Raw genomic sequence first — 72089 nt, 5'->3', positions numbered from 1 at the left:
TGCATTATCTTTTCATGATCTCTTACCCCTCCTATGGTTTCTACCATTTTTTGACATTTTAATCAGTAATTTAGATGATAGTTGACAGACTTATTTGTTTATTTATTTAGAGACATGGTCTCTCTCTGTTACCCAGGCTGGAGTGTGGCAGCATGATCATGGCTCACTGCAGCCTTGACCTCCCAGGCTCAAGCAATCCTCCCCTTTCAGCCTCCCCAGTAGCTGGGACTACAGGTGTGTGCCGTCACAACCAGCTAATTTTTATATGTTTTGTAAAGACAGGGTTTCATCATATTGCCCAAGCTGCTCTTGAACTCCTGGGCACAAGCAATCCACCTGCCTTGACCTCCCAATACATTGCAATTACAGGCGTGAGCCACCATGCCTGGTAGGGTTATCAGATTTAGAGTTCCCATGGAGCAATAAGGGAGAGCTAATATCTCCTTCTAAACTACCTGAAACAATGAACCAATTCTACAAAATGTAATCTCACAGAAACAAGTATAAAATCTAAAAGTAGGGTCCAGAAACAACTGTGGAAGTATACCATAAAAGAACTGTATTTTAGAAGCTGGGTGTGATGGCGTGCTCTTATAGTCCCAGCTTCTCAGGAGGCTGAGGTGGGAGGATCACTTAAGCCCATGAGTTCGAGGTTACAGTGAGCTATGATCGCACCACTGCACTCCAGCGTGGGCAACAGAATGAGACTCTGTCTCTTAAAAAAAGAAAACAACAACAACAGAAACAAAAGCAAAAACAAAACAACACACAAAAAAACTCCTACTACCTGAATGGAAAATTACCTAGAGAAAAAAAAAAGTAAAACAAACAAACAAAACCAATGACTATATGGCAAAAACCACAATTACTTTTGTACCAACCTAAAACTATAAAATCTACATCTTAATAGCAGTGATGTTTAAAGGATAAAGGGACCTTCCATTTTGTAGGTATTCACTGCTCAAAAACTATTGTGATTCGACAGCTACCTTATTAATAATAGATCCGTTCTGTACTCTTTTGACCATTCCTGGAGTATGGAGTATAGTTTTGGGACACTGGAGCCTATTCCCAAGGGAACAACCAGGAAAATAAAGTGACTCAACAGTAGGTCATGGAAAGAATGGATAGATGTCTGGGGATATTTTGCCTGGAGAATAGAAGTCTCATGTAGGATGTCATTAATGACCTGTAAGCATTTTAATCTTTGCTTTTTCTCTGAGGTTCTAGGCAGAGAAGCAACCAGCCATGGAGCCATTGTATAATAAGAAAAAAGCATCTCCGTTGGGCAGATGAGTTGAGAAAGGTTCCTTCTTCTCTGGGCAGGCAGAGTGTCACACTTAGGAGCAAAGCATAGCAAGGAAAGTGTGGCTGCATTTCAGTCCCCATTTATCCCCTTGGTCACTCACTTTGAGGCACAGATGGTTCAACTGTATGCAGTGGCCTTAGCTCTAAAACGAGTCAATAAACTACGGCCAAAGACCAAATCCAGACTACCACTTGTTTTGTAAATAAAATCTTGTTGCAATGCAGTCACACTCATCCATACTGTCCAGTTTGCTTTCCTGCTACAATGGCAGAGATGAATAGTGGCTATGTGGCCCACAAAGCCTAAAATATTTACTGCCTACCCCTTCACAGAAAAAGTTTGCCAACCTCTGCTCTATAATGCTTTTAATAATCTACTGACAAACATCAGGATTTGGAGTGGCACTTAGGGTTCTGAAGGGTGAGTGCCTATTTTTTTAAAAGCAAATTTTGGAAAAAAATTTTTATCTTCTCAATTATTGCACTATTTGTTTGCCCTTCAATCATCTGACACTATTAGAGTATTTATATATTAGAATGCTTCTGCTTGTAAATAACAGAAACTCATTTGGTTGCATTTGAGCAGAAACAGGATATTGGATGGGTAGCTTGGCATCTCTGAGAACCCAATCCTCAGAAAAGACCAACAGCAAGGCCAAGCATGGTAAGCACCCTAGAAGTCTGTGATCTCCATTTCCCATCTCTGCTTCTCTCTGTGCTTCCATTTATTTTATTTCATTTTAAAGAAAATTTTAATCAAAAGATGATACTTACAGAGTTTTAAACTCATTAAGTTACATAAGGCTTAAACAAAAAAATAACAGTCCCTTCCCACCGTATCTCACTTCCCAATTTTCATTTCCCAGAAGTAACCACTTTCAACTCTTCTAGCATTTCTTCTGCTCATTTGTCTAATAACATACTTATACAGCTATTTTTTGATTCTTCAATTTTAAATATTATATGTATGTATTTCTTATTATGAAAGGTGAGGATTCTCCTTTGCTCTACCTCCTAATATATTTTTATCACTTATTTTTGCTAAGTCTGTATTTGGCATTTACATTGCTATGATTATGTAAATAAAGCAACTTTTCTAACAGTTAATGTCATCCAAAAGTGGAAAAGTGTCTTGTAAGTTAGTGAGCTTCTGAAAACTGAATATACCTGGAAGACAGATGTTTTATTTATCTTTCTATCTCCAGTATCTTGTACAATGCTTGCATTTGTGAGGTAATCTCTAAATGCTTTTTGAATGACTGTCAATAAAAGTATTCAAACAGATGTTGATTACTGCTTTTAAGAATCTATCATAGAGGATTTTTGCATTGGGTGAGAGTGGATTAAATAAATTAGCAAATTTTATAGTTTTATGATCTACCTAAACCCATGGCTTCATCCACCTCTTATATTCTGACATGTCCTTGGAAGGACTATATCATATTTAACCTTGTGTCCCTAAAATCAAAGACAGTGCCTGGTAAAGACTAGACATCTAACAACTCAGTGAACAATGGATTAATGAATGAATCACTCTTCTAGATTCCCAGTCAATTCCCTGTAGATGTCTTGGTGTCAATTGCCTTCTCAATCTATGTTTACATTTTTTTTTTTTTTTGTGACAGAGTCACACTGTCACCCAGGGTTGGAGTGCAGTGGCACACTCTCGGCTCACTGCAACCTCCACCCCCCGGGTTCAAGTGATTCTTCTGCCTCAGCCTCCTGAGTAGCTGGGATTACAGGCACTTCCACCACATCCAGCTAATTTTTTTGTATTTTTAGTAGAGATGGGGATTTCACCATGTTGGCCAGGCTAGTCTTGAACTCCTGACCTCATGATTCACCTGCCTCGGCCTCCCAAAGTGCTGGGATTACAGGCTTGAGCCACTGCACCCTGCCCTACATTGTTCTTACACTTCCTTTCTATCTGTCTAAATCCTCTCCATCAAGTGATCACTTTCTACTTTCTACTACAAATTATTTAGTGACTGCATTAATCATTTGGCACTTACTGTGTGTGACTGTGTTTTGTTAGGGGTGTGTGTGAACACACACCTGTCTCATCATTTCACTGGGAAAGGCTGCGTCTTCTATTTTGAATTTCCTGGTTTTCATCACAGTGCCAACCCATGACTATATGTATCCATTGATTGGTTGATTCTGTCAATCTCAAAATAAAATGTAGGTGAGATCCACTTTGAGAATATTTGGTATATTAAAATTCAAACTTTAAAAATGGAAAACTGAGAAATATTATAAAATCATTTTTGATAAAGTAATTCACCATGATGACATTATTCTAAATAATTTACATTTCAGTTCAGCCACAATTTTTAGGGACATGTAATATTAAAGTGAGGCACATCCGAATAACATATGGACTGGGCACCTGCTTATGGCAATGCAGAGCAAGGCACATAATAATGGGAATGTGTATTGTGAAGGAATGTGGCATCTAATATTTCCCAACAGAGCATCAAAGTAGTCACTATGGGGAAAAAACAGAACTTTATTTGACTTCTTTCCTCTTATTTAGCAATTTAGGTTATAGAGATTAGCAAAGAAGAGGAGGAGCACCAAACCCTTTCCAGTGCTTTAGGCTTCCAAAGGGCATTCTGTCATCCTCAATGTGTGGATTTTGCACACACATGTCACACTATTAGTATATGATGGTTTGGTCTTTTCCAAGGTGACAAAGATTGAGATAAAGTTTAATCTAGATTCAAGATATTTTTATTCTACCTACTGAGATGCCATATATATCCAGACAAACGCATGATTTTTTGTTACATCAGAGGCTACATAATGTTCAGACAGAACTTGGAGCAGAGCAGGAAACAGGGTTCTACGTAGAACATCAGGTAAAATGTATGTAACTAAGATATATACCAGCATCAACCAGGGCCTTTATTTAAACTTTAAAAAATATTTTGACCTGCAGCATTAGCATCACCTTTGTGATAACTATTATTCTGAGATTTTATATTATAATTATTATTTCACTTTACTCTGACGGGTCCTTCTTTCACTTGAAAGTACCTTAATTTAGCTCACCAATTTCTCTCATAGTATAACATGGAGGAGGAGTAAAGGTGTTATCTTTTGTTCAGCAGAGTGCTAGCCTCTGAGTAGGATGTTTTATTACATTAATTTAAGTAATATGCCATGAAAACCAAGGAAAAAACAATCCAAAAACTTTCCTGAGTTTGAGCTGTAGGGTTGGTCTTCAGGGAAAAATATGAACTTTCTCAGATTTTCTCTCAGAGTAATTTCTGCTTTGATATAGATTTGTAGCCATGACTAGGAGTTGCAAAGCCATAGAAATGCTTTGTCTGAGCGCCACAGAATTTTAATAATCCTGAAAGGTTACAAGAAATTTCTGGCTGTTTTTGCAAAGTTCTTATGTCTGTCCTTACTGGGTCCTCAATCAAACATGATCACAAGGTTTTTTGTAACCTGTGTGCTCAGTAATATATTTGAATGTGCAATCCTCAGACTCCATGAAATTTCAAGGTTATCAGAGCAAAACTCATGGCCTTAGTACTAGTGGTACTGTTTGACACCCACCCCCTTCAGTATTTATCTGACTGTGAGAAGCTTCAGGGGATTGAAGATACATTTTGGTACTTTGAGGAAGAAGTTATATATTCAGAAATCATAATAAACACAGAATACTTTTATATTCTTTAATGGACAGATCTTTTTCATAATGGCATCTAGCACATTCATATTATTTAGCTCTATCATCTTGAAACTGGTCTTCTGCTTTTGATTGTTCGCAAAAATTTTGGAAAATATTTATGAGGCAAAAGTCCCTACAGGCCATCTATTCCCTTAAAAAGGTAAAACAAACTCAATGAACAAAACATTTTTTTGATAGGATACCAATGAGGAATATTTTAAATAAATGAAGAATTGATGCTAGAAAAAGTATAACTACATTACAGGATTAAAACCACAGGACATAATTTTCCTGAATTCCCTGAGGGCCTTTGTAAATTACCAAAGATACTCAGGCCTCACTTTGAAAACCACTGACCCAATATAGACTCATAGTAATAATAGCGTATCAATGCCTCTTGTCCAAACTTTAAATCAAAATGTCTACAATGAACAATTTGAATACTAATGAGTTGATGTCATTTTTTAATAAATTTTAAATATTATAGAGAAATTAAGCATTACCACCTATCTGAAGTAGGTAGATTTACAGTAAAAAAGGATCTCTCTCATCTTGTTCAGTTAAGACAACTGGCACTACTTCTTAGGTAATTAAAAAAAGAATTTGTAAAGATGAGGTCTCACTCTGTTGCACAGGCCAGTCTCGAACTCCTGGGCTTCTACCATGTCAGCCTCCCAACATACTGGGAATACAGGCATGAACCACAGCAGCTGGCAGTTATGTAATTTTAAACGCATACCTGCATTTTAGCATTTTAGCACTTATCACATTATTTTGTTCTTGCTTCTACATTTCTCTTTTCTAAAAGTCTTGAAGTCATGAATCAACTCCAATTTCCTTCAAATCCCCAGCTCTTAACAAAGTACTTGGCATTTAGGTGTTCAGCAAATATTTGTTGAAAGAATATATCAATTCACTAATTATACAGCAGGCAACTTTTGGGGTAATCACATTACCACTCGTGTTCTAGTACTACTACTCATTACTAAATTATTAAATTACTCATTACTACTCATTACTAAATGTTCAAACTTTTAAAATTTGGATTCTAAAACAATCTAAATGATCGATCTCTCCCTTAGTTTCAAGTCCATGTGTTACAGAGAATGTGTGTGTGCGTTTTCTCTACCATCTTGAGAGAATAAATGAAGGGCTTTTTTGTTTTTTTTTTTACTTGGCATCCTCTAAAGACTACCAAAGTCATCCCAGGGCAGTCTAGGTCTCAGGCTTGGCAAAATGCACATTCTCGCCCATATAGTTGACAGAAGTTACAATGTACTTCAATATTCATGAAAGGTAGATTCTTAACCAAGAACACCACAGTTGCTGTGTGATTTCTTGTGTCTTACAGAGACTTCAGCTCATGACAAGACAATCTGCCTGTTCTAGATGAGGTCCTACCAGGTGCAAGAAACAGCGAGTGTGACCCAAACAAGCCTCTTCCACCCTCTAACCATGTAACTCTGAAACTCCAACATAATTACCTTAAATGTCTTGGGGAAAACAAAAAGCTGTTTTTCACAGGTCACCCAGATTTCCCATTTAAATGGCTGACACTATTTCTTACTAATGCCACCAGGGCCTTCCTGCTACTTTGTTCACCTATTATAGTGATTAGACATGAAATATGCCAGCTCAATTTGTATTATAACAATGACCAGTGTGTGTGGACAGACACAATCAGTTTCCTGTAAGACTGGGAAGGTTCTACATGTGGGTCGCATGTCCAAAGCCTGCTTCTATAGCAATGTAGAGAAATGTATGCACCGGAATTCCAGAAGACTGCTGCTCTGAAGAAAAGCAGTCAAAGTGGAGGAAGAATTACACTTCCTGTGGTTTTAATAGCTTTTGAAAGTTTCTGCAAAGTTTTTACTTGAGCTTGCAAAAGGCCCAGGGCCATGAATTTGCAAATTTGAGATTATATCATCTTTTCCAGCTCTACATTTCAGATGGCTAGAGCAAAACTCTACATGTATAAAAACTGTACCATTACTTAGGAGAAATGTGTACTGTTGTGCAGTAACAGAACTTCTCATCGTTTGCAAATGAACTAAATGGTAAACAGTGCTTCTGGAACTTGAGAGTGCATACAGATCACCTGGGGATATTTTTAGAATGTAGAATTGTATTAAGTATGTCTGGGGAGAACTCAGGATTCTGCATTCCTAATATGTCCCAGGTGATGGCAATTCTGCTGGTCTGCAAACGACACTGTGAGTCACAAAGTGGAGTGCTTGGTGTAAGATCTTACTCAAAAACCACTAGTTCTTCACTTTTAGGGTGAAAGAGCATCTGTGCAGTATCAGTAGATTTGGATAATTCACAATCTGCAAAGTATTTGATCTGCTCCCCTTTCTGATATATAATGTCATTGTTTAACATTATATAACCTACATGATTTGTATATAACAGATTAAAATAGTTTTTAAAAAGAATTGCACTTCTGAAAGGCTTTGTTCATAGTACAAAAGGGTCAGTGTTTCAGAACATGGATTGAAAATAGTCATGTGAGTAACATGATACACAGGACAAAGAAGGAAACAAAGAAAATGGCACACACGTGGGGTCTGACAATAAGAAAAAGGAGGAGAGAATTTCAGCAGCTTTTAGAGAATTCCATGATTCCAAGAAGGGTTTCAGATACACTGTGTTAATCTCCCAGACGAGCCTCTTTCTAGAAAATCTAGAGCAACAATCACTGTTTGTTTGTTTGTTTGTTTTATGATTTCTGGAGTAGCTCGAGAATATTTGTTTCTGCTACATTTATAAATAGTGGACAGGTTCTCTTTCTCTCTCTCCCTCTACCCACTTCTCTCTGCCCCACTCCCTCTCTGTTTCTGAATTTCCTACTCTCTCCAACCTCCACACACAATCCCCCATCATCAGAGCACTGGTTCTTTCTTTAAGTGTTCATCAACATCACTTGGGGAACTTGTTGGACATATCTTCCTGGACCCTACTCTCAGATATGAGGAGCCAGCTAACCTCAGATGTTAACAAGCACCTGAAGTGATTCTGATGAAACTGGCCCACAGATAAAACTTTGAGAAACACTTCATCAGAGTTAAATTACACTTTGTTATGCACTTTATCAATAGCAGCAATCTACCGGTGATCTTTCACTCCCACATTCCAGGTCTCCACACATTCTTTCGGTTATAGCTCGGTTTTCAACTGAGTTACAAAAACAGGCGCAGAAATTTAACTATTACTCTTCTGTTTTAAAACAAGTCTCTCATGTACTTTCCTCTTGACCAGCAGTTTCTGTGATATGTTCTGATGGGAATTTAAGATTGTATAAAGCTTTTTAATGGGATTTTACATTGTTCAGAGGAAAATAACTTTTTCCTTTGATGCATGTTTTATTTGAAAGCATTAAAAATATGTACAATTTCCACAAGCTTGAAAAGAAAAAACAGAAAGCCACTAGAATGAGTGACAACTTTATAATACATGTTTATGAATTTCTGCTTAGTTTAAAAACAAAACAAACAACCCCCCCAAAAAAAAAACCTTAAAAACTTGTGGATCAGTGTTTCCCTCTAGAAAACTTTCAAGAAAATTCATAGGTGACAAAATATTAAGTCAGCTAAAGATTATATCCTAAGTTCACCACACACCAGACAAGCTTCCAATAATCTTCAATGTCTTTGTAGCTATACCTATTCCCCAGAGACAGGGTCTAATCTTTATAACATTAACAGTTCATTTGTTATATTTGAACTTCAAGAATTAAAGGAATTAAAGGAAATGGAGCACAGTAGTTTCCAGAGGCCTATATTTTCACTAAACCAAACTCTTCCACTATTCTGTTTCTGTTTTCAAACTTTTCATCCTTTTGTGAGGATCTGGTCCATTGAGATGTCTGAAATGTGCATCCTTTTGCTGTGCTTAACAAGAAAGCCCTGCATGGGCTCCAGTCCATCCCCTGTGAATGAAGTTGAATGTACTTGAATGAGAAATGATATATGAGCACTCTTCAAAAGAATGACACCAGTGATGGAGCTTCAGCATCATTCTGAACACTGAACCCTTCAAGATGCAATGGGTCAATATCTACTAAGTCAAATGGGAACACAAATGCAAACCATTTAACATGCCAACAGCACTATTTAAGCTTTGTTCATAGTACAAAGTAAGAAGAATAAGTGCATGCTTATGATAAGGCTTTAGTGGGCTTTTATTAACAAGTGAAGCCAAATCAGCAAAGCAAGTATTTATTAAGTATCCTCATGTGCAAAAGTGTTGACTGAAATGTTCATATCACTGTAGGACCCAGAAAGCTATTGCATTCACTGAGATGTATTCCTGCCTCCAAGCTTGGCTCCAGAGGACTTGAAGGAGATTGTCAGCTCCAATGTGAAATGGTCCCACTGAACCCTGCCCAACCCTAAACCACCTCAGGAGTCCTGTTGGTGCACTTGGCCAAAGATCAGTGCTGAGTAGGAAACAAGAAGTTTTCTGTGAGGGGTTGGGTCCAAAACACCAAATGTTGGATTAGATTAGTGTTTTTCAAATCACAGTTCACGAAATTAATTAGTGAGTCACAATCCAACACATTTTCTTAAAATATAGAGAAAAATAGTATTAAAAATATCAGCAGATTACAAAGAGTAAACCTAAGCGTTTTTTCATGAAATATATATTATGGTTTTGTAGGTGCAAAGTGTGTGTGTGTGTGTGTGTGTGTGTGTCCTAGGTTGTTATGTGACATATATTCTAATGGTGAGCAGTAGTCCAAAAAGTTTGAAAGTCACTGAATGATCTAGTAACATCTTTTCCAATACAAAGATCATACAGTTGTCAAATTTTCTAATTTCTGTATGATTTTCAGTTAATTTGTGACAGCTATGCTTGTATATAGATTTTTTAAAGAGTGATTTTAGGTTCAGGTGCAGAGATTTCCCATATACTCCCTGCCTCTGCATATGTATGACCTCCCCTACTATCAGTATCCCCCACCACAGTTGTACATTTGTTACCACTGATGACCTATTTTGATTCATCCTTATGATCCAGTGTCCATAGTTTACATTAGGGTTCACTCTTGGTGTTCTACATTCTGTGGGTTTAGATAAATGGATAATGACCTGTATCCACCATTACAGTATCCTACAGAGTAGTGTCACTGCCCTAAAAATTCTCTGTCTCTGCCTATTCATCCCTCCCTTCTCCTTAAACCCTGGTAACCACTGAGCTTTTTACTGTCACCACAGTAGTACCTTTTCCAGAATGTTATATAGTTGGACTCATACAGCATATAGCCTTTTCAGATTGGCTTCTTTCACTTAGTAGTAGGCATCTAAGTTTCCTCCATGTCTTTTCATGGTTTGATAGCTCATTTCTTTTTAGGGCTGAATAATATTCCACCATCTAAATGTACCACAGTTTATGTATACTTTCACCTATTGAATGTATACAAGCACCTTGGTTTCTTCCAAGTTTGGGAAATTATGAACAAAGCTGCTATAAACATATGTGTGCAGGTTTTTGTGTGGACATCAAATTTTAATTGCTTTGGGTAAATACCAAGTACAACTACTGAATCATGTATTTCATTTTGTAAGAGACCACAAAACTGTCTTCCAAAGTGGCTGTTAAATTTTGCATTGCTACCAAGCAATGAATGAGTTCCTGTTGCTCCACATCCTTGCCAGCATTTGGTGGTGTAAGTATTCTGGATTTTGGCCATAGTAATAGGTATGTAATGGGATCTCATTGTTTCCATTTGCATTTCCTTGATGACATATGAAATGAACATCTTTCCATGTGCTTATTTGCCATTTTGTATATCTTCTTTGGTAAGATATCTGTTAAGGTCTTTGGTCCATTTTTTAATCTGATTGTTTTCTTATTGTTGAGTTTTAAGAATTCTTTGTGTATTTCAGATAACAGTCCCTTGTCAAAAATTTTCTTTCAGTCTGTGGCTTGTCTTTTCATTCTCTTGACAGTGTCTTTCGTAGTACAGGAATTTTAAATTTTAATTAAGTTCAGCTTATCAGTTCTTCCATTAATGAGTTGTGCCTTCAGTTTTATATCTAAAAAGTCATCATCAAACTGAAGATTATCTAGATTTTCTCCTATGTTTTCTTTCAAGAGTTTTATAGTTTTTCATTTAGGTCAATGATCCATTTTTGAGTTAAATTTCTGTGAAGGATGTAAGGTCTGTAAAAATTCTTACTTTTGCATGTGGGTGTTTAGTTGTCTCAGCACTATTTGTTCAAAAGATTTCTAGTTCCATTATATTGCTTTTGTTCCTTTGTTAAAGATCAGCTTACTATATTTATGTTGGGTCATTTCTGGGCCCTCTATTCTCACCCTTTGATCTGCTTGTCTATTTTTCACCAATACCACTTTGTCTTGATTGTGGTAGCTTTATGGTAAGTCTTAAACTCAGATAGTATCAGTCCTCCAATTTTGTTCTCCTTCAATATTGTATTGGCTATCCTGTTTTTTTGTTTTGTTTTGTTTTGTTTTGGCTTCTCCATGTAAAGTTTAGAATTAGTGTGTCAATATCCACACAATAACTTGCTGAGATTTTAACTGGGATTGTATTGAATCTACAGATCAAGCTAGGAAGAACTAATATCTTGACAATATTGAGTCTTCCTATCCATGAATATGGAATAGCTCTCCATTTATTTAGTTCCTCTTTGGTTTCTTTCATCAGAGTTTTCTGGTTTTCCTTATAAAGGTTGTATACAGATTTTGTTATATTTATTTCTCAGCACAGTCGTCCCTTGGCATCCATGGGATGTTGATTTCAGGACCCCCCACAGATACTAAACTCCAAAAATGCTCAAGTTTCTAATATAAAATGGTGTAGCATTTGCATATAATCATGCACATCCTCCTGTAGATTTTAAATCATCTCTAGATTACATATAATACTTAATACAATGTAAATGCTAGGTAAATACTATATTACACTGTATTTCTATTTGTCTTATATTTTATTATTTTTACTTTTTATTTTTTTAATGAGTATGTTTAATCTGCAGGTGATTGGATGCACAGATGTAGAACTCATAAGATACTGAGAGCCAACTTTATTTCGTCTTTTTGGATGCTAACATAAATGGTATTGTGTTTTAATTTCAAATCCCACTTGTTCATTGCTGATATATAGGAAAGTGATTGATTTTTGTGTGTTAATTTTGTTAACTTTGCATCCTGAAACCTTGCTATAATTGCTTTGCTTTCTTCTTCTTCTTCTTCTTTTGAGACAGAGTCTTGCTCTGTTACTCAGGCTGGAGTGCAGTGGCATGATCTCGGCTCACTGCAACCTCCACTTCCCAGGTTCAAGCGATTCTTGTGCCTCAGCCTCCTGAGTAGCTGGGATTACAGGCATGCACCACCATGCCCAGCTAATTATTTTTATTTTTGGTAGAGATATGGTTTCACCATGTTGGTCAGGCTGCTCTCAAACACTTGACCTCAAGTGATCTGCCCACCTTGGCCTCCCAAAGTGCTGGGATTATAGGCATGAGCCATGATACCTGGCCTACAATTGCTTATTAATGCCAGAGATCTTTTTTGTGGATTCTTTCAGATTGTATATATAGATGATCATGTCATCTGCAAATAAAGACAGATTCATTTCTTCTCTTCCAATCTGTATACCTTTTATTTCCTTTTCTTATTGTATTAACTAAGATTTCCAGTACAATGTTGAAAAGCAGTGGTGAGAGGGGATATCTTCCCTTCGTTCCTGGTCTTAGAAGGAAGGCTTTATGTTCCTCGCCATTAAGTATAATGTTAGCTGTAGGTTTTTTGTAGAAATTATTAATAAAGTTGAGGAAATTCTCCGTATTCCTAGTTTACTGAGAGGTTTTATCATGAGTGAGGCTTTAATTTTGTCATATACCTTTTCTACAACAATTGATATGATCATATGATTTTTCTTATTAAATCTTTCGATGTGACAGATTTCATTAATTCATTTTTAAATGTTGAAACAGCCTTGCACACCTGGGATTAATCCTAATTGGGTTTTGGTATATAATTCCTTTTATACATAATCAGACGCAGTTGGCTAACACTTTGTTGAGGATTTTTGTTTCTATGTTCATGAGAGTTGTTGGTCTGTAGTTTTCTTTTTTTGTAATACCTTTGCCTAGTTTTGGAATTACAGTAATAGTAGCCTCATTGAATTAGTTAGAGTCAGAATATTGTCTCTGCTCCTATTTTCTGAAAGAGATTGTAGAGTATTGGTATAATTTCTTCCTTAAATGTTTGGTGGAATTGGCTAGGCATGGTGGCTCACACCTGTAATCTCAGCACTTTGGGAGGCTGAGGTGGACAGATTGCTTGAGCTCAGGAGTTCGAGACCAGCCTGGGCAACATGATGAAATGCTATCTCTACAAAAAATACAAAAATTAGCTGGACATGGTGGCACATGCCTATAGTCCCAGCTACTTGGGAGGCTGAGGTGGGAGGATCTCTTGAGCTCGGGAGGATAAGGCTGCAGTGATCTTGCCACTGTACTCCAGCCAGGGGAACAGAGTGAGACATGTCTCAAAAATAATAATAATGATGATAAAAGAAATTCTAAAATAAAATAAAACATTTGGTGGAATTTACCATAAACACATCTAGACCTGGTGCTTTCTGCCATGGAAAGTTTATTAATTATTTATTTAATTTATTTAATAAATCTAGGCCTATTCACATTGTTTATTTCTTCTTGTGTATGTTTTGGAAGATTGTATCTTTCAAGGAATTGGTAAATTTTTCTAGGTTATCAAATGTGGGCAGAGAGTTATTTATTGTATTCCTTTATTATCCTTTTCATGTTCACCACATCAGCAATGATGTCACCTTTTCATTCTTGATATTAGCAATTCATGTCTTCTCTCATTTTTCTTATAATAAGTAGAGGATTATCAATTTTATTGATCCTTACAAAGAACCAGCTTTTCATTTCATTGATTTTCTCTATTTTATGTTTTCAGTTTCTTTGATTTCTGCTCTAATTTTTATTTCTTTCCTTCTGCTTACTTTGGATTTAATTTGGGTAATTTAATTTCTTTTTATAACTTCCTAAGGTGGAAGCTTAGATGGTAGAGTTTAGATCTTTTTTTCTAATATATGCATGCATTCAATACTATAAATTTCCCTCCATGTGCAGTACATTTTAATTGCATCCCCCAAATTTGGGTAAGTTATGTTTTCATTTCCATTTGGTTTAAAATATTTTTTAATTTATCTTGAGATTTCTTATTTCTCCCATGTCTTATTTAGAAATTTATTGTTTAATCTCATATTTGAGGATTTTCCAGCTATCTTTGTTACTGTGTTTTAGTTTAATTCTATTGTAGTCTAACGGCAGACATTATATGATTTCTGTTTTAAAAAATTTGTTGAAATATGTTTTATGGCCCAGAATGTGGTTCTGTCTTGGTGAGTGTTCCATGGGAGCTCAGAATGTACAGTCAGCCCTTCATATCTGTGGATTTTGTATTCATGGATTCAATCAACCACAGATAGAAAATATTTGAAAAAAAAAAAAATGTTTGGCCGGGCGCGGTGGCTCAAGCCTGTAATCCCAGCACTTTGGGAGGCCGAGACGGGCGGATCACGAGGTCAGGAGATCGAGACCATCCTGGCTAACATGGTGAAACCCCGTCTCTACTAAAAAAATACAAAAAATTAGCCGGGCGAGGTGGCAGGCGCCTGTAGTCCCAGCTACTCGGGAGGCTGAGGCGAGAGAATGGCGTAAACCCGGGAGGCGGAGCTTGCAGTGAGCTGAGATCCGGCCACTGCACTCCATCCAGCCTGGGCGACAGAGCGAGACTCCGTCTCAAAAAAAAAAAAAGAAAAAAAATGTTTGTACTGAACACGTACAGACTTTTTTCTTTCATGTTTCCCTCAATAATACTATTAACAATCACTAATACTAATTATACTAATAATACTATTAACAACAATAATACTAACAACAACTATTTACACAGCGTTTACATTGTACTAGGTATAAGTAATCTAGAGATGATTTAAAGTATACAGAGGGATGCACAAATGTTATATGCAAATGCTATACCACTTTATATCAGGGACTTGCACATTCATGGATTTTGGTATTTGAGGGGGATCCTGGAACCAATCTCCCATGGATACTGAGGGATGATTATATCTTCTTCTGTTGTTATACGAAGTAGTCCATGTCCATTATATCCAGTTGATTGGTGGTGCTATTTAGTTCAGTTACACTCTTACTAATGTTCTGCCTGCTATATCCGTTCATTTCTGAAGGAGGGGAGGGGTACTAAAGTCACTAACAATAATGGGTTAATCTATTTTTTTGCCATTCTATTGGTTTTTGCCTCACATATTTTGATGCTCTGTTGTTAGGTGCATACACATTAAAAACTGTTATGTCTTCTTGGAGAAGTGACCCTTTTATCATTATATGATGGCCCTCTTTGTTTCTGACAATTTTCTTTGCTCTGAAGTAGGTTGTGTCTGAAATTAATATAGTTGTTACTGCTTTCTTTTGATTAATGTGAGCATGTTATATCTTTCTCCATCTATTTTCTTTTAATTCACATGTGTCTTTATATTTAAAGTGCATTTCTTATAGACAACACATACTTAGATCTTGTATTTTGATCTACTTTGATACTCTTTTAATTGGTACATTTAGACCATTGGCATTCAAAGTGATCATTGATATAGTTGGATTAATATCTACCAAATTTTGTTAGTTTTGTATTTATTGCCCTTGTTCTTTGTTTCTATTTTTCTCCTTCACTTTTTTTTTGCCTTTTGTGGTTTTGAGTATATTATATTATCTATTTTCTCTCCTTTCTTAGCATATCAGTTATGCTTTTTTTTTTTTAGTTTAGAGGTTGCCCTAGAATGTGCAATATACATTTATGACAAATCCAAGTTCACTTTCAAATAACAATATAACAATATACTACCTCAAGGGTAGTGTCAGTACCTTATAATAACCAAATAATCCAAATTCCTTCCTTCCATCCTTTGTATTATTGCTGTCATGCATTTTACTTATATATAAATAAAAATATACATAATCAAATACATTGTTGCTTATATTATTTTGAACAAGTTGTTACCTGTTGGATCACTTAAGAATAAGAAAAATAACAGCGTTTATTTTTCCTTCACTTATTTATTCTCCAGTGCTTTCTCTTTCCTCATGTAAATATAAATTACAGACCGATATCATTTTCCTTCTCTCTAAAGGACTTCTTTTAACATTTCTTGTAAGGTGGGCTTTCTGGCAATAAAATCTCTCAATTTTTGTTTGTCCCACCAAGTCTTTATTTCTCCTTCACTTTTGAAGGATAATTTCATAGGGTACAGAATTCCAAAAAGGTGGACTGTTTTTCTCTCAAACTTTAACTATTCCACTTGACTCTTCCTGTTTACATGGTTTCTGAGGAAAAGTCAGATGTAGTTCTTATCTTTGCTCCTCTATAGGTAAGGTATTTTTTCCTCTGGCTTCTTTCAGGATTTTCTTTATCTTTGATTTTATGTTGTTTGAAAATGATATGCTGAGGTTCAATTTTTCTGGCATTTATTCTGCTTGGTGTTCTCTGACTTTGCTGGATCTGTAGTTTGGTGTCTGACATTAATTGGGGGAAAATTCTAAGTCATTAATGTTTCAAGTGTTTCTTCTCTTGCCTTCTCTCTTTCTTCTCCTTCTGGTATTCCCATTACACACATGTTATACCTTCTGTAGTTGTCCTATAGTTCTTCAATATTCTGTTCTGGTATTTTTCAGTATTTTCTTTTCTCTTTTATTTTTGGTTTCGGAAGTTTCTATTGAAATATCCTCAAGCTTTTTTTTTTTTTTTTAATTCCCCGAGTTGTGTCCAGTTTACTAATAACTCCTTTAAAGGCATTTTTTGTTTCTATTACAGTGTTTTTGACCCCTAGCATTTCTTTTTGGTACTTTCTTCGAATTTCCATCTCTTTGCTTATTTTGCCCATCTGTTCTTTCATGCTGTCTAGTTTATTCATTTATCCCTTAGTATTTTAATTATAGTTGTTCTAAATTCCTTGTCTGATAATTCCATTAACACTGCCATATCTCAGTCTGGTTCTGATGCTTGGTCTGTCTCTTCAAACTGTTTTTTGTCTCTTAGTATGCCTTGTTGTTTTTGCTGACAGCCAGACATGATGGACTGGGTAAAAGGAACTGCTGTAAATTGGACTTCAGTAATGGGTGGTAAGCTGTGTGGGCAGGGGAAGCATTCTATAGTCCTGTGATTATTTAGGTTTCAGTCTGTTAGTGAGCCTGTGCCTCCAAATTATGAACTCCACAAGTTCTCAGGTTTTTTTTGTTTTGTTTTTTTCACCATGAGGTAGGACAGGATGGCTAAAGTCAGCTGGAGTTTGACTTCAGCTCAGTTAGGCTTCGATAAAACCCCAGCAGGTTAGGCTCTGGTTAGTTTCTTCTGAGAGAAGATCTTGCTAAGAACAGAATGCTCTGGCGTTTTCAAAATGGTCCCTTCCCCTGACTCCCCACCCCTGCTGGAAGCACAAGAAGATATTTCTCTGACATTCACTGTGAGAAACTGGTAAAACACCAGTAGGTAAAACTCACAAAACTGTGGGGGCCCCTGACGCCTGGGGTCCCTTGGTGTTTTTATTTCTTAGACTCACCAACACTAAGCCTCCAGCAATTCTTCAATCACGATTCAGGTTTCCCTCCCCCAGCACTGGTTACTGCAGAGGTGTTTGCTTCAGTAAGTTGCGACTTTCTGTATTCACCTAATGGTCTCTCCAGTCTGGGAAGCAGAGGTTTGCCCTGTGACATCACTTCTCTTATGAATCTAAGACAAGTTGATGTTTTCTCAGTGTGTTCAGCTTTTTACTTATTAGACAAGGTGGCAACTTCCAAGTTTCTTACATGCTAAACCAGAAACTGTAAATCATACACAGTTTAAAAATTCAATTCAATAATTTTTTGTAAAAAATCAAAATTTGAAATGTTACCTCTTCCCTTCCAAATTTCCACTCCCTGGAGAAAGTAGGAAATGTTTAAATTAATTTTGAGACAAGACAGACTAGTTTTCCACTTCATAGTGGTTATTCTGATAGTGAGCACCATAATTTCTAAATACCATGCTTATACTGTCTCAATTTATTAATCTTAAATAGTATTGATTTTTCCCAAGGAAAAATGAGTATTTAACTCTCTCACAAAACATGCACACAAACACACATACACACACACACACACACACCCAATCCAATATTTAATCCCATTAATGTCATAATTATAGTTACATCAATATTCACTGTTTACATTATATGACTATATGACTATCATTTCCAGCTGAACATATAGGCATAATATATTTCTTTGCTTGCTTTTTTTTTTTCTGTCCCTGGAGTTATTAGCAGCTTCTTTTTTATTTGTTTAGCTTTTTATGTCAATATCTTATTTATATCTTAACTTTCAAACAGAACTGTAAGTACTCTTTCAAAACTGTCAAATGCATCTGTTAAAATGTCAGTTTTATTACTTCTTAAGACATCCTGCTTGGCCTCCTTAACCCTCTTGTGCCAATCTCTGAATTAGTGTTTCTCTTGACCTGCTTCTCTGCCATCATCCTGGTTTGTCTCTTTAACACCACTCTGGGAACTGCCTGAGTTCTGCTCCTGTGTTGGGTGCCTTTCAGTATCTGGGACCTATGGCACCAACTTTCCTAGCTTACTTTTTCATTGAGTGGCACATTTCCTCCAGTAGTTTCTTGCAAAAAGGTGCATGTTAGTTAAATTCTTTGAGTTTTTAATACCTGACTTTCACAACTGATTAAAAGTGTAAGTAGGTATAGAATGCTGAGTTGGTGATCATTCGCCCACAGAATTATAAGGAGGTTGTTCCGTTGTTGTTGCTGTTGTTGTTTTTATAGAGTTTCGCTCTGTCGCCCAGGCTGGAGTGCAGTGGCACAATCTCAGCTCACTGCAACCTCCACCTCTCAGGTTCGGGCGATTCTCCTGCTTCAGCTTCCCAAGCACCTAGGATTACAGGCGCTTGCCACCACACCCAGTTACTTTGTATTTTTGATACAGACAAGGTTTCACCATGTTGGCCAGGCTGCTCTGAAACTCCTGACCTCAAGTGATCCACCTGCCTTGGCCTCCCAAAGTGCTGGGATTACAGGCATGAGCCACCGCACCCTGTTTTTTTGTTTTTTGTTTGTTTGTTTGTTTGTTTGTTTTTGTTTTTGTGTGTTTTTTGTTGTTGTTGTTGTTTGTTTTTAGCTTCAACATTGCTGTTGAGAAACCCGATGCTGTTCTGATTCCTGAAATTTTGTATGTGACTTGTTTTATTTTTCTTTCTTTCTGGAAGGTTAAATATCTTCACTTTGTTCTCAGAAGTCTGAAAACTCATAACTATTTGTCATATTGCATTGTTCTCCCATCACTGTACTGAATACTTAATTAGAGAACTCATGTCTTTCTGTTCTGGGATTTTTTTGTTGTTGTTCTACTTCTTAGTTAATTTTCTCTCTTTTGTTTTCCTACCTCTTTATTTCTGGAACTCCTTTCCTTTGTCTAATTTTCTTGTCTGTTTTCTCCTTTTTCTCATCTCTGTTATTTTTCTGCCTTCTGAAAGATTCATCTTTATCTTCTAACTCTTCAATTAAATTTTTCACTTTTACTATCATACACTTAATTTTTAAGAGTTTTTGTTGCTTTTCTCTTAATGTTTCTTTTCATATGCATTATCTTTTCTTACCTCTCAAATTTTACTTATCGTTTTCTAGTATTTTCTGTTCCCTGTCTTAATCTGTGTACTCTGCAAGTCTTTTTACTTCTGTTCTATACGCTCTATTTTATGTTAAAGAGTATACTCAGGTATTTAGTGATACTTAGATCTTTGTTCATACGTAAGGATGAAGAACTGAAAAATAGAGGGTGAGTGGTTGGGGCTTTTGAACTTCACTGATAGATACAGACCCAGCCATTTGTTGGGAATCCTCAATAATCAGTATCTGTTCATTTTTCTCTTGGATTGGTCAGTCCCCAGAAGAGAAATCCTTCAAACTCCTGCTTGGGATATATAAGCCTGTCTGTCAACATTTTCCTGGAGCTGAGCAGGAAAAGGCAGACTACAGAGAGGAAGGATTCTATCTGTTTAACAGATAGCATTACCTTGTTTCCAGGTGGTACTCTGCCCACAGCTGTGTCTGCATCTCTAAGGCCACAGCCTTCCTGATTCAGAGTATCACCTCCCATCTTCTGCCCAGCTGGGAGAGGACAGTTGCCTTGTAAAGAACATGGGAAGGGAATCTAGGAGTCTAGCTGATTCTTCTTTGGAGTTGCAACCCAAACCACTTTCAGGTACAATTTCTGGATTTTTCAGAGGTCCTGCAGAAAAATTTTATCTTCCCCTAGGCATTCCTCACTTCATTAGTCTTAGTCTTTCTCTGGTCTCACCATTTGCTTTCATACTCCCCAAATTTTGGTGCAATTGTCTTCTCTTCCATTCTCCTTGTCTTTTAAGTTTATGCCTTTAAAAATTCGCTTTACTGATACTTCAGTGGAATTAGCAGAGATTAATAGCTATCAAGTTTTCTTGGCTTTTTAAAATATTAAATGTAATTCCACATTTTTATAGGATTTTCAAAAATGAATTACCAATCGTAAATTACAAAATCATGCAATAAATTTAGGGTGAATAAGATTAGAAGCTTAAATAAGGTTGATGTTTTGTACTGGTGATATTTTAAAATCCAATTTGGTATTAGATGATCAACATAGCACTTTTACCTAATTTATTAGAGAATTAGTTTAATTTCATTAAACTAGACAATTCAGTTTTATTCTCAACAGTGGAAAAGTAGGATTATATAGAAGAGTATATTCTTTCTTTCCTTCCTACCCTATCCCTATGGCATTCAGCCACACATATATTACACAGACACTTTGTTCTCAAGCATAACTTGGGCTTCAAGCATAACAGAATATTCTTCTGAAAGAGAATATAGATGACAGAAAAGTAGAAAACAAGTTGTCTAATGCATTTATTTGGTAGAGATTGCTTTGCAGTCAGTCTGTATGCACTTTTGTATCAGGGGAGAACCTGGGGTTGCTTATTGGCATCCTTTTCTCACTGCAGTTATATTAAGGTGACATCAAGAAATGCTCCAGCTGCCATCAGGTACAGGGTGCTATGTAAGAAGAATGTGGATATTGGCTAGAAAGAAAGATACCTGTCTCAGTGTCTGAACCACCTTATTAACAAAAACCTTCCAGAAGCAAAGAAATGATTTGGGCAAAACAGCAGCAACCCAAGTAGAAAATAATTTTCATAAGGAAGAATGGGATAATTAGCACATATCTCACCAAACCATTTTTTTTCTTTCCTTTCCTCTTTTTAGAGTACAGATGCACTGACTAGAGGGAGAAATGTTCTTCTCGGTGCACTCATGATATAAGGTCTCTTACCCAGTCTTTCACTTGCTCTTAGAAAAGTTAGAGAGCAACAAACAACCATGAATTTTATGACTCCACTCTTTCATCAAACATTATGGAAGGAGTTTAGGTAAACTTGATATTCTTTACTATCCGTCTATGAGATTCTCAAGTTTTTCAAAATAAACTCCTTGTCACAGATACAGTCTGAAGTTTATGTAACCAGTCTAGCTATTCTGGGAGGCAACCTTGCTGTCTAGGTTAGAGACATCTTGACCAGTGTTGATGGATGCACAGAAAATGTCCCCCTGCAAGGAGGGGAAAGCCTGGAGTGCTGAGGGAACACTAGCTCTGGGGACAGGTAAGTGCACATTCTGGCTCAGTCACTTATGAACTGGTTGATTTTGTTTGCATATATGAATTTAAATGTCCTTTCAACAGAAATGGAAAGCTATGTGATTTAATTGCTTCTTTTCTTCTGCCTTTATTTCTAGAAATTTTGGAGCTAAGTCCAGCGCTCTGTTATATCAGATGATTCATTTGAGGTAGCTCATAGTATCTCTTCCACTTGTTTCCTTAGATGATCTTTACTGTGTTTGGTTGCCAATGTGTCAATTTGTACTTCAATTACATTTTAAGCAAGAAGTCATCAGGTATGAATCTAAATATTGACTCCCTTGATGCTCCTATAAACTTTCATTAATCCAGACTGACCTGTCTCTAGGTGGCTCTTGATGCTACTTTACTATCTCTGATGATTTCTGCTAGGTGAGTGGTATGATGTGCTGATTTCATTTGATTTCATTTTTTTATTTTATATAAAGATGATTTGGTGTTGATATTTTCAAGTCTGGGTTTTAAAGTCGTAGGGTTTTCTGAAAATGCCAAAGAGGAAGTACATCAAGCCATATTTTCATTCCCTATCAGAAGAAATCTTACACATTCATAAATTAATGAATTTGACTTAGAATTGCCATCAAGTATCTATTTCTATTTCTTCAAAGTACATGTGTAATTCACTCAGCAAACATTTACTGAATACCCATTATGTACCAGACCTGTACTAGTCTTTCAGAATACTGACATAAAAACAGCTCTTAGATGGTTCCAAGATGGCTGAATAGGAACAGCTCCGGTTTGCAGCTCCCAGCATGACTGACAAAGAAGACGGGTGATTTCTGCATTTCCAACTGAGGTACCTGGTCATATCACTGGGACTTGTTGGACAGTGGGTGCAGCCCATGGAGGGCAAGCCAAAGCAGGGAGGGGCACTGCCTTACCCAGGAAGTGCAAGGGGTCAGGGGATTTCCCTTTCCTAGCAAAGGGAAGCTGTGACAGACTGTACCTGGAAAATTGGGACAGTGTCACCCAAATACTGTGCTTTTCCAATGATATTAGCAAACAGCACACCAGGAGATTATATCCCACGCCTGGCTCAGCAGGTCCCAGACCCATGGAGCCTTGCTCACTGCTAGTCCAGCAGTCCCAGATCAAACTGCGAGGTGGCAGCCTGGCTGGGGGAGGGGCATCCGTCATTGCTGAGGCTTGAGTAGGTAAACAAAGCGGCCTGGAAGCTCAAACTGGCTGGAGCCTACCACAGCTCAACAAGACCTACCTGCCTCTGTAGACTCCACCTCTGCGGGCAGGGCATGGCTGAACAAATGGCAGCAGACAACTTCTGCAGACTTAAATGTCCCTGTCTGACAGCTCTGAAGAGAGCAGTGGTCCTCTCAGCATAGTGTCTGAGCTCTGAGAATGGATAGACTGTCTCCTCAAGTAGGTACCTGACCCCTGTGTAGCCTAACTGGGAGATACCTCCCAGTAGGGACCGACTGACACCTCAAACAGCTGGGTGCCCCTCTGAGATGAAGCTTCCAGGGAAGGATCAGGCAGCAATATTTGCTGTTCTGCAGGCATCCACTGGTGATACCCAGGCAAACAGGGTCTGGAGTGGACCTCTAGCAAACTCCAACAGACCTGCAGCTGAGGGACCTGACTGTTAGAAGGAAAACTAATGAACAGAAAGGAATAGCATCAACGTCAACAAAAAGGACATTCACACCAAAACTCTATCTGTAGGTCACCATCATCAAAGACCAAAGGTAGATAAAACCACAAAGATGGGGAGAAACCAGAGCAGAAAAGCTGCAAATTCTAAAAACCAGAGCACCTCTTCTCCTCCAAAGGATAGCAGCTCCTCGCGAGCAACAGAACAGAGCTGGATGGAGAATGACTTTGACAAGTTGACACAAGTAGACTTCAGAAGGTTGGTAATAACAAACTTCTCCGAGCTATAGGAGGACGTTCAAACCCATCGCAAGGAAGCTAAAAACCTTGAAAAAAGGATTAGACGAATGGCTAACCAGAATAAACAGTGTAGAGAAGACCTTAAATGACCTGATGGAGCTGAAAAGCATGGCACAAGAACTACATGACACATGCACAAGCTTCAGTAGCCGATTCAATCAAGTGGAAGAAAGGGTATCAGTGACCGAAGATCAAATGAATGAAACGAAGCAAGAATAGAAGTTTAGAGAAAAAAGAGTAAAAAGAAATGAACAAAGCCTCCAAGAAATATGGGACTATGTGACAACAAAGAATCTACGTTTGATTGGTGTACCTGAAAGTGACAGGAAGAATGGAACCAAGCTGTAAAACACTCTTTAGGATATTATCCAGGAGAACTTCTCCAACCTAGCAAGGCAGGCCAACATTCAAATTCAGGAAATACAGAGAACACCACAAAGATACTCCTCAAGAAGAGCAACCCCAAGACACATAATTGTCACATTCTCCAAGGATGATATGAAGGAAAAAATATTAAGGGCAGCCAGAGAGAGAGAAAGGTCAGGTTACCCACAAAGGGAAGCCCATCAGACTAACAGCAAATCTCTCAGCAGAAACTCTACAAGCCAGAAAAGAGTGGGAGTCAATATTCAACATTCTTAAAGGAAATAATTTTTAACCTAGAATTTCATATCCAGCCAAACTAAGCTTCATAAGTGAAGGAGAAATAAAATCCTTTACAGACAAACAAATACTGAGAGATTTTGTCACCACCAGGCCTCCCTTACAAGAGTTCCTGAAGGAAGCACTAAACATGGAAAAGAACAACCAGTATGAGCCACTGCAAAAACATGCCAAATTGTAAAGACCATCGATGCTATGAAGAAACTGCATCAATTAACAGGCAAAATAACAAGCTAATATCATAATGACAGGATCAAATTCACACATAACAATATTAACCTTAAATGGAAATGGGCTAACTGCCCCAATTAAAAGACACAGACTGGCAAACTGGATAGAGTCAAGACCAATCAGTGTGCTGTATTCAGGAGCGTCATCTCACGTGCAGAGACACACGTAGTCTCAAAATAAAGGGACGGAGGAAGATCTACCAAGCAAATGGAAAGCAAAAAAAAAAAAAAAAAAAAAAAAAAGCAGGATTTACAATCCTAGTCTCTGATAAAATAGACTTTAAACCAACAAAGATGAAAAGAGACAAAAAAAAAAAAAGGCCATTATATAATGGTAAAGGAATCAATTCAACAAGAAGAGCTAACTATCCTAAATATACATGCACCCAATACAGGAGTACCCAGATTCATAAAGCAAGTCCTCAGACACCTACAAAGAGACACAGACTGCCACACAATAATAATGGGAGACTTTAATGCCCCACTGTCAATATTAGATCAACAAGACAGAAAGTTAACAAGGATATCCAGGACTTGAACTCAGCTCTGCACCAAGTGGACCTAATAGACATCTACAGAACTCTCCCCCACAAATCAATAGAATATACATTCTTCTCAGCACCACATCACACTTATTCCAAAATTGACCACATAGTTGGAAGTAAAGCACTCCTCAGCAAATGTAACAGAACAGAAATCACAACAAACTGTCTCTCAGACCACAGTGCAATCAAATTAGAACTCAGGATTAAGAAACTCACTCAAAATCACTCAATTACATGGAAACTGAACAACTTGCTCCTGAATTACTACTGGGTAAATAACGAAATGAAGGCAGGAATAAAGATGTTCTTTGAAACCAATGAGAACCAAGAAACAACGTACCAGAATCTCTGGGACACATTAAAGTAGTGTGTAGATAGAAATTTATAGCACTAAATGCCCACAAGAGAAAGCAGGAAAGATCTAAAGTCAACACCCTAACATCACAACTAAAAGAACTAGAGAAGCAAGAGCCAACAAATTCAAAAGCTAGCAGAAGGCAAGACATAACTAAGATCAGAGCAGAACTTAAGGAGATAGAGACACAAAAATCTCTTCAAAAAAATCAATGAATCCAGGAGCTGTTTTTTTGAAAATATCAACAGAATTGATAGTCCACTAGCAAGACTAATAAAGAAGAAAAGAGAGAAGAATCAAATAGATGCAATAAAAAATGATAAAGGAGATATCACCACCAATCCCACAGAAATACAAACTACCATCAGAGAATACTATCAACACCTGTATACACACACAAAAAAAACTGGAAAATCTAGAAGAAATGGATAAGTTTCTGGACACATACACCCTCACAAGACTAAACCAGGAAGAAGATGAATCCCTGAATAGACCAATAACAGGCTCTGAAATTGAAGCAATAATTAACAGCCTCCAACCAAAAAAAGTCCAGGACCAGACGGATTCACAATCTAATTCTACCAGGGGAACAAACAGGAGCTAGTACCATTCCTTCTGAAACTATTCCAAACAACAGAAAAAGAGGGAATCCTCCCTAACTCATTTCATGAGGCCAACATCATCCTGATACCAAAGCCTGGCAGAGACACAACAAAAAAAAGAGAATTTTAGACCAATATTCCTGATGAACATCAATGCGAAAATTCTCAATAAAATACTGGCAAACCAAATCTAGCAGCACATCAAAATGCTTATCTACCATGATCAAGTCAGCTTCATCCCTGGGATGCAAGGCTGGTTCAACATATGCAAATTAATAAATATAATCCATCACATAAACAGAACCAATGACAAAAACCACATGATTATCTCAATAGATGCAGAAAAGGCATTCGACAAAATTCAACACCCCTTCATGCTAAAAACTCTTAATAAACTAGATATTGATGGAACGTATCTCCAAATAAGAAGAGTTATGTATGACAAACACACAGCCAATATCATACCAAATGGGCAAACACTGGAAGCATTCCCTTTGAAAACTGGCACAAGACAGGGATGCCCTCTCTCACCACTCCTATTCAATATAGTGTTGGAAGTTCTGGCCAGGGCAATCAGACAAGAGAAAGAAATAAAGGGTATTCAAGTAGGAAAAGAGATAGTCAAATTGTCCCTGTTTGCAGATGACATGATGGTATATTTAGAAAACCCTGTCGTCTCAGCCCAAAATCTCCTTAAGCTGATAAGCAACTTCAACAAAGTCTCAGAATACAAAATCAATGTGCAAAAATCACAAGCATTCCTATAAACCAATAACAGACAAACAGAGAGCCAAATCATGAGTGAATTCCCATTCACAATTCCTACAAAGAGATTAAAATACCTAGGAATCCGACTTGCAAGGGATGTGAAGGACCTCTTCAAGGAGAACTACAAACCACTGCTCAATGAAATAAAAGAGGACACAAACAAATGGAAGACCATTCCATGCTCATGGATAGGAAGAATCAATACTGTGAAAATGGCCATACTGCCCAAGGTAATTTATAGATTCAATGCCATCCCCATCAAGCTACCAATGAGTTTCTTCATAGAATTGGAAAAAAAAAAAACTACTTTAAAGTTCATATGGAACCAAAAAAGGGCCCGCATTGCCAAGACAATCCTAAGTCAAAAGAACAAAGCTGGAGCCATCACGCTACCTGACTTCAAACTATACTACAAGGCTACAGTAACCAAAACAGCATGGTACTGGTACCAAAACAGAGATATAGACCAATGGAACAGAACAGAGGCCTCAGAAATAACACCCCACATCTACAACCATCTGATTTTTGACAAACTTGACAAAAATGAGAAATGGGGAAAGGATTCCCTATTTAATAAATGGTGCTGGGAAAACTGGCTAGCCATATGTAGAAAGCTGAAACTGGATCCCTCCCTTACACCTCATACAAAAATTAACTTAAGATGGTTTAAAGACTTAAATGTTAGACCTAAATCTATAAAAACCCTGAAAGAAAAGCTAGGCAATACCATTCAGGACGCAGGCATGGGCAAATACTTCATGACCAAAACATCAAAAGCAATGAAAACAAAAGCCAAAATAGACAAATGGGATCTAATTAAACTAAAGAGTTTCTTCACAGCAAAAGAAACTACCATCAGAGTGAACAGGCAACCTACAGAATGGGAGAAAATTTTTGCAACCTACCCATCTAACAAAGGGCTAATATCCAGAATCCACAAAGAACTTAATCAAATTTACAAGAAAAAAAACAAACAACCCCATCAAAAAGTGGGCCAAGGATACGAACAGACACTTCTCAAAAGAAGACATTTATGCAATCAACAGACACATGAAAAAATGCACATCATCACTGGTCATCAGAGAAATGCAAATCAAAACCACAATGAGATACCATCTCACACCAGTTAGAATGGTGATCATTAAAATATCAGGAAACAACAGGTGCTGGAGAAGATGTGGAGAAATAGGAAAGCTTTTACACTGTTGGTGGGAGTGTAAACTAGTTCAACCATTGTGGAAGACATTGTGGCAATTCCTCAAGGATCTAGAACCAGAAGTAGCATTTGACCCAGCGATCCCATTACTGGATATATACCCAAAGAATTATAAATCATGCTACTATAAAGATACATGCACACATATTTTTATTGTGGCACTATTCACAAAAGCAAAGACTTGGAACCAACCCAAATGTCCATCAATGATAGACTGGATTAAGAAAATGTGGCACGTATACATCATGGAATAGTATGCAGCCATAAAAATGGATGAGCCTCATGTCCTTTGTAGGGACATGGATGAATCTGGCACTATCATTCTGAGCAAACTATTGCAAGGACAGAAAACCAAACACTGCATGTTCTCACTCATAGGTGGGAATTGAACAATGAGAACACTTGGACACAGTGCGGGGAACATCACACACTGGGGCCTGTCGTGTGGTGGGGGCATGGGGAAGGATAGCATTAGGAGAAAGACCTAATGTAAAGGACGAGTTAATGGGTGCAGTACACCAACATGGCACATGTATACATATGTAACAAACCTGCACATTGTTCACATGTACTCTAGAACTTAAAGTATAATTTAAAAAAAGAAAAAAACAAAAAAACAAAAAACAGCTCTTGCTTCTGAAAGATGCCACAGTCTAGTGAGAAAAACAAATAAGAAAATAAGCAAGTGTGATATGCCATGGTAAAATGCTATGAGAACACGGATTTGGAGCCCACTACTTCTAACAGGAGCTGATGATTGTTAAATGGTTTTAAATGTGTTTAACTTTCATAGATAACAGCTTTCCAAAGTATTTGAGCCAATATATTAACTTACCTGCAATGTATGAGAGTTCTAGCTATTCCACATCCTGGCCAACACTTGCTATTGTATGTCTTTGTAATTTTAGCCATTCTGATAGATAGGTCATGATATCTCATTGTGTTTTAATTTGCATTTCCCTGATGAGTAGATGTTGGTGAAGGCAATAGGTAGGAAAGGGTAGATGGATGAAGAGCCATTATAGACAGAGAGACCAACATGTACAAGTAGACACACAAACTAGAGAAAATATGTATGGTAGGTACACAGGATAGCAAGAGACAAATCAAGAGAGAACACAAGGAGGAGTCTCAACAGCCTTGCCCAACACTGAGAAGGTTGAGCATCTCATAAAATCACTGGAAAGCTAGCCATAAAAATATTTTATAAGTAAGACATAAATGTAACCAGATCTATAGTTAAATGATCCCTCTAAAAACAGTATGGAAGACAAATTGGAGGAAGGAATACTGGAGGAGACAGCAAGGGAAGGAGGTAAGTAGGGCTCAAATAGAGGTAATGCCACCAAGAACATGCCGAGAGAGTGGTTTTTAAGGACCTTTAGACAACAGAATCAACAGGTTTGGCTGAACACAGGAGACGAGGAGGATGAGAGCACAAGATGGCACCCAGCACTGGGGCCTGGCAGACGTGTTATATTTGAAGTAATGGTAGAACATCCAGAAACCAAGCAGTGTGTCCTGGAGGTCTGATATTTGTTTACCTTAGAAAACAGTTAAAAGGATTTTGTTTTCAAAGCTTAATTCATAGGACCACCAGAATCATATTTCCAAAGGGGCCCTGGGAGTTGAGAGAGGAGATAAACATAGTGTCTTGGTCTTTGAGAGCAGAAAAAAAGGCTTGCCTGGGGCAAATTCTGCACTGACAAAGAGGGCTGCTATAAGAGACATCTCTATATCTCTCCCAGAGAAGTACTCCAAAGCTGGCAGAAGACCCGCAGTCAAAAGCAACACTGTACAGCAGAAGCAAAAGTACAAGACACCAACTTCTGTAGCATACATACAGGTCATCAGCATGTGTGGGGTGGGTAAAGTCATGAAAAAGAGTGAGCTTATGCGAGGATTGCTTAGAGGGTGAGAGGAGAAAAGGGCCAAGATGATGGGAAGCATCAGTGTTTAACAGGTGGAAACCCTGAAAAAGAAGGTCCAGAAAGGCAAGAAGAGAATGAGCAAAGAGCAATGTAATGGAAACCAAGGAGAATTTTGTGAACGAAGTGATCAATATCGTCAAGTGCTGTAAAAAGAAGTTAAATAAGATGAGGATTTTAAATAGTTAGAAAATCTTTAATGACTTTGCAGAAGCCACTTTACTAGTTTGATGGGATGTAAGCCTCATTACGGAGAGCTTTAGAGTAAATGAGCAATGACAAAGTGCAGAGAATGGTTTATATTCTTTTGGTGGGTTAATAATGAAGTTGGAAAAATATAGGGCGATCTCTAAGAAGAATTACAAAGTTAGGGGAAAGAACTTCCTTTAATGTGGTAGAACCTGTAGCATGGTAAAAGGCTATGGAGAAAAAGCCAATGATAATAGATTGGAAAAAAATGGAAGAGAAAAAAAGCTAAGAAGTAACGGAAGCATCAGAAGGGAAAGATCCAGATAAATCTAAGGATTGTCAACCATGCCAACCATTTAAATAACTTCAAGAAACATAAGGACGGAGAACGGTCTACTGTATTTGGCAATTAGGGCATCAGTAAGAGTTGTTTTGAGAAGTTCAGTTGAGTGTTGGGGACAGAAGCAGAGTACAAGGAGCTGAAAATCTAAGGAGATATGGGAAACTGAAGACAGAAAATTGAATGCTACATTTTCAAAACACTTGGCTGTGATTGGAAGAAGATAAGTAAATTATTTAATGCTACCCATCACTTCTGCTAGGCCCATGGTCTCCTCTGAGTGGCTAGTATACAGTGATCTTGCCCTGCTCATTGGACAGGAATGGGACCTAAGCCAAGGGAAGTCTACCTTATGGGCACAGCTGTCAATCAAAGGGGAGCACCCAAAGTAATGCACAATTTGCTTTTTCTTATTGGATCCTCTTTCTGGGAGAAATTAAAAGTCTACTCACAGTTCGATGACAAATACACAGTGACACTACTGGAAGAGACTCATTTGTTTTTGGAGTTATGAAGCACTCTCCTTTTTCTTGGATTAATTGATCTCCATGGTAATTAACCAACAAAATTATGTTCAGAGATATAGTATCTGTTAGATTGCTTTTCAGAGATTAGATCTTTCCTTTTCTACATTTCCCTTTATTTTGAGCCATGAATAGCAAAGCAAAGGACCATTAAGTATCCTATTAGCCAAATGCTTTAGTTTACACCATGATGATCTCATAATACCTAAGTAATCAGTCAATACATTTTTTAAAAGCCAAATAAGTTAATAATCTTAATGAAGTTAACATTTTTTGTAGTTTTTAGTGTAATTTAGAAACATAGCTCAAATCAACTTCCTCATTCTATAAGTAGAGGTACACATAATTATGCCCTTAAAGCTAATCAGGATTTTCAAAAGTCAAGTATACCATGGGCTGTGGCTTTTATTAGTCACAGTCTCCGGAAATGTTGATTCAGCTGAGTAGGAGGCAATAGGAGCATTCATTGTGACTTAGTTAATAGTCATGTATGGGGGAAGGGTACAGAACAGGATAGAAGATGAAAGAAGATAAGCAAATGTCTAAAAGAATTGCATTAAACAACTTTTTACCATGGTTAGAAAAGTAGCATTTGTTTTTTTATGCTGTAATATGTTCAGCTTCATAATGAGTTGTGACATTAACAACATTCTGTTAAAGATATCTGGGCAGAGCAAAGCCAGGGAGGAAATTACTGAGCATGACTACTGGCAACTGGTGATAAATACTTCTGCACCATTTAAAAATATTTAATGGCCACTGTCTTTATTGTGCAAGGTATACTACCATTTCATTATCCTTTTTCAGATATGTGACTCAAGTTACCAAGTTGCCATGGCTGCCTACTGGAGATGAAGGAAACAAAATCATCAGTATTGAAAACTTCTCGAAGAAAAAAGTGTTCATCAATTTGGAGATACCTGTCTTCCAGAATACTTCAGATAATTCTTTTAAAACAATTTTACCACATATAAACAGAAGCCACAGCTAACTCAAGATAAAAATTTAGGTCTTAAGGATCTTTCATGCCTGTAATCCCAGCACTTTGGGAGGTCGAGATGGGCACATTACTTGAGCTCAGGAGTTCAAGACCAGCCTCAGCAACATGGCAAAATCCTGTCTCCACGAAAAATATAAAAATTAGCCAGGCATGGTGGCGAGTGCCTGTAATCCCAACTACTCAGGAGGCTGAGGCAGGAGAATCATTTGAATCTGGGAGGCTGGGGTTGCAGCAAGCCTAGATTGCACCACTGCACTACAATCTGGGTGACAGACTGAGACTCCAGCTCAAAAAAGAAAAAATACATACTTTGGGTGTGGATACATGTAATCTTTCTGAGAGAAAAGATTTTTTTTGCTCACTTTAAAAATTGTTCCTCCACTCCATCTCACCACTCCACAGCCTAAAATCACCTGATATTGATCCCTGTTCTATCCAGAATATTAGTGATGTGCAGTATCTATTAAAAGAGTGCTCCAATACTGTCTTTGAGGTTTCCTCCCAGGCTACCGGCACCTATTCTGTAGCTTTTGTGCTCTCAAATCTTGACTTTACCAGAAAGTGTCAATAAAAGTTTATTATACAAGAATCAGGACCATATTCCTTCCTCAAATGGTCCTTTAATGATTGTTGAATAAAATATCAAGAAATTGCTGTGGTCTACTCATATCATCCTAAATACCAAGTTTGTACAAGTAGATAATAATCACTATGTTAGAACAACTTCTTGGCTGACAGCAAGTGCAAGACACCATTGATTATAAGACGCATCCCAATTTTAGGCATGTTAATGTGTAAAAACAAAAAATAGAATTATCTTCAAGACATATTTTTAAACCTAGAAGAAGAGAAGGAGGAATATGAGGAAAAGGAGAAGAACAAGAGAAACTGTTCTAATAATCCAGGTAAGAACTAAGGTACTAGTAGCAGAGAGAGAGAGAGAGAGAGAGCGAGAGAGAGAAGGGGTTGGACACAAGGCAGGAAAGAACTAATAATCCAGGTAAGAACTAAGGTACTAGTAGCAGAGAGAGAGAGAGAGAGAGAGAGAGAGAGAGAGAGAGAGAGAGAAGGGGTTGGACACAAGGCATATCTAGTAACCAGAATCATCAGGTCTTGGAACTTATGGGAAGTTGAGAAAGATGGTGACAAAGTAGAGGAGAGCTATACAGTTTCTAGGTCATATATCTGGATGGGAAGCAAATAAAAGATTAAGGGAAAATATTTGTTTAGTTTTGGATACACTTTATTTGACATTTTATTTGACAACCAGATAGAGATGTCCAGTAGGCAGTTGGATATATACATCTGGAGCTTAGTAGAGTTGTCTAGTCTGCAGATACAAAATTAGAAGACTTTCCTGTGTGGTACTGGGTAATATTGCCCATCAATGGCCCACTGAATTTTTTTTAAAGAAAAACATAAAAACCCCCAAACTAACCAGTACTGTATTGTCAGTATTCAGTAACAAGGAACAGAATCCACTGTAGCTGGTGTAAGAGGAAAGGGGTTTGTTACAGAATATTAAATGGCTTACTTTAAAAGGCTAATAAAAAAGACTCTATAAAGGTTCTAGAAACAATTCTGAAAGCCACACAACAGAACTGGTTAGCTGAAGGAGCTGCTGCCTTAAAAATGATCAGGGATCTGTAAAATTAGCAAACTGTTTGCCTTATCAGAAACTACCAACACTACCTGCTTCAAAACCACATCACATTCACTAAAATCTCCACCAGCAAAAATATGACCCTGTCCCTTAACTCTCTCCTCCCACATTAATGGCAAATCTAAGTCTCATACAATGTATCTGTCTGATTGTCAGAAGGTAAATTATATCCAGAACTCTGGGACATTTGAAGAATGGCTTACTTTGTTTTGCTTTGGTTTTGTGTGTTGAGCTTTCTGTCTTCTACATAGTACAAGGAAGCTGAACTGAAATGTGTGGTGAGTGAGCCAGACCCTATTACCTACCATGAAGACCAAAAGCAGAACACTGGGGGGAACATGAACACTGAAAGTGTGAGAAGTTAGTAGGGAGACAAAGAAGGTATGGCCAGAGAGGTGAGCACCACAGTGAGTGTACAGCATGGAAGCCAGTGGAAAGAAAGCGGAAGAAGAAAGCAGCAGCGGAAGAAGAGAGCAGCAGTGGAAGAAAAAAGCAGCACCAGAAGCAGCAAGGAGTAAAGAAAGGTCAATGTCAGAAGCTGCAAATTGACAAATGGGATCTAATTAAACTAAAGAGTTTCTGCACAGCAAAAGAAACTACCATCAGACTGAACAGGCAACCTACAGAATGGGAGAAAATTTTTGCAATCTACTCATCTGACAAAGAGCTAATATCCAGAACCTACAAAGAACTCAAACAAATTTACAAGAAAAAAACAAACAACCCCAACAAAAATTGGGCAAAGGATATGAACAGACATTTCTCAAAAGGAGACATTCATACAGCCAACAGACACATGAAAAAATGCTCATCATCACTGGCCATCAGAGAAATGCAAATCAAAACCACAATGAGATACCATCTCACACCAGTTAGAATGGCAATCATTAAAAAGTCAGGAAACAACGGGTGCTGGAGAGGATGTGGAGAAATAGGAACACTTTTACACTGTTGGTGGGATTGTAAACTAGTTCAACCATTATGGAAAAGAGTATGGCGATTCCTCAAGGCTCTAGAACTAGAAATACCATATGACCCAGCCATCCCATTACTGGGTATATACCCAAAGGATTATAAATCATGCTGCTATAAAGACACACACACACGTATGTTTATTGCGGCACTATTCACAATAGCAGACTTGGAATCAACCCAAATGTCCATCTGTGACAGACTGGATTAAGAAAATGTGGCACATATACACCATGGAATACTATGCAGCCATAAAAAAGGATGAGTCTGTGTCCTTTGTAGGGACATGGATGCAGCTGGAAACCATCATTCTCAGCAAACTATCGCATGAACAGAAAACCAAACACCACATGTTCTCACTCATAGGTGGGAACTGAACAATGAGATCACTTGGACTCGGGAAGGGGAACATCACACACCGGGGCCTATCATGGGGAGCGGGGAGGAGGGAGGGATTGCATTGGGAGTTATACCTGATGTAAATGACGAGTTGATGGGTGCTGACGAGTTAATGGGTGCAGCACACCAACATGGCCAAGAATACATATGTAACAAACCTGCACGTTATGCACATGTACCCTAGAACTTAAAGTATAATAATAATAAAAATAAATAAATAAATAAATAAAATATTCAAAAAAAAAAAAAAAGAAGTGAGTGTTTATTTAAACAGCCGGATAATTTCTAAAACAAATGCCTGATGATCTGAGGTGGAACAGTTTCATTGTAAAACCATCCCCCGCCAACCTCCCACCCCTTCCCATGGAAGAATTGTCTTCTGGGAAACCAGTCCCTGATGCCAAAAATGTTGCCGACTGCTCATCTAAAGAGTATCTGATAGAGTTAGCAAAAACAAGATCCTTTGGTGGTCTTGGCAAGAGCAATTTCAGTGAAGTGGTTATGAAGGATGCTTGCTTGAAATGGGTTAAAAAGTGACTGGGAAGGATAAACTGATTTCAAGGAGTTTATCTTCCTCTTAAGTGTGAAGTAATCTCTCAGGACCTGAGTTTTCTTCATCTGTTAATATGGATTTATGCACACCTTGTATGTTTGTCTTATGTGCAACCTGTTATGGCCAGGCATTCACCACTACAATGGAAATCAAGAGAATTAACCTCACTTTTCTACCTAGGATCTCCCCAAGCATCTCCTGGGTGTTGGAATTTGGGAGAACCTAGTCATCCACCACTTCATTGCTTCCAGCTTCTTCCAAATTGAGAACAGACTCATGTGACCAGTGGATATCAAAGTATCAGCTTTATTCATGGTAAAGCTGGAATGAAGAAAATAGTTTGGGCTTGAGGTCAAAATGTCTTTCCTTTGTACTGAATGTGCATTCCCAGCCAGGCAGAGGACCTAGAGGGGATACTGGGCCCAGTCTACTTACCACACTGCAGATAAGATATGAGAAAGGTCCCAGTCATTACCCATTTTTGAGGCAAGTAGCAGGAGAGCCAGAACCAAGAGTTAAGGCCATATATATACAGTGACCCCATCTGGCAGGAAAACAAGAGGAGGGGCCAAGAAAGGAATGAAGAGAAAAATGGATATGTCCTTTGTGATAATTCCTCAAGACTGTTAAAGCACTTCCAGAAACCATAGAGAGGAAGAGAGGGGTTCTTCCAACCTAAGGGTTGATCATGTCTCTCATGGCCCACAAACAAGATGGCTTATACATCAAAATCCATGCATGGTGGAAGGGGAACATGACTAGGTCTTCATTTGCCACAAACGCTCACAGGAGGAAGAATGGGGAAGTAGCCAGACCCAACAGCCTTCGCCACACCAAACACTTCAGACTAATAAGTAGATTCAGTTCTTCAAGCACGATACAGTTATAGTAGATATAGAGATATGGATACCCAGATTCTCCTCCAAGGAAGGACTTCCTGCCAAGCAGCCATGAGTGCAAACAACAGTCTCCAGCTGACTTATTTTTCAGCATTTGCCTAAACGCCAGAGAGCTTTCAGACCCGACCTCACACATTCCCAAGCAGCCTGCATCTAGTGACTAATCGACACCAGGATATACAATTCTGCCCATTTTAGTCAGATGTGAAACAACTCTGTTGTGAAATATTTGTTCTGGAGCTTCCATTCAGGTTTGCTGAGGCTTTTTTGGACTGAATTCACCTTTACCCTCATCCTGCTTCTCTTCCCTTCCTTTTACAGATGCTGATCTCTAAGAAATATTTGACATCCTAAACTCTATCTCGGTATCAACTTCCAGACAATCCCATCTACAACAACACCGTGGTGCAAATAAAGAATAAATTCATGGTGAACATAGCTGTTTCCTTTTACCTCCCCAGAGAAGCCTTCTAGAGTAGCTTTTTTTTTTAATTTTTTTATTTTATTTTTATTTTTTTTAGATGGTGTCTCACTCTGTCACCCAGGCTAGAGTACAGTGGCACGACCTCAGCTCAATGCAACCTCCGCCTCCTGTGTTCAAGCGATTTTCCTGCCTCAGCCTCCCGAGTAGCTGGCTAATTTTTTATATTTTTAGTAGAGACAGGGTTTCACCATGTTAGCTGGGATGGTCTCAATCTCCTGACCTCATGATCTGTCTGCCTTGGACTCCCCCAGTGTTGGGATTACAGGCATAAGCCACTGTGCCCAGCCGAGACTAGCTTTTATAAGGAAGCTGCCTCCTCTCTGCTGACTTCTCTGCCCCAGTTTGATTTCAGATCTCCCAGTACCCAGTCTCCCCTTTAAGACTCTCCGTTTGGCTTCAAGCAACAGCGACGCAAGATGGCAGCTACCACGGGCTCGGGAGTAAAAGTCCCTCGCAATTTCCGACTGTTGGAAGAACTCGAAGAAGGCCAGAAAGGAGTAGGAGATGGCACAGTTAGCTGGGGTCTGGAAGATGACGAAGACATGACACTTACAAGATGGACAGGGATGATAATTGGGCCTCCAAGAACAATTTATGAAAACCGAATATACAGCCTTAAAATAGAATGTGGACCTAAATACCCAGAAGCACCCCCCTTTGTAAGATTTGTAACAAAAATTAATATGAATGGAGTAAATAGTTCTAATGGAGTGGTGGACCCAAGAGCCATATCAGTGCTAGCAAAATGGCAGAATTCATATAGCATCAAAGTTGTCCTGCAAGAGCTTCGGCGCCTCATGATGTCTAAAGAAAATATGAAACTCCCTCAGCCGCCCAAAGGACAGCAATTAATCAAAAAGAAAAACCACAGGCCCTTCCCCTTCCCCCTCATTCGATTTAAGCACTCTTCATTTTCCACAGTAGTAAATTTTCTAGATACGTCTTGTAGACCTCAAAGTACCGGAAAGGAAGCTCCCATTCAAAGGAAATTTATCTTAAGATACTGTAAATGATACTAATTTTTTGTCCATTTGAAATATATAAGTTGTGCTATAACAAATCATCCTGTCAAGTGTAACCACTGTCCACGTAGTTGAACTTCTGGGATCAAGAAAGTCTATTTAAATTGATTCCCATCATAACTGGTGGGGCACATCTAACTCAACTGTGAAAAGATACATCACACAATCACCTTGCTGCTGATTACACGGCCTGGGGTCTCTGCCTTCTCCCCTTACCCTCCCGCCTCCCATCCTCCCTGCAACAACAGCCCTCTAGCCTGGGGGGCTTGTTAGAGTAGATGTGAAGGTTTCAGGTCGCAGCCTGTGGGACTACTGCTAGGTGTGTGGGGTGCTTCGCCTGCACCCCTGGTTTCTTTAAGTCTTAAATGATGCCCCTTCCAAGCCATCATCCTATTCCCATGCTCCTCCACTCCCACCCTTGGCCGAAGCATAGATTGTAACCCCTCCGCTCCCCTCTGAGATTGGCCTTCGGTGAGGAATTCAGGGCTTTCCCCATATCTTCTCTCCCCCACCTTTATCGAGGGGTGCTGCTTTTTCTCCCTCCTCCTCAAGTTCCTTTTTGCACCATCACCACTCAACACCTTCCATGACACTTCCTTGCTTTGGCCAGAAGCCATCAGGTAAGGTTGGAAAGAGTCTCTGACCTCCCTTGTTTAGTTCTGGAACCGTACTCACTCACTGTCCACCAGCCTAGGAAATGAATAATGGGTCCTCAGCCGTGCACCCGCTGCTGTCATCGGCTGATGCATTGTTTTTAGCTCCGGTTTTGATAAGGTGAAAAGAGTAGTCACCAGGGTGACTCAGACCTGCCAGCTCTCGGAGTCCTCGGTGGTTGAACTTGGAGAAAGGCCACACGAAGACACTTGGAAGCACACATGATCCCTCTGAATTGCTTTACTTTCCTATAATTGTTTTGCTTTTAAAAATTGAAGAAGTTTTAAACAGGGCTTTCATTTGGTCATCCTTGCAATCCATTGGGGTCTAGTTTGGAATCTGATAACTGGAACAAAAAGAACCTTGAATCCGGTGCATGCCTTGGTTTTGGTGCTGCTGCTGCTTCCCAAGATCCTCAGCAGGGATTAAGAAAGAACCCGGTGTGCACAGCAGATCCCCGAAATTGGTGGGCTTGACCGCCTAGCAAATTGCTGCGTCTTTCCACTTGCTGTTCAGGACCACTAAATGCTGAAATATGGATGCATACCGAAATAAAAGCAATTCATTGTGTACTAAAGGTGTTTTTTTTTTTTAATTTAGTATTTGTGTAAAACGACCTTTTGAAGCAACAACTATCAAGTCTGAAAAGCAATTGATGTTTCCATTAATCTTTTTCCGGAGGGGAAACCTTAGTTCTAAGGATTTAACATCCTGTAAGTGAAGTTTAACATAACAGTATTCCATAAGCAGCCTTTTTATTGTCAGACCATTGCCTGATTTTAATATAATAAAAAAAAAAAGTGTGCGTTTAAAAAAAAAAAAAAAAAAAGGATCTCCGTTTGATGACTCAACTCACCTCCTTCTGAAAAACCCATGTTCTCCTGTAGGAGGCTGTGCCACCCCTAGAGGCATCCCATGTTTGCTATTACACACAAAGCCTCACAACTAAGCAGTCAGATGCTTGTCAAGGCTCTCCTCTGTCAATCACCACTGGCCTCTGAAGGTGCAGAATAGAAGAGGTTGGGTTCAAACTGTGAGCAAGAGTGAACACAAGAGCTCTAAGCCCAGTTTGGAGTTTCCACTAGAGAGAACTGTGACTTATCCAGTGCCTATGACCGAAATACTCCCTACCAAGATGAGCCAGACAAGGTCTAATGTTGTGCTGAGAAAACAGTCATTCTCCTATCAGCATGGTGTTGCCTTTCTCCTTTCTGGAACAATAGACACATTTTCTGTCTTGTTTGAGCCAAACTACACCACAGAAAAAATTGTGTCAGTCTTCATTGGTTGATCTCTTTGTCATTCAGATGAAATGGAGTCAGCTCTATGCATGTTTCAATTAAACTCGTTGTGGGGGAAACTGTTGGGGGCCAGGAGAGCTTCTGAATTTCCCTGCTACTCTAAGATCAGAGTTAATGTAAATAAAGAACAGAGCATAGTGCCTGAGACATAATAAGTGCATTTTAATTCTTTTTTGCTTTGAAAGGTGAATAGGTTAAACTGCCTCTATTTGCAAATGACATAATCTTGTACATAGAAAATGTTAAGGAATCCACTAAAAACACAATTAGAACTAATAAACGAGTTCAGCAAAGTTGCAGGATAAAAGATCAATTTACATCAAAGGTGAGGGTGAAAAGGGATGAAAAGATCAATTTACAAAAATCAACTGTGTTTCTATACACTTGCGATGAATACACTGCAAATGAAATTAAGAAAACAAATTCTGTTTGCAATAGCATCAAAAAGAATAAAATAATTAGGAATGAATTTAACAAAAGAAGTGCAAAACTTATACTCTGAAAAATATAAAACATTGCTGAAAGAAATTAAAGAACACCTGAGTAAATGGAAAGTCATCTCAGGTTCATGGATTGGAAAATTTAATATTGTTAAGATGGCAATTCTCCCCAAAATGATTTACAAATTCAACACAATTCCCATCAAAATTCTGGATCAATAATCTGATCCTAAAATTTATATGAGAATGCAAAAGACACAGAAGAGCTAAAACAATCTTGAAAACAAACAACAAAGTTAGAGGATTCACACTTCCCCATTTCAAAACTTATTACAATATCTACAGTAATCAAGACAGTGTGGTATTGGCATAAGGTAAGACATACAGATTAACAGAAAGAAATTGAGTGTCTATAAGTAAACCCTCACACAGTGAATTGATTTCCAACAAGCGAAATTTTTTTCCATTGAATTGATTTCTAACAAGGGAAATCAATCTAACAAATCTAACAAATCTAACAAAGTCTTTTCCATAAATGGTGCTGACACGATCTGAAAAAAAAGAAGTTAGATCCTACCTCACATCTGTACAAAAATGAACTCAAATAGGATCCAATAACTAAGTGTAAAAGCTAAAACTATAAATTTCTTAGAAAAACAGAGGTAAATCTTCATGACCTTGTAGTAGGCAATGATTTCTTAGCTACAACACCAAACATATAAGCGGCAACAACAACAACAACAAAATAGGTAAATTGGATATCATAGAATTAACAAAAAACCTTTTGTGCTTCAAAACACACAATTAAGAAATTAAAAAGGCAACCCATAGAATGGGAGAAAATTTCTGCAAATCATATATCTGATGAAGGACTTGTGTCTGGAATATATAAAGAATCCTTACAACTCAACAATAAAAAAGACGAATAACGTAATTTTCAAAAAAGCAAAGAACCTGAATAGATATTTTTCCAAGAAAGATATATAAATAGCCAATATGCACATGAAAAAAATGATCAACTTCATTAGCCTCAGGGATGCAAGTCAAACCTACAATGGGCTGCTATTTCATGCAGATTATGATTGCTCTAATCAAAAAGTTAGATAATAAGAAGTTAGCAAAAATGTAAAGAAATTGGAACTCTTATGCACTCCTAATGGAAATGTAACATAGTACATCTTTTGGAAAACAGTCTGGCAATTTTTCAATTAAATACAGGATTACCATATAGCTTAGCAATTCCCCTCCTAGGTATACACCTAAGAGAAATGAAAACATATGTCCACAAAAAACCTTGTGTGTGAATATTCATAGTAGCATTCTTAATAATAGGCAAAAGGTAGATATAACTCAAATGTCCATCAACTAATGAATGCATAAATAAAATGTGGTATAAGCATATGCTTGAATATTATTCAACCACAAAAAGGAATGAAGAATTGATACATGCTACAGTGTGGATGAACCTTGAAAATGTTATGTTAAGTGAAAAAAGACAGTCACAAAGCGTTACATATTGTATTATTCCATCATATTTAATGTCCAGAATATGCAAATTCACAGAGAAAGAAAGTAGGTTTGTGGTTTTCTAGAGCTAGGAGCAATGGGGGAATGAGGACCAATGGCCAAGGGATTTCTCTTTGTGGTGATGAAAATGATTTAAAATTTATTGTGGTGATGGTTGCACAACTCTGTGAAAATACTGAAAACCATTGAATTGTACACTTTAAATATGGAAATTGTATGTTATCTGAATTATATCTTAATAAAATAATTTTAAATTATTAATTTAAGACTGAGTAAAACAAGTAGTTATGGATGTCAGGTTATGGGTTTAAATAAGGTCATTGGCTGAAGTCAAAAAGTTGAGGAAATTCCCAACTAGAAACCTCAACTTCCTCGCTGAAATAGAAGGCAAATCTATCTGCCAAGAAGGAGGTTATAATCAGATAATGGCACGTCAGAGGTAAAGACTGCAGAGGTGGTACAGTTCCAGGTGATGACAAGTTCCAAGGTGTGTCATGAAAGTGAGTGGCTAAGGTGGAGAAGAGGGAGAGGCGGTGGAGGCCCAGGAAATGACAAAGCTTAATACACCTCACAAGTACTTGTTGAACTGAATGAAAGAATTACTTCCCCTGCCAGCACTGTATGAGACATTAAGTCCTCAGTGTTACTTTAATCATCTTGGAAATTGTCACCATGCTTGCCCTAGGCAAGGTTCTTTCTTTTTCTACTAAATTTAGGTATAGGTGTATGAGTTTCAGTGGAGACCATACTCAAGTTACCTCTCATCTATGGATGAAGAAAGGAAAGAAAAAGAAATCAAGGTTTTTCCAAGTGTGCTATGATTACACTAAGAGTATAACAACTACTTAGGAGAATCAGCTTCCAGAAATCTAGAATCAAAACAATGCATATGCAAAACAATAAATAAGATATTAAACACATTTAACTACTGATTCGAGAAATTCACTTAAGACCTACTTTCTTTGTAGCCCCAAGTTCAGTAGAGTCAGAGGGAGGATTTCTGGGAACCCCAAAGGCCTTTACCTTGCAATCCCCCTCTGATCCAGAGGATCTTCTCAGGTCCCAGCTGATCTTTCCATTGAGGCTCCCGTTCTCTCACCTGTGAGGTCCCTATATTCACCTATGTCAAAGTAAGGTTTAGAGCTGAGCATCATCCGCCCATTTTCATTGCCCCCATACCAGTCCCCTCGACTAACATAAGCATACAATGATAATAAGGGTTCAGAGCAAAATATAGAAACCCGTCTAGTTATATTAAGCACAAAGGAATTTAATAAAGGAAATTGGGTGTTTACATGTGAAGTAGAATGGCTGGAGGAGCAGGCTCTAGGTTGGGCCTCCAGGAACAACTCCCAGAACAATGCAGAACTGACTGTCCAGGCAAGCTACTTGCTGTGCCACAATCAGGATGGTGAACAATCAGCAGGCTAACACTGGAACTTTTGAGTTCATGAACCCACAAGCATAGCTGTGTCCCAGGATCGGAAAGTCAGAATCAGGAAGCTACTGCTGCCACACCACAACTGCCTCTTAACATCTATGAAGCTAATGTCTGAACACTAGAACACCACTTCAGAAAAACATAAGATCTTGGAAATGGTCCAAGATCTTGTTCACACACAGAAAAACAGTCAGACAATAGAAGGAAGGTAGCTTCTGTTTCAGTTCTGCTTTCTACATGTAAAACAAAGTGTATTTCGTTAATTCATCCAGAAGAGTCAGGGAAATGTGGTTTCCAGCATTCAAAAAAAGAGCTGGAAATGGCTATCAATCAACTATATCCAGCACACAAACACACACACATAAATGCATACATGTGCATATATGTATACACATGACCCCAGATGACAAGATTATTGGCCATTTTTGTTATGTGAATTTTTCTAATAACCCAAACAGAAAACAGAAAATAATACAAATGAGAAACATGGAAAATTACAAAAGTCCCAAAATTTCACATATGCTGTAGAGTCTTGGCCTCTACAGTCACTGGTTACCGACTTCCTCTAAGGAATTAAGTGGATGTCCTATGGGCAGCCCTGTGGTTTTAATTCTCTTGAGGTGCAGGCTCACCAGTGCTCTGTAGTACTCAATAATAAGGAGTCTGACTCCATTGTTGATGTTTAACAGCTGACAGCTGTCAAGCCCTGCCACACCCCCTGCCTTTTGTGCCCCACATCCAAGCAAGCTGATAAAAAAGAAAAACCTCAGTGCTTCTTCGGCACTGATGGGAAATTCAAACCATACAAACTTTGGCCAGCATGAGGAAACCAACATCCCAGCCTCACCCTCTAACTATTATAAAACCCCAAGCAGGGAGATTTCCCCTCCCTGCTCTTTCAAGGCATTTTCAGATCTGCTTGGGAGCCTGCCCTGTTCTCTTAGAAAACCTCATTACATGTGCAATAAACCTTCCATCCCATCTTTGTGCACATGTGGGATCATGAGTCAACATCTAAACCAAATTTTGTGTGGGAGGTCCATCTCACCACTGAGGGATACTACAAGAGGTTCCACCCACCACTCGCCACCAAAACACTCCCACACCATACACTTATGACCCCATCTTTTCTCCTTCATCATCCCTCCTCCTAGCTACAGATACCATCGAGGCAGAAGGGTGTGTCTCTTTGTATTCTGTGGAGACTTGGCTTCTCTGCAGGACAAGATTGGGTGAAGTTCAATTCGCTAGGGCTCTGCTTTGCCCAGGAATGTTTCTTTCAGAGCACTTCCTCCCAAAGACCGCATTAAACTTTCTCCCTGTTGTCAAATCTTGATTATCACCTCATGCCCATGTGAAACTCCCTAGTTGATAATTTCATCCACAATCGCTTGCTGCTGTCGCTGGTGTCTGTTCTCTGTGCTCTGCTCTGCTGTTTTGGAGCTTTGATGCCTGGCTTAGCACCTTTGCCTACCTAAAGACTCCTTTGACCTTGGAATATGAGTGATGATACTCTCAAAGACATTTAATTTCAATGATATTCACCTTGCAAACTACTAACACCACCATCCTGCCTCTCATCACTGTCATCGCTTTCAGCCAAGATTCAGACATCTCCACTCATCTGTCTGCTCCCATACTTTCTTCTTAGTACTGCTCACTTTGTCTGGTATCAACTTGCCCTTAGACATTTTCATGTGGATGACTCCTTCTCATCCTACTGGACTTAGAGCTTTCTGTTCTTTGTCAGGGCTATCACTGCTTTCTATTGTCCCCATTATAAAAAATACATTAAAAATAACAGGAATTGTAAATTGGCAGCTTACAGTCTGCCTCTGGCTAGAAGCTATATTTTATTTGGCCTGCAATGGGCTTTTTTTTAAAACACATTTTTCCAAAAGAATTCAAAGCAGGATCTCAAAAAGATACTTGGATGACCATGTTCTTTGCAGTAGTATTCACAGTAGCCTAGAGGTGGAGGCAACCTGAATGTCCATCCACAGATAAATGGATTAACAAAATGTGTTATATACAGAAAATGAAATATTATTTCACATTTTAAAAGAAGGAAATCCTGTCACATGTTACACCATGGACGGACTTGGAAGACATTATACTAAGTGAGTTAAGACAGTCATAAAAAGACAAATACTATATGATTCCACACATGAGTTATCTAAAGTAGTCAAATGCATGGATACAGAAAGTAGAATGGTGGTTGCCAGGGACTGGTAAGAGGGGGAAAATAGGGAATTATTGTTTAACATGTATAAAGTTTCAGTTGTGTGAAATGAAAACGTTCTAGAGATCTATTGCACAAGAATGGGAACATACTTTGCACTACTGAACTGTACGCTTAAACGTAAGATGATAAATTTTACATATTTTTACCATAAGTAAAAATAAAAAAACAAAACTTCTAAAATTTGAATGCCTTTAGAGGGACACTCTACTTCACCAGAGGCCCAACACTATCCTGATTCACGAGTTTAAATGAACTTTCAGGTCCCCATAAACATTAATTTTGAGTTTGGAATAATGAGAGAATTTAAAAGTGAAATAAGATGAACTTGGAGTTCTTAAATAGGAGTGTGAGATTTAACATTGAGAATGATTCCTTTGTTCGGCAAACATTCATTGAACTCTAGCATCTGGCACTTGCTAGGGACTGCAAATACAAAAGTGATCACCTCAGTTCCTGCCCTCAAAGATTTTATATTCTAAGTAAACTGAATTACAGTATAGTTTAATAAGCATTGTGATCAAGGGCTGTGCAGGTTATCAAGTGCTCCCTCCATTGAAAGGAAGAGCTGTGAGAACTGTTAAGATGGGCATGGGCAGATGAAGAAAGGTAACCAGAAGAGGCATCTCCTAAACTGAGCCTTGTAGGATGAACAGGAGTTATCCGGGGACAATCATATATTTGAGAACTTTCCATTTTTCCTTATGTTATTGATTTCTAGTTTCATTGCATTGTGGTTAGAAAAGATACCTGGTATGACTTCAGTCTTCTTAAGTTTGTTGAGCCTTGTTTTGTAACCAAACATGTGATCTATCCTGCAGAATGTTCCATGTACACTTGAGAAGAATGTGTTCTGCTGCTATTGGATAGAATGTTCTATATACATCTGTAAGATCCATCTGGTCCATAGTATTGTTTCAGTGCACTATTTTCTTATTTATTTTCTGTCTGAATGTTCTATCTATTGTTGAAAGTGAGGTATTGAAGTCCTCCACTATTATTGTATTGCTATGTCTCCTTTCAAACCTGTTGATGTTTGCTTTATGTATTTAGGTGCACTTATGTTGACTGCATATACATTTATAATTGTTATATCTTCCTGATGAATTATTCCTTTTATCATTATATAATGCCTTGTCAGTTGTGATAGTTCTTAAGGTCTATTTTGTGTGATATAAGTATAGCCAGCCTGCTATCTTTCGGTTTGCATGGAATGTCTTCTTCCATCTCTTCACCTTCAGCCTATGTGTGCCTTTGATTTTTTTTTTTTTTTTTTTTTTTTGAGACAGAGTCTTGCTCTGTCGCCCAGGCTGGAGTGCGTTGGTCGGATCTCAGCTCACTGCAAGCTCCGCCTCCCAGGTTTACGCCATTCTCCTGCCTCAGCCTCCTGAGTAGCTGGGACTACAGACGCCCGCCATCTCGCCCGGCTAGATTTTTGTGTTTTTTTGTAGTAGAGACGGGGTTTCACCATGTTAGCCAGGATGGTCTCGATCTCCTGACCTTGTGATCCGGCCGTCTCGGCCTCCCAAAGTGCTGGGATTACAGGCTTGAGCCACCGCACACAGCCAAGTGAGTCCCTTGTAGTCAGCACATTGTTAGATCTTGTTGTTTTTATCTACTCAGTCACTCTGTGTCTTTTGATTAGGAGTTTAATTCATTTATGTTTAAAGTAGTTATATATAAGTAAGGATTTACTATTGTCATTGCTTTCTGTCTGTTTTGTATTTATTTTGTTTCTCTTTCCCTTTTTTCCTGTTTACCTCTGTGATTTATTGACTTTTTATAGTGATTTGCATTGATTCCTTTATCTTTTTTGTGTATGTCTACTATGGAAATTTTCCTTGTGGTTACCTTGATTACATGAAAAACACTAGTCTATTTTAAGCTGATAACAACTTGGCTTCCATTGTATACAGAAACTATACATCTCTCACACACACACTTTATATTATTGATGTCACACTTTAAATTTTTTTTTTTTTTTTTTTGACACATGGTCTTACTCTGTCACCTAGGTTGGACATGGCTTACTGCAGCCTCAACCTCCTGGGTTTAAGTGATCATCTTGCTTCAGCCTCCCAAGTAGCTGGGACTACAGGCCTGTGCCACCACACCCAGCTAATTTTTTTGTTTCTTTTGTAGAGACTAAGACTTGCCATGTTTCCCAGGCTAGTCTCCAACTCCTGAACTCAAGCAATCCTCAGCCTCCCAAAGTGCTAGAATTATAGGTGTGAGCCACTGTACCCAGCTTATATCTTCTTTTAATATTGTATATGTACCATAAATTTTTGTATTTATAGTTTTTTTTAACTTTTGTCATTTAACTTTTACATGTCATTTAAATTTAGAGCTAAATTTATACATCAACATTACATTACCACAGTTTTCTGTGTTGGTCAATGTATTTACTTTTACTACTAAGTTTTATACTTTCATGTGCTTTTATATTGCTGTTTAGTATCCTTTCATTTCAACTTGAAGAACTCCCCTTAGTATTTCTTGTAAGACAGGTCTAGTGGTAATGGAATTTCTCCATTTTTTGTTTGTCCGGAACATTTTTTATTTCTCCTTCATTTCTGGAGGACAGTTTTGACAGGTAATGTAGTTTTGGCTAGCAGGGTTTTGTTCCCCGCAACTTCCCCACTCAGCCCTTTGAATAGATCATCTCACTCCCTTCTGACCCACAAGCTTCCTGCTGAGAAATCCACTGACAGTCTTATGGGGGCTTTTCATAAATGATGAATCACTTTTCTCTTGTTTTTAAATTTTTCTTTGTTCTCAGCTTTTGATAATTTGATTACAATATGTCTCTGTAGATAGGGTTCATCCAATTTGGGATTTTTTTAAGCTTCATGAATCTGGCTATTTCTCTCCCCAGATCTCGGAAGTTTTCAGCCATTATTTCTTTAAATAGGCTTTCTTTTTTTCTTACTCTTCTCCTTCTGGGATTCCCATAATGCAGAAACTGTTCCACTTTATAGTGTCCCATAATTCCCCTAGGCTCTATTCACTGTTTTCATTCTTTTTCATTTTGCTCTTCTGACTGGATAATTTTAAATGACCTGTCTTCTGGTTTCCTGATTACTTTTTTCTGCTTGATCAAGTCCACTATTGAAGCCACTTAGTGAATTTTTAAGGTGAGTTATAATATTCAGCTTCAGAATTTCTATTTGGTTCTTCATAATTTCTGTTTCTGTTGATATACTCAGTTTGTTCATGTATCATTTTCCTGATTTCTTTTAGTTGTCTATCTGTGTTCTCTTGCAACTTGCTGTGCTTCTTTACAATTATTTGAATCCTTTGTCAGGCAGTTCATAAATTTACATTTCTTTATGATCAGTTACTGGAGATTTCTTTTGTTCTATTAATTGTGTTACATGATTCTTCATGTCCTTGTAGCTTTGCATTGGTGTTTGTACACCTGAAGAAACAGTCCCTTTTCCCAGTCTATACAGACTGGCTTTGATTAGGAAAGGCCTTTATCAATCAATTCAACTAGAGATTCAGGGCCCTCATTCCTAGCTGTTTCAGGTATTCAGCCTTTTTCTTTCAGGAGTCCGTATCTCTTGTTCCCTCTGGCGTTTGACTATGTCAGTTCCATCAGTGATCTGTGTGAGGCGAGATAGAAACTGGCCCCTCAATCAGAACTGTGAAAGGCTGGGATGTTGGGGGTATGCTCCACTCTTTCCCTTCTTTCCTAAGGGAGAAGCCTCAGTTATGCTCATTATCCCAATCTCTCAGAGCCATGCCAGCGACAGCTGCCCCAAGAATCTGGACTATTTCAGTTTCTTCAGTGCTCTTTGTGAGGCACAGCATAAACCAGCCCTTTGGCAACAGCTGCCAAATTATCATTTTTAGGGAGGCAGTGTAGTAATTGCCAAACCATCACCTGAGGGACACCTGACATTCCTGGTGGGTTGGGGAAGAGCCCTCTCCTGCCCTGCTCATGCCTATCTAGCTACCTATAACAATACCAGTCTTTTCAACACTGTGTGTGAGATAAACCAGTCCTCAGGGAGCATCTTGAAAGGCTGGGAACCATTGGAGATTTTCCCCACTCTCCCCCACTCCCCACAATGGAGGAGTCACTGAACTGTGCTGATTTGGGCAAGGGGCTGATGTAGATAAAGTGAAATTCATTTTGTTATCTGTTTCAGCACACTGATCTTTGGTTTTGTGCCTAAGGGTACTGCAAGTTCTTAGTTAGAATTAGACTTCTCATAAAGGTATTTTGTTACTTATACCATTATTAAATCTGTGTTTCTGTGGAAGAATGAAGGCTGGGACTTTCTATTCTGCCATCTTGTGGACATCATTCTTCTATGCTGTTATTCTCCAACATTATCATTTTCATGGCTACATGGGTAGCTGTATTTATTTAACTGTTCCCATATTACTAGACATTTGGTTGTTTCCTAGTGTGCTATTATTAATATTCTCATAGACAAATAAATCATAATTGTTTATTAGAAGTAAATTTCTATGTATTCAAAGGACATGAATGTTTTAAAGACATTTGATACACATTATCACACTGTCCTCCAAAAAAGCTGCACTAATATCCACCCCATTGGTCCAGTGAGAAAGTTTTATTTCTCTGAATATTTATCAAAACTGGGTATTATCATTTAAACAATATTTGCTATAAGTAAAAATTCATATCTTCTAATTGTTTTAATTTGTATTTTTTTGTCATTTAAGGTTGAATTCATTTGTGAGTGTTTACTGGATATTTATGTTTATTTGTATGGGTGAATTCCCTCAGTTTCCCTTCAAGTTTTTTTACATTGTTGATTTTTAAGGGCTTTAAAGAATATTTTGAATATACTAGGTGTGGTGGCTCATGCCTGTAATGCCAACACTTTGGGAGACCAAGGTGGATCACTTGAGACCAGGAGGTCAAGGCTGCAGGGAGCCGAGATTGTGCCACTGCACTTCAGCCTGGGTGACAGAGTGAGACCCTGTCTCTCTCTCTCTCTCTCTCTCTCTCTCTATATATATATATATATAAAATATATACATATAAAATGTCTGTGTGTGTATAGAATATATTAATCCTTCTTCTGTATTATGTATTCCAAATGTATTATTCCAGTTTTTAATTTGACTTTTTATTTTGTTTGTGTAGATTATCTGCTGATCAGAAATGTTTTCATTTTAAATCATCAAATCTCTCAATTTTTTTAAATTTTGCCATTAAGCATAGAAGTAACTTCTTTACACAGATGATATCTTTTCTATATTTTTATTGTTCACATTTATATTCTTAATTCATGTGGAGTTGCATGTTCTAAAGCAGAAAACTTTTATAAATTATAAGCCAATTGTTACAGCATCATTTATTGAAAGTCCCTTCCTGTCCTCATGGATTTAAAATGCTACTTTGTCACAATTGCAAAAATACAGAACCAGCCCAAATGCCCATCAGTGAATGAGCAGATAAAGAAAATATGGTGTATACATGGAATACTGAAAATATTATATACTCAGCCATAAAAAGGAACAAAATAATGGCATTTGCAGCAATCTGGATGGAATTGGAGACCATTATTCTTAGTGAAGTAACTCAGGGATGGAAAACCAAACATCGTACGTTCTTACACATAAGTGGGAGCTAAGCTATGAGGATGCAAAGGCATAAGAATGACACAATGGACTTTTGGGACTTTGTGGGGGAGGAGGGTGAGGGATAAAAGACTACACATTGGGTACAGTGTACACTGCTCGGGTGATGGGTGAACCAGAATCTCAGAAATCACTGCTAAAGAACTTATTCATGTAAAAAAATTAAAAATAAATGCTATTTCATCATCTACTAATTTTTTATGTAGGGTTGAATGTTTCTGCATTTTCTGCATTATGCTATTCATTCATTTACTCTTGCACCAACAGTGTACCATTTTCATTATTTTTGCTCTATAGTATTTACCTGGAGTCAGCCAAACTGCTAAGTTTAACGGCACAGTCTCCAAAACTACCCTCACCTCTGACACTGACTGCAAATTTGAAGGGTTTGGAAAATGACCCTAAAATTTAATAATTCTCTAGAGTTATTTACAGAACTCACTGAAAGCTATTATATTCACAGTTATAGTTTATTACACAGAAAGAATACAGATTAAAATTAGACAATGGAAGAGAGACACAGGGTAGAATCTGAGTGTTCCAATAGGAAAATTTCCATTGTCCTCACTGTGGAGTCAGGACACATTACCCTCCTGGCATCAATGTGTGACATTATGCATGGAGTATTGCCAACGGGGAAAGATCATCCAATCTTCAATGTCTAAAATTTTTATTGGGTCTTTGTTATATAGGTATGATTGACTGATTGATTCCCCATGTGGTTGAACTCAGTCTCAAGGTGGACCGATACCAGGTGACCAAGGCCTCCACCCTAAATCACGTGGTTGATCTTTCTGGCATGGCCAGCCCCACTCTAAAATTAGGAGTGGTCAGTTCACACCCTAAAAACAAAGACACTTTTGTCATAGACTACCTCCTAGAAGCCAAGGGCAAAGGCCAGACCTCACTTCGGTAGAACCAAATCCTTTACTACATAGTATTATTTAAAATTATGTAAAGCAAGTCCCTTCTATCATTACTCTTCCTTCCTAAAAAATGGTGAGCTAGTTTCAGACCCTGCTTCATGGGCATGTGATCTATGCAGTCTAACCGGGCACAGGGCTCATACGGGCCCCATCAGTGGTTTTTAATGCTCTGCTGTCACTGTCTTGAAATTCTTTTATCTATTTATTACATTTTTTTCTTTAATTTTTAGAGACAAGGTCTCTCTCTGTCACCTAAGCTACAGTGCAATGGCACAATCATAGCTCACTGCGGTCTCAAACTTGTGGCTTCAAGTGATCCTCTAGCCTTGGCCCCCTAAAATGCTGAGGTTACATGTGTGAGCCACTGCACCCAGCCTTGACATTCTTAATAAATTTATTTTTCTACTTTGTTTTATAAGTGAAGTCCAATGGGACAAAAGTGCATGCATGTGAGCTGAAAAGATATTCATATGCATATGCCCATCATTCCTTGCTGTCCCATTTGTATATAACATTCACAGTTCCCCACGAGCACAGAATTCTGGTGGGACCATGATACATAGTAGTTCAGTGAGACTCAAAGCAAGTACAAAGTAGATGTGTTACAAGAGGTAATGCTTTTCATTCTTCAAATGCGGAAAGAAGGCATTCTAATAATGCAAATAACCAAGTAACTCTATCGTATCCTTTCTTACATTATTTTCCTGTATTAGCTAGTCACTTATGCTAAAAATGATGACAACGAAGGAAACAGAAAGATAGGGCAACCCACGTTCTATGTCCTTTCAGTCCTTCTTTACTCATCAGTAAGCTGAGGGTACAGTGTGTTGGTGGAATGTTCATGAAGTGATATAAAGAGGTGAAATAAAAAGAATTAAATATGTTTTATGCAGCATTTCAACTGCTGTGTAACAGTTAAAAACATGCATGTGCAAGTTACAAAATATAAATTGTGTATTTTCAGTGATGCCACATATGAGTAAAATACTACTACATTTGCATTTAAAATTGGCATTGCATAATATAAAGATGAACAGAAGGCTGGGCATAGTGACTCACACCTGTAATTCCAGCACTGTGGGAGGCCGAGGTGGGTGGATCGCTTGAGGTCAGGAGTTCGATACCAGCCTGGCCAACATGGCGAAACCCTGTCTCCACTGAAAATACAAAACAAAACAAAACAAAAAAGCCGAGCACGGTGGCAGGCACCTGTAATTCCAGCTACTCGGGAGGCTGAGGCACTAGAATCACTTGAAACCAGGAGGCAGAGGTTGCAGTGAGCCGAGATCATGGCACTGCACTCCAGCCTGGGCTACAGAGTCAGACTCTGTCTCAATAATGTAACATAACATAACATAACATAACAACATAACATAACATAACATAACAACATAACATAAAAAAAGATGAACAGAAAATTTCATACTAATAATTTAAAATTCCAATTTTCTTTACCTAGAACAACATTAAATAGCCAATTTAAAACATCATGACTAGTTGAGAAAGAGACCATTGAAGAAAAGAAAGGAATGGGTTTTGTATTTTAATAACTGTAACAGCACTTTTTCTCTTCTTTCTGTACCAGGGGCTCCACAATCTCATTCTGCACTGGGCCCTGAAAATTGTGTAGCCAGCCCTGACCAGTCTGTATTGTTTCTTCTTTCAGTAAAAGTGAAGCATCATACTGTTATTATCCAGAAAATACCATGCTTGGATTTGAGTAGGGATGGCATTAAATCAGCAGTCACATAAGTATCCTAAATGTGTGGAGCCATGGGATTTAAAACAAAAGGAAATGCCAGAATAAAATAGTGCATGCTCCATCTAAAAATATTTAATGTAAAAATTTTAAGCAGTGATGGTAAAAGCAAACAAACAAAAAAATGAATTGCAGCTCAATTTGCTTGGATACCATGTCCTCTGCTAATGTCTGTGTCCTTTATCCTTCTGCTAAAACTGACAGATTATTTTGAGGGAGAAGTTGCATCTTTACCACATCATTTTCTGATTCAGGAACATGAATATGTCTCCATATATTCGTTTTATTTATTTATGTATTTAGACAGGGTCTCTCTCTGTAACCCAGGCTAGAGGGCAGTGGCACAAATACAGCTCACTGCAGTCTCAACCTGCTGGGCTCAAGTGATCCTCCTGCCTCAGCCTCCCATGTAGCTGGGACTGCAGGCGTACACAATCATGTCCGGCTAATTTTTCAATTGTGCCCGATGACTGTCTTTTTAAACACTTCATAATGTTTCGCAGTGTTCTTCATTTGGGGACACATATATTTCTTGCTATATTTGTTCCCATGTATTGTATTATTTTTTGCTATTGTGTATGAGATTTTTTTTCTATTACATTTTCTGAGATAAATGATATAGAGGAAAACAAATGAATCTTTTGTCTTAGTTCTACATGGTTCTTGGTTGATTCTCTTGTATTTTTTCAAAGAGATAAATGTGTTATCTATAAACATAATAATTTTATATTTTTCTCAAGCTTACACAGTTTACTTCATTTTCTTGCTTTATAATTGCTAGCCCTCCAAGGAAAATGTTAAATAATAGTGATGATCATAGGTTCAGAGTAGTATGGCATCAACTTTTCATTTAAGATTGAAATTTGTTATTACATTTTCATGCCTAGTCTGCCAAACTTGTTTTTAATGATAAATGAATGTGCAATTCTCTTAAGTGCCATTTTAACCTCTATTTTAATGTTCTTGTGGTTTTTCTCCTTTAATCTATTAATGTGTTAAATTATTTAATAAATTTTCTTAATACTGGATCATCTCTAAATCATTAGGATAAAACTTATTTGCTTATAGTGCATGGTTCTTTTAATATTTTGCTATTATTCTCTTTTCCAAATATATATATATTTATAAGATATTAGTTTGTAGTTTTCATCTTTATGCTGTTTTCCTCAAACTTCTGAATCATTTTCTGGGTAATCTTGTAAAATGATTTGGGAAGATTCCTATATTCTCTCCATGCCTTAAAGATCTTAAAAATAAAAACAAATTATTTGCTCCTTGAATAACTTACCTATAAAACCTTCTAGGTATGGGGACTTTTTTTTGATAATTCTTTAATTTTTTTTCCAATGCCTTATTTATTATTTCCACCTGTTTTTACGTAAATTTTGGAACTTTTTATTTTCTTAGAAAATCCCTCATTTTCCTAAGGTACTTAAATTTATAGAATTATATCTAATATTTTCTCTCTCTCCTTTTTTTTCTTTTTTTTTTTTTTTTAATAGAGACGAGGTCTCACTATGTCACACAGGCTGGTCTCGAACTAACTCCTGGGCTGAAGCAATCCTCCCATCTCAGCTTCCCAAAGTGCTGGGATTATAGGCATGAGTCCCCACGCCCAGCTGTCCTTTTAAAAATTATCTTTTTTTATGAGGATGCAATCAGTCAAATTGAGAATGAAGAAAATTCAGTGTATATGACTATGTATCTTTAACAAAAAAATGGCCTACGGGAAAAATGGGCAGGATAGTTATTCTAGACTTGAAGACTGAATAACAAATTAACTAACTGCAGTGTGTAGACCTTGTTTGCACATGGATTTGAACAAAACAGTTGTTAAAAGAGTTTGAGACCTTCAGGTAAAGCTGAACACAGACTGAGTATTAGATGAAATAAAGAAATTACTATTACTTTTGTTCAGTGTAATGGTATTTTATGGTTAAGGTTCAAATTGTTAAAGTCCTAATTTGTGATATATACTGAAGTACTTGTGAGTAAAATACTATATTGTATGAATTTCCTTAAAATACTCCAAGGGAAAAGTAAGTTGGGGAAAGTTAGGGAAAGAGGGAGGGAGAAAGGAGAGAAGATAAATACCAAGAACGGCAATGTGTTGATAACTGTTGAAGTTGCCTGATGGGTACATAGGAGTTCATTGTCCTGTTTTAAATACTGAAATGTCTAGTCCGGGCGCGGTGGTTCGCGCCTGTAATCCCAGCACTTTGGAAGGCCGAGGCAGATGAATCACGAGGTCAGGAGATTGAGACCATCCTGGCTAACATTGTGAAACCCCGTCTCTACCAAAAATACAAAAAATTAGCCGGGAGTGGTGGCGGGTGCCTGTAGTCCCAGCTACTCGGGAGGCTGAGACAGGAGCATGGTGTGAACCCACGGGGTGGAGCTTGCAATGAGCAGAGATCACACCACTGCACTCCAGCCTGGGCGACAGAGTGAGATTCTGTCTCAAAAAAAAACAAAACAAAACTGAAATGTCTAAAACTTTTCCCTCTGTATATATGGGTTATCCCTTCTGCCATTCTGAATGTTATGTGTGTTTTTGTATTTTTCTAGATTAGTCTTCTAGAGACATTTTGTTGTGTTTGTAACAGGCTTTTAATTTACTAGTTATTCTGCTTTAAAAATAGTTTAAGATTTTATCTACAAATAATGTATCTGTGTTTTTTAGGTTAAGCTTGTTGTTCTGTTTCCTGCTCCTTGAGTTACATGTTTAGTTCATTTATTTCTCTTTCTGGTTACTAATTAGAGCATATAAGAGTATGAGTTTTCCTTTGACTACAGTCTTGGTGTATCTCAGAAGTTCTGGCAGGCACCATTCTTATGAGGGGATACTGTGTATGTATGGTAGATTGGTACTGTAACATTCATTGTTCTGCTTTTCTAGTGTGCCTTACTGAACTGCAGAGCCTAGAAAGTTGAAAACTACATTCCCCAGATTCCCAAGCAGACAGAATTTTAAAGGAGATTTAGATTTATCCAATCAGACGCATTCCTGCAAGTTTTAGGAAGGCCAAAAAAAAAGGCAGAGGCAGAGCTTCTGCTGCTTCTGCTGGCAGGCACAGTTGGAAGTGACTAATTTCTCTCCAGCTAAATTAGCAGACGTCCTGGTGCACTCTTTAGTTTTGTGGATCTCACGCACAGGCACAAGGCACCAGGAGCAGATGATAGCAGAGGCTGTGGTTCTAGAGCCCGCAGCAGTAATGACACTTTGCTGTTTGTTGTGGCATCCTTGCCAGACCCGCATTTTTCTGTAGCAGTGGCTTTCTGACATGGAAGACATAGCAGCTGCCATGGTGACACCATTTTGTGGTGTGGTTTTCAGAGTCATTTCCAAAAGCTCACTCTAGCATCTGCTCTTCACAACATTCCTACAAACCATTTAATTCCTTGTCATAATCTTCCTAAATCTGTTCTCTGTAACTGAACCTTAACTAATATAATAAATGAAATTAGCCATGTGATTATATTCTACTTATGATATAGGATTGGTTGCATCTGCTAGACCCAAAATAGCAGTAGCTTTAAAAAGTTAGAACTTTATTTCTCTCTAAAATAAATGCCTGTGCGGGTACGGCTAGTCTGCACTACAAAGTTGAGGCCATTTCTATTTTTTTGCTGTGACATCCCTAGGCTGTTACTCTTGTCTGCATCATCCAAAATAGCTCACCACTGTGTCTGGTGAGCCAAAGAGAAGGGAAAGAAAGGGAGAGAACATTCTTCCTTTGAAAGGCATAACCCGAAAGTTGCATGTTACTAAGGATCACATCCTATTGGCCACACTTGGCTGCTGGGAACAGTGACCCCTTTGGCTCCTCCCTCTTGATATCCTGAAATATTGTATTATATATATAAGACTCAAAGAATGGCCTGGCCTAGAAAGGGAAAACATTCCTAATTGTGCCATATCCTTCCCCTCCTTTATTTTAGGGATTACAACTAGTTTCTGAAGGCTGGGTTCACCTGCAGACATGTTTTGATTGGCTCTCAGAGTATTTTTTAAAAGTTTGAAGTTCAATTGTTTTAGATAAGTATGTGTCCCCAAACCACCACATTGCCCACCACTCCCTATTACTTTCCTGACCCCATGGGCATTTGAGTTTGTGAATCAACCTAAATTCTTTTTTCTTTTCCTTTTTCTTTTTTTTTTTTTTAAGAGAGAGGATCTCACTTTGTCCAGGCTGGAGTGCAGTGGTACGATCTCAGCTCACTGCAGCCTCAACTTCCTGGGCTCAAGTGATCCTCCCACCTCAGCCCCCCAAGCAGCTGGGGCTACAGGTGTGCCACCACACCTGGTTAATTTTTTATATTTTTTGTACAGATGGGGTTTCTCCACATTGCACAGGCTGGTCTCAAACTCCTGAGCTTAATCGATCTGCCCACCTCAGCCTCCCAAAATACTAGGATACAGGCATGAACCACCACACCTGGCCCCTCTAAATTATTATTTCTTCTGACTATGTAAAACCTTCAGGATTGGAGAGTTTACAATCCTTGACTCTAAAGGAAATCAAAGGACTGCCACTGACCAATTCCTTTTCACTTATTCCCTTATTTTTATCATGGGATATACCACATCAGTTATTTCTTTTCTTACTGAAATTCTCCTATTGTATCAACTCTAGCGTACTCTCTTTGTTGATACTATGTCCAAGGAATGTGAACCTGATAAACTAATACTTGTGGATGTAAATTTTAAAATAGTTTATGAATAATTTTATGTAAATTTTAAAATAGTTACTAATTTGTGGTTCTACTTAATTTCAGTCATTTTTGACCTTCTGAAACCCAAATTTTTCTTTCTTCTTCACCGGATTATTCTCCTTTTCCTGGAAACCAGTTCTCTTCTCATATTCAAAATCCACATAAGAAGCATAGTTCCTATATGACCCAGCAATTTCACTGTATACCCCAAGAATCATGAGAACGTTTGTCCACACAAAAACTTATACACTATACAGATATTTATAGCAATGTTATTCACAATAGCCAAAAGGTGAAAGCAAACCAAATGTCCATCAGCAAATGAATGGATAAACAAAATGTGATGTATCCATATTATGGAATATTATTCAGCCACAAAAGGGAATGAAGTACTAATACATGTTCCAGTATGGGTGAATCTTGAAAACATTGTGGTAAATGGAAGAAGCCAGTCACAAGGGCCACATATTGTATGATTCTATTTCTACGAAATGTCCAGGATAGATAAATCTGTAGAAACAGAAAGTATATTTATGCTTGCCTAAGGCTGGTAGAGGGTGTTGAAGGCAGTGGGAAGTTTACAGTTAAGGGGTATGGGGTTTCTTTTTGGGTGATACAAGTATTCTAAAATTGATTGTGGCAATGAATGCATAAATCTGTGAATATACTGAAAACTCGTTGAATTGCACACTTTAAATGGGTCAATTATATGTGTTAAATAAAATTTGGCTGGGTGCAGCGGCTCATGCTTGTAACCCCAACAACTCAGGAACATGAGGCAGGAGGATCACTTGAGCCTAGGAGTTCAAGGTTTTAAAAATAAAACTTTAGCCGAATTCCATTTAAAAGCATTAACTGAACAAAGAACAATTTGACTTGTGAATCAGGCAGCCTCAGGCAGCCTCCCGAGTCAGAGTAGGCTCAGAGACTCCAGCGCAACCACACTGTGGAAGAAGATTTATGGACAGAAAAAGGAAAATGACGTACAGAAAATGAATGTGAGGAACAGAAACAGCTTGATTGGCTACAGGTTGGCATCTGCCTTATTTGAACACAGTTTGAACAGCTGGCCACCTTTGATTGGCCAAAACTCAGTGACTGGCACAAGAGTAGGCTACAGTCTGTTTACAGTTCCATTGAGGTTATAGTTCACGATGAACAGAGAAACCTTTAGAGTGAACTTAAAATATGTAAGGAGGCAGCTTTAGGCTAACCTTGAGTTAACAGTTGTTACAGTGAGCTATGAGGGCACCACTGCACTACTGCACTCCAATCTGAGTGATAGAGCAGGATCTCCTCTCAAAAAAAAAAAAAAAAAAAAGGAGGCCATTAGTTTGAACTGAGCCAAAACTAAGTTGTTTATCTGACCTTTAAAGAAATCAAGAGAGAGACAGAAATAATAGCCAAATCCCCAAACAGACTATTTTTAGCTGGCATGAGAAGGAAGTCCCCTCTGCTTTAACATTTACAAGGAAAGTAGCTTTGAAACAACCAACACACTTTTTGTTCTCTGCTTCTGCTCTCCTCCTCCCTTTTCTGTCTATGAAGCCAAACTCCTCTACTCAGCTCACTGGAACACTTAATCTATTTTATACAAGAAGCTCTGGCCCAAATCTAGAGTCACAAATAAAAGTCAATGAAGATCTTCAAACTAACTTTGTTATGATTTTGTCTTTCGACATATGGCACATGAATTATATCCCAATAAAGCTGTTTTTAAAATCCATATATGAACCCTCATATATATAGTTAACTGATATTTGGCAAAGATGCCAAGATGATTCAATGGGGAAAGGACAGTCTTTTCAACAAATGGTGCTGGGAAAATTGGATATTCACATCCAAAAGAAAGCAATGGGACCCTAACCTTATATCATACTCAAAAATGGATCAAAGACCTAAACATAATATGTTAAACTCTAAAATTCTTAGAAGAAAACACAGTAGAAAATCTCTATGTCATTGTATTTGGCAATGATTTCTTAGATATGATACCAAAAGCACAGGCAATATAAGTGGAAATAGATGAATTGGACTATTTCAAAATTTACTTCTGTGCATCAAAGGACACAATCAACAGAGTGAAAAAGTAACCTACAGAATAGGAGAAAATATTTACAAATCATATGTCTGATAAGGAATTAATATCCAGAATATGTTTTTAAAACTCATGTAACTCAACAACAACAACAAAACCTTGATTTTAAAAAGGGCAAAGGTCTTGAATACATTTTTCTCCAAAGAAGATATGCAAATGGCCAAACATATGAAAAGGTACTCAATATCACTAATCATTAAGGAAATGCAAATTAAAGCTACAATGAGATATCATCTCTTATCCACTAGGATTGCTGGTTTTTAAAAAACAGAAAATAACAAGTGTTGGTGAGAATGTGAGGAAATTGGAACCCTATGAATTGTTGGTGGAAATGTAAATTAGTACAGCCATTATGGAAAACAGTACAAAAGTTTCTGAAAAACTTACAGATAGAACTGCCATAGGATTCAGCAGTCCCTCTGTATACCCAAGGGAAATGAAATCAGCATGCTGTAGATGTAACTGTACTGTCATGTTCATGAGAATAGTTCATACTATTCATGAGAGCCAAGATATGGGAAAAACCTAAATGCCCATTGACAGATGAATGGATAAAAAGAACTGTGGCATAGCTCTATTTATACCACAATTTTTAAAATCTATTTACAAAGAAATATGCTCAGTCTTTAAAAAGAAGGCAATGTCATTTGCAACAACATAGATGAACCTAGAGGACATTATGCTAAGTGAAATAAGGCAGACATAAAAAGAAAAATACTACATGATCTTGTATGTGGAATCTTAAAAAAATGTTGAATATGTAGAAACAGAGAGTTAGACGGGTGGTTACCAGGGATGGTGAGAGGGAGAAATGGGTCAAAGGGCACAAGCTTGCAGTTATGTAGAATGAATAAGTCTGGAGATCTATGGACAGCATAAGGACTATAGTTAAAAATATTGTATTTGAAATGAAAATGTGCTTTGTCAGTAGAGTTTAGGTGGTCTTACACACACACACACACACACACACACACACACACACCCCCAAACATGCACACAAAGGAACTATGGAAGGTGATGGATAAGTTAGTTTGCTTGGCTGTAGTAATCATTTCACTATGTATACGTACATCAAAACATCATGTTATACACCTTAAATACATACAATAAAAAAGTGAAAAAAGTAATCTATCAGCACTAATTACATCTCTATACATGACTGGGCTTCACACAGAAATAAACCTTGGGATCCCTGACTAAGTTGCTCTCTCTATTACTAAGACAGCCTTCTGTAAACTTACATAAATTTGCAACAGCTCTTACCTTCCTTTGGGACTTAGACTTGCCCAGACGACCTCTGTCAGCACATTTACCATGGCATCTCCAAGGGGTCCATCATAGTGTGGTGTATACAATTAAGAATCATCTCATCATTAATGCATGTATGAGATTCACTGTTACTTTTAGATTCTGGTGTATCAACTAAGAATGACTGCAGTTCATCGATCTCAGGCCCATAACTCCCACCCACCCCCCAATTAATAAACTTAATCTTATCTCAAGCCCCCATTTCTGCTGATGGCAAAAAAGTGACCTCGTCATTTCCAATCAGATTCAATTACTTTAGATATTTCTCAGTTAGTCCAGGGAGCCATGTTTCCTCTTCCCCCTGGAGTTCTGCCCATATAAGGAGGTGAGTGAAGAAAGGAGCGTAAGCACCTGTGTGAAGGGGGCATCACATCCTATGGCTCTCTGTCCACTCCAGTCTCTGCTGAGATGTGATTTGTCTTCCTGGTCTTTAATTTTTATTTTATTTTATTTTATTTTCTGAGGCAGAGTCTCACTCTGGTGCCCAGGTTGGAGTACAGTGGCATGATCTCAAATCAGTGAAACCTCCACCTCCCAGGTTCAAGCAATTCTCCTGCTTTGGCCTCCCAAGTAGCTGGGATTACAGGCATGTGCCACCATGCCTGGCTAATTTTTGTGTTTTTAGTAGAGATGGGGTTTCTCCATGTTGGCCAGGCGGGTCTTGAACTCTTAACATCAAGTGATCTGCCCACCTCAGCCTCCCAAAGTGCTGGGATTATAGGCATGAGCCACTGCGCCTGGTCTTGCCTGATCTTTAGTCAGTAGCATCTGTTGTGCTGCAGAGGCCAGGTGTCCAACTGTGAACTCCAGTCTGTATCACTCAGGCCACCCCTGTGATAGCATCCTCTCCTTGTGGCCTCAGAGTCCCTTCTCCATCATCCCTCTTTCTGCTGCTTCTGCAACCTTCCTGGAGGAATGGGGGAAGTGTGGGAAGTCTTCTGCCCTTTGGGTCTAAGGGAGACTCAGACTGGCGTGTGTCCTCTTTGTTGACACACCTCGCTCACAGGCTGCTGCACCTTGTTGAAGCAGAGGGCTTCTCTGGGAAGCCTGGCCCCACTGGGATATTGACCTAAACCTATCTCAGGTTTCTCTTAGGTCCCCTCCCGTGGCTGTGCTATGTCAGGGATGCAGTACAAGATCCCTTCTTGAAGATGCAGTGACTACATCTTCTCCTTCCCTTATTGCTGAACTAACGTTAGCTCCTTTTAGGTGGAAACACTGGCTCTTCCTTCATCAAGGAATTTTCCCAGCTCTTTTGTTTATGGCATAAACTTTATGAACTGAGTCCTTATCTTTATGGATCTGAATAGACTCCCAAAAGGGCAGACCCTTGCTATTGAATTCTTTGACTCTCCAGTCTACTGTCTGTGGCATAAATTTCAAGCATCTATTTTAGAAATCGAGAGCCACAAATCTGCCTTTTGTTCTCTGTGACCCACCTGTCCCAGGGTCACTAGTGCTCAGCTCCAGAGACTAGTTATAATGGTGGAAGGGTCATGTGATGAAAAGATACTATCCCTAATTTTAACTAAATATTATCTTCTTCTACCTGCCCCTGTAATTGCAGCGGCTCTAAGAGACTCTAAGAGGGTGAGAGTCAATGGAGCAGAGTAGCTCTGAAGGCCAAGTCAGGGAAAGGACAAATGTTGGATTGTCCTTTCAACAACTGATTCCTTTCAAACAAGTTGATTCCCAACTGTAAACATGTCATCAGAATTCCCTGAGGGTTTTTCATTAATTTTTTATTTAGATTCAGGGGCGCATGCACAGGTTCATTACATGGGTATATTGCATGATGCTAAGCCTTGGGCTTCTATTGATCCTGTCACCCAAAGAGACAACACAGTACTCAAAAGGTAATTTTTCAACCCTGACCCCCTCCCTCCCTTCCTGCTTTTGGAGACCTTAGAGTTAATTGTGCCCATCTTTATGGCCGTGTGTACCCAATATTTAGCTCCAACTTATAAGTGAGACTATGTGATGTTTGGTTTTCTGTTTCTGTGTTCATTCACTTAGGATAATGGCCTCTGGCTGCATCCATGCTGCTGCAAAGGACACAATTTTGTTCTTCCTTATGGCTGTGTTGTATTCCATGGTATATACATACCACATTTTCTTTATCCAATCCACTGCTTACGGACGCATAGATTGATTCTGTGACTTTGTTACTGTGAATAGTGCTGCATGAACATATGAGTGCATGTGTCTTTTTGGGAAAACAATTTATTTTCCTTTGGGTGCATACTCAGTAACGAGATCACTGGGTCAAATGGTAATTCAATTTTTAATTCTCTGAGAAATCTCCAAACTGTTTTCCCTGTAGGTTTTTGTTTTTTGTTTTGTTTTGGTTTTGTTGTTGTTGTTGTTGTTTTTTAGAAAGACACACTCCCAAGCCCCACTCTGGAGCTATTCATAGAAGGCATCTATTCTTTTAAAAAATTTCAAATATTCACAGTGGTGATTTTGATGTATACCTGCTACTAGAGGCCATGAGTTGGAAACAGCTGTGGCCTGAAGACCCTTCATATAGAGGTTGTCTAGGGGAGGATCTAGAAGTGTCTAGAATCAGGTATGTAATCTGGAGTTGGGATTCACCTGTCTCCACTGCTTGTAACAGAATGCAGAGCTAACCCCAAGCAGAGGATCAGCAGACAAAGGGGACACTTAGCAGGAACTGTCAGAGCAAGGGAACAGGTGTCAGCAAAGTCTCAAGACCTGAGAGGGTATAGACAACTTGGCAGGCAGAAGAACAAAAAGAACAGAGATAAGGAATACAGAAAAAGGAGCTGTTGATTCTATGTTGACCTTCTGTCCCCCAATGAAGAACATTCTAATTTAATTCCTGCTAAATCAGGAAGCAGTTCCGGGAGATTTTAGTCAACAATTTGCCACCTCTGACAAACATTGGCATAGGCTGCTGGTGTGTACACCTGGTGTGCTGCTGGAAATAAAAGGGGAATAGAGTTAGGACAAAGAAATGGGGAGATGTGCAACTAAGTTAGATTTGGGTAGATTGGCTGGTGGAAGGAGTCATTTCAGACTACAGGAATTCTGGAGTCAAAAAAACAAAGCAAAAAACGATGCCTTGCTAACAGAACCAAGAACTGCACTTCCCATCGTTTAGCTGTCCACCAGAGTCAAAACACTCATTCTGACTACATGTCTTGATGTCTCCTGGATATGAGTGGTATTACAAATATTTTTAATTTAAAAAGAAGCCCTCCTACAAAAACATTAAGGTTAGCAGATAGTACATGCTACACACCATTCTGATTTTCAAAAACAAACAAACACAAAGCTACCTTGAACTGTTAGAAGGGCCTGCTCTATGTAAGGCAACTAACTTCCTTCTTTTTTTAAGTAACAGGTCAGTGAGTGAGGTATCTCTCACCACAACTCTGGCCAACACATACAGATTTATCTTTTATTTTATAAAATAAAATAAACATAACATAAAATTTACCACCTTAACTTCAACTGTACAGTTCAGTAGTGTTAAGTATATTCATATTGTTACGCAACCGATCTCTAGAATTTTTTCATCTTGCAAAACTAAAATTCTATACCCATTTGACAACTCCCTAATCCTTCCTCCCCCAGCCCTCAGCAACTATCTACTTTCTGTCTCTATGAATTTGACTACTTTAGACTGGGCACCGTGACTCACACCTGTAATCCCAACACTTTGGGAAGCCAAGGTGGGAGGATCATTTGAGGTCAGGAGTTCAAGACCAGCCTGGCCAACATGGCGAAACCCTATCTCTACTAAAAATACAAAAAAAAGAAAAAATTAGCCAGGTGTGGTGGCCTATATTCCCAGCCACTTGGGAGGCTGAGGCCAGAGAATTGCTTGAACCCGGGAGGCAGAGGTTGCAGTGAGCCAAGATCATGCCACTGCACTACAGCCTGGGTGACAGAGTGAGACTCCGTGTCAAAAAAAATTAAATAAATAAAAAAACAAATAAAATGAATTTGACTACTTTAGATACCTCATATAAATGAAATCATACAGTATTTTGGGACTGGCTTATTTCACTTAGCATAATGCCCTCAAGGTTTATCCATAGTGTAGCATATGTCAGAATTTTCTGCCCTTTTAAGGCTGAATAATATCTAATCCACTGTGGTTTTTTATCTATTCATCTGTGGATGGACATTTGGGCTGCTTCTGCCTTTTGGCTACTTTGAATAGTGCTGCTGTGAACATGGGTGTACAAATATCTCTCCTACCTTCAATTTTTTGGATAAATATGCAGAAGAGGTATTGCTAGATCAGATGGTTATTGATGAAAAGAGTCAAACTCTCTGTAAAATATTTGAAGAGATTTATTCTGAGCCAAATATGAGTGACCCTGGCCTATGACACAGCTCCAGGAGATCTGAGCATGTGTATCCAAGGTGATTGGGCTACAGCTTGGTTTTACACATTTTAGGGAGACATCAGACACCAAGAAATACATGTAAGATGTACATTAGTCTTGTCCAGAAAGGCAGTATAGTTCCAATCAGGTGATGGGGCTTCCAGGTCATAGGTGGATTCAAAGATTTTCTGACTGGCAATTGGTTGAAAGATTTTAGTTATTACCTAAAGACCTGGAATCAATAGAAGGAAGTGTCTGGGTTATTTATAAAATATTGTGGCAAGCAAGGTTCTTATTATGCAGCTGAATCCTCCACATACAAGGCTTCAGAGAAAATAGATTTTAAATGTTTCTTATAAGACTGACAAAGGCAAGGTTTCAGAGAAAAGGGAACACTTACACACTGTTGGTGGGAGTGTAAAATAGTTCAACCATTGTGGAAACCAGTATGGCAAATCCTCAAAGAGTTAAAAGCAGAATTACCACTTTATGGACCCAGCAATCCCATTCCTGGGTTATAAATCATTCTAGGCCGGGTGCAGTGGCTCACGCCTGTAATCCTAGCACTTTGAGAGGCTGCAGCAGATGGATCATGAGGTCAGGAGTTCAAGACCAGCCTGGCCAACATAGGAAAACCCCGTCTCTACTAAAAACACAAAAATTAGCCTGGCATTGTGGCGTGTGCCTGTAGTCCCAGTTACTCAGGAGGTTGAGGCAGGAGAGTCGCTCGAACCTGGGAGGCAGAGGTTGCAGTGAGCTGAGATTGTACCACTGCACTCCAGCCTGGGCAATGGAGTGAGACTCCATCTCAAAATAAATAAATACATAAATAATTCTACCATAAAAACACATGCACACGAATGTTCATTGCAGCACTATTCACAATACCAAAGACATAGAATCAACCCAAATGTTCATCAGTGATAGACTGGATAAAGAAAATGTGGTACATATACACCATGGAATACTATGCAGCCATAATAAAGAACACTGTCATGTCTTTTGCGGGAACATGGATGGAGCTAGAGGCTATTACCCTTAGAAAACTAATGTAGGAACAGAAAACCAAATACCACATGTTCTCACTTATAAGTTGGAGCTAAATGATGAGAACTTATGAAGAATGAAAACAAAGAAGGAAACAACAGACACTGGGGTCTACTTCATAGGGGAGGGTGGGAGGAGGGAGAGGAGCAGAAAAGATGACTATGGATACAGGGCTTAATACCTGGGTGATGAAATAATATGTAAAACAAACCCCTGTGACATGTGTTTACCTACGTAACAAACCTTCACATGTGTCCCCAAACCTAAAATAAAAGTTAAAAATAGAAACAAGCAAACAAACAAACATACAAGACTTTAAAAGGTGCCAAACTCTTAGCTAATTCTCTCCTGGATCAGGGAAAAGACCTGGAAAAGGAAGGGGAGAAGGGGATTCTCTAGAGAATGTAGATTTTCCCCATAAGAGACAGCTTTACAGGACCATTTCAAAATATGCCAAAGAAATATATCTGGGAGTAAAACACTTCCGTTTCTTTCAGGTCCTGCTATCTGTCATGTGATGTTATACTAGAGTCAGGTTGGAATTTGGTGTCTTGTTGCTACACAGTCTGTTTTGTCAGCCTTAAGCTCACTGTTTTAATGTTAATGTTGATCAGTTGTGCCTGAATTCCAAAGGGAGGAGAACATAATGAGGCATTACTAACCCCCTCTTCCCATTATGGCCTGAGCTAGTTTTTCAGGTTAACTTTGGAATGCCCCTGGCTGAGAGGAGAGGTCCATTCAGTTGGTTGGGGGGGCTTAGAATTTTATTTTTTCTTTACATGGTAATTCTATTTTTAATTTTTTGAAGAACCACCATATTGTTTTCCACAGTGGCTGCACCATTTTAAATTCCAACCAAGAGTTCACTTGTCCTAACATGTGTGAGGTGATATCTCATTGTGGCTTTGAATTGCATTTCTTTGATAATTTGGAATGTTGAGCATTTTTCATATACCTGTTGTCCATTTCTGTGTCTTCTCTGGGAAAATGTCTATTCAGGTTCTTTGCCCATTTTTTAATCAGGTTATTTGTTTTGTTTTTTTACTTTTGAGTTGTGTGAGCTCTTTATATTTTTGGATATTAATCCCTCGTGATTTGCAAATATTTTCTCCCATTCCATAGGTTGCATTTTCATTTTGTTGATTAGTTCCTTTGCTGTGCAGAAGTTTTTTAATTTGATGTAGTTCCTCTTATTTATTTTTGCTTTTGTTGTCCATGCTTTTGGTGTAATACCTAAAATATCATTACCAAGGACAATATCAAGGAGCTTTTCTATTTCCTTATAGGAGTTTTATGATTTCAGGTCTTACATTTAAGTTTTTGATTCATTTTGAGTTGATTTTTGTGCATGGTATAAGATAAATGTCCAGTTTCATTCTTTTGCATGTGATATCCGTTTTTCTCAACATCACTTATTAAAGAAACTATGCTTTTTCATGTGTCTTCTCAATGGCCTTGCTGAAAATTCACTGACCATATATGTTTTTGTTTATGTCGGGGCTCTATTTGGTTCCACTGGTCTTTGTGTCTGTTTTTAAGCCAGTACCATGTTGTTTTGATGATAATTCTGTGATATAATTTGAAATCAGGAAGTGTGATACCTCCAATTTTGTTTTTCTCTCTCCAACTTTTTCTGGCTATTTGGGGTCTTCTTTGTTTTTATATTGTAAGGCTCTTGTATTGGTTCGAACTCTGAGAGCATGCCAACAAACACCACAAGGTGGTATGGAACAACACGCTATCTTAATGAGCTCCTGGGTGCAGACGGGCTGAGGCCTAAAATGGCACCAGCACCAAATGAAGATGGAGTAGGGGTTTTATAGTCTCCTGTAAACAGGAAGTGTCTCAGTCTGATGTAACTGCTAGGCGGTACCCAGACCGCCTGTCTCTCAGTCTTCAGGGAGTACTTGTCTTCCGGCCAGCTCTCTTCCTGCTTCTGCTATCTTGCTGACGCAGGCTGCTGGTGCAAGGGATCTTGCACCTTGGGACTGGGCCTGAGAAGGTAGGAGTTATTCACCACCCACGCCTGCCACCCGCCCACAAGCTTCTAGGCCCCGGGGAAAGTCTTTCATCTATATATTTTAGAGTTGCTTTTTCTATTTCTGTGAAAAATGTCCATAAGACTTTGTTGAATCAAGTTGAAGCTGTATATTGATTTGGGTAGTATGCACATTGTAACAATATCAATTCTTCCATTCCACAAACACAGTATACTGGGTTTAACCTCTTTCATCAGTGTTACAGCTTTCAATGTACTGAACTTTTACCTCCTTGGCTAAATTTACCCCTAAGTATTTTATAATTTTTTTTGCTGTTGTAAATAGGATTGTGTTCTTGATTTCTTTTTTAAACTAATCATTTTCAAATGGTTATTTTCAGACATGATTTATTTAGACATAGAGTAGCACCTATTGTTGAAATTTTTAAAAGTAGATTTTCAAGCAAGGATTGTAAAGCCATTTTGGCAGATCTTATATGATCTAGAGCTATGGTTTCCATGCCTCCCCATGGGTAAAATAAAGAAATGGGTAAATAATTCTGAGCATACAGGTCCAGTACCAGCGTGACAACTGCTAACTTCAAGAAGCCCCTAGTAACACCTGAAAAACCCTGCTATGTATACTTGGTTCATCCATTTTCACCCTCCTACATGGTTATTTCACCTCTTCTTCAGTCGTTGCAAAACTCCACCTCTCTCAAAGCTCACCCAGCTGATGACCCTGCTTTCTAATTCACTGAAAAACTACAGTAATCAAAAGAAGCTCCACTTCCTCCCATGCACACATCTGCCAAGCCACTGGCTCCAGGCCCATATACTCTGCCCTCCCTCCAGTTACTACAGATGAAATCATTGTCTGTGCTCTAATAAGCCAACTGCTGCACTAAGTCTTGTCCCCTCTTACCTACTCAATGACATGTTGCCAGGTGAGTTCCTTCTTAAATTTTTCCCCCAAGGTGTCTCACTTGTCTCCCAGAGTCCCAGCCCTGCAGTATTGGGACCACCTTAAAAATAGAAGCAGCATCTGACCACTCTCACCATCTCTACTGCTATTGACCTGGTTTAAGCCAGGACAACTGCTCCTGGGGCTAGTGAACTACCAGCTGGTCTTGCACATCACTGCCCTCACTGTTGAGTCTTAACACAGTAGAGTTAGTCCATTTCTTTTTTTTTTTTTTTTTTTTTTTTTTTTTTGAGACGGAGTCTAGCTCTGTCGCCCAGGCTGGAGTGCAGTGGCGCGATCTCCGCTCACTGCAAGCTCCGCCTCCCGGGTTTACGCCATTCTCCTGCCTCAGCCTCCCGAGTAGCTGGGACTACAGGCACCAGCCACCTCGCCCGGCTAGTTTTTTGTATTTTTTAGTAGAGACGGGGTTTCACCGTGTAGACCAGGATGGTCTCGATCTCCTGACCTCGTGATCCACCCGTCTCGGCCTCCCAAAGTGCTGGGATTATAGGCTTGAGCCACTGCGCCCGGCCTAGTCCATTTCAATGTAAGTCAGAGGAGAACATTTGCTCCAAATTCTCCCATGACTTCCCCACCATTCAAAGCAAAAGCCAAAGTTCTGGCAATGGCCTCAGGGCCCGACAGATCTGGAGGCCAGCTACTTCTCAGACCAACCCCCGTAGTGACACTGGCCACTTTGCTGTTCCTAGAATGTGTTAAGTATACCCACAGCAAGACCTTTGCTTTTGCTGCTTTCTCCACCTAAAATGCTCTTCCTCCAGATATCTGTGTGGTTTGATCACTTTACATCTCTGCTCAAATTCATTCTGTTGTCAGAGAGGCACTCCCTGACCCTTCCTCATAAAAGAACTGTCCCCCTCATCCTGACCTATTCTTCTCCCTGATGTTATCACCACCAGATAAACTTTATTCTCTGTTTCTTTCTGCCCATGGTCCACTAATGTATCCATCCCACCTGTTACATAGTAGTCCAGTGCACCTGGTCCTACCTGCCCAATAAATGTTCTAAATTAAGTGCAAATTATTTTCATGCATGCCTATCAATTCATATATACAATATTAATATATCTTATTTCTTTATTTTTGGATAAAATTGAGTATCAATATTCCCTTTTCTCCTTACCTCCCCACCACCACCTTATTCTGTTCAGCTTTCTTAAGCCCTGTGACCACTCCTTACACCACCCCCTTTGTCACAGTGGCCCATGAAGAGCCCACATCACACTTTTCCTGCATGCACAGAAGTAAAATAAGATGAGAACTGTGGGTTCATGATATAACTCTGTTATTTTCACCATCACATCTCAGAAATGGTTTACTGCTTCTATCAAGAAAATACAGATGTTCTCCAGAACCTATTTTTAAACAGCAAAAACATCTTGACTCTCCCTCTCAGTGATGACCAATATATTCAAATCTAAATTAAACATTAAGGGGGAAATTTTAGTTTTATGTAAAAATATTAATATTTAGTATATGATGTGTCTGCAGATAAAATGTTTCTATTTATGTAACTGCATACAAATGTTTATCAAGCTATCAACCTTATATATATGCTTCCCTTTAAAAAAACAATCAAGCTATACAAATGAATACTAACAGTTGTTGACCCAAATATGTTTTAATGTAA

The 72089-nt window shown here is 38.4% G+C and overlaps 1 protein-coding gene across 1 annotated transcript; it reads left to right on the top strand.

Annotated features, from left to right (window-relative positions):
* The first annotated feature begins 37425 nt into the window (after positions 1–37425).
* Positions 37426–39282, top strand: LOC117073648 (ubiquitin-conjugating enzyme E2 variant 1-like). The gene has a single exon (XM_033194822.1). The coding sequence runs from the start codon at positions 37446–37448 to the stop codon at positions 38040–38042; it is 597 nt and encodes a 198-aa protein (XP_033050713.1). The 5' UTR covers positions 37426–37445; the 3' UTR covers positions 38043–39282.
* The last annotated feature ends 32807 nt before the right edge of the window (positions 39283–72089 follow it).

Source organism: Trachypithecus francoisi, unplaced genomic scaffold (assembly GCF_009764315.1).
Source record: "Trachypithecus francoisi isolate TF-2019V2 unplaced genomic scaffold, Tfra_2.0 Lachesis_group4, whole genome shotgun sequence".
Classification (NCBI taxonomy): Eukaryota; Metazoa; Chordata; class Mammalia; order Primates; family Cercopithecidae; genus Trachypithecus; species Trachypithecus francoisi.
This window is presented reverse-complemented; position numbering and strand designations above follow the sequence as displayed.

Bases quoted from the DNA above. Each gene is read 5' to 3' on its own strand.
- LOC117073648 (XM_033194822.1), top strand. From the start codon at position 37,446: ATGGCAGCTACCACGGGCTCGGGAGTAAAAGTCCCTCGCAATTTCCGA.